At 42.9% G+C, this 60948-nt stretch overlaps 2 protein-coding genes across 6 annotated transcripts; one reads left to right on the top strand and one right to left on the bottom strand.

Moving 5' to 3' along the window:
* Positions 1-537: 537 nt before the first annotated feature.
* On the top strand, positions 538-9665 carry POMP (proteasome maturation protein). 2 transcript variants are annotated; one of them, XM_086772017.1, is made up of 6 exons: positions 538-662; positions 2409-2506; positions 3425-3485; positions 5683-5784; positions 7545-7638; positions 9150-9665. In XM_086772017.1, the coding sequence occupies exons 1-6, from the start codon at positions 660-662 to the stop codon at positions 9215-9217; spliced, it is 426 nt and encodes a 141-aa protein (XP_086628143.1). In that variant the 5' UTR covers positions 538-659; the 3' UTR covers positions 9218-9665. The 2 variants fall into 2 exon arrangements, with proteins under 2 accessions (XP_086628143.1, XP_086628142.1); XM_086772016.1 differs by lacking the exon at positions 538-662 and adding an exon at positions 1462-1521.
* A 2436-nt stretch (positions 9666-12101) lies between these two features.
* Positions 12102-26558, bottom strand: SLC46A3 (solute carrier family 46 member 3). 4 transcript variants are annotated; one of them, XM_086772012.1, is made up of 6 exons: positions 26482-26558; positions 26126-26339; positions 18760-19633; positions 18257-18340; positions 16660-16816; positions 12102-14738 (listed from the first exon to the last, which is right to left on the bottom strand). In XM_086772012.1, the coding sequence occupies exons 2-6, from the start codon at positions 26315-26317 to the stop codon at positions 14651-14653; spliced, it is 1395 nt and encodes a 464-aa protein (XP_086628138.1). In that variant the 5' UTR covers positions 26318-26339; positions 26482-26558; the 3' UTR covers positions 12102-14650. The 4 variants fall into 4 exon arrangements, with proteins under 4 accessions (XP_086628138.1, XP_086628141.1, XP_086628139.1 ...); XM_086772015.1 differs by lacking the exon at positions 26482-26558 and adding an exon at positions 20399-20519 and having other exon boundaries at positions 26126-26263; XM_086772013.1 differs by lacking the exon at positions 16660-16816.
* Positions 26559-60948: the final 34390 nt, after the last annotated feature.

The following is a 60948-nucleotide window of genomic DNA, read 5'->3' as shown; positions in this document are numbered from 1 at the left end:
TCGTGGTCCCTGGTAGAGGAATGGAGTGCACCCCAACTCGTTAGCAGAGCGCTGCCCAGGGAGGCCCCGTGGCTGGCCCAGCGCCCAAGACCTCGCCGACCTGGGGAAGCCTCACTGCCTGGTTTCGCTACCTGCCAGCGCTGTGACACTGTCGGGGTCACCCAAGCTCTCTGCTTGTGCTGCCTGCAGCCCATTGAGAGAGGACGAGTTTGATCAAGAAACGCACCCCACACCACGCGGCCTACTGCGGGAAACCACCGGCCTGGGTGGCTCCAGAACGGCCGGGTTTTGCCGGTCCGTGGGAACGGGCAACAGCCCCGGAAGCAGGCAAGCCGTGGCCAAGGAGGGCAGGGGGCCGGAGAGGCAGCCCTCGCTCCCCACACCGCCTCAGGCCACAGCCCAGCAGCCGCCACCAGCCCCCAGCAGCCGCCACCAGCCCCCAGCAGCCGCCACCAGCCGCCACCAGCCGCCACCAGCCGCCACCAGCCCCCAGCCACCACAGCCCCGCCCCTCCCACGGCCCCGCCCCTCCACGCCCCCGCCCCTCCCCGGTTGCAGGGAGGGGCGCTGTTCCCGCCCTGCGTCTGACGCAGCGCGCCGGGGGCGGGGCGGAAGTGAGGAGGCGGTGGCGGCGGAAGTGGCTGCGAGTGTGGGGCCAAGATGGTGAGTGAAGGGTGGCGGCGGCGCCGGGCGGGCGGAGAGCGGGAGCGTTAGACTGGCGGGCGTGTGTGTGGCTCCCCACCCTTCCCTTCCCCCCCTCCCATGTCCTCGGCAGCTGGGGTCTCCGAGGGAAGTAGCCGTTGGGCGAGGGGCGCTGGGGCCGTGCTGAGTCACGGGGGTCCGGCGCGGCCATGGCGGGCGCTCGTGCTGCCGGGCCGGGGGCCCTCAGCGGGGGAGAGGCCTCCCTCGTGCCGTGTGTGTCCCCCTCCCCGCGTCTCTGCTAGGCATCCTCACGGGCGCTCGGCGCCGGGAAGGCGCGAAGGGTACGCGGCTGCTTTCAAAGCACTTCCCCTGTGAGCGGGGAGGCCGAGAGCCCCCGTGGTCCCCGGCCTCCCAGAGCCGGGAGCTTGGTGCGCCGCAGCCAGCGCGGCAGCTGTCGCGGAGGGAGGTCACACCTCCATCTTAGAGTCATAGAATGGTTTGGGTTGGAAGGGACCTTTAAAGCTCATCTAGTCCAACCCCCCTGCAAGGAGCAGGGACATCTCCAACCAGATCAGGTTGCCCTGTCCAACCTGGCCTTGAATGTTTCCAGGGATGGGGCATCCACCACCTCTCTGGGCAACCTGTTCCAGTGTTCCACCACCCTCACTGTAAAAATTATTTTCCTTATAACAAGTCTGGACTACCTCCCTCTATTTGAAAACCATTACCCCTATCTTCTGTGGTGGGTAGCAGTGGTGTGACCACCCAAGATGGCCTGGGCACTGGCATGACTTGAGAGCATTACTTTTGGGGAGTATTTAATGGTTTTCTCCTTATGTTTGGCTTTCACTTTGATCTTCCCTCTTATTACATCTTCCAGGTAATGTATCTCTTTAATGCTTTCACTTACAGCAATCTCAGAAAGGTCTGGTCAGTGTTGAGTACGTTGGCAGATGCTTTATATGCGCGTAATAACAGGTATCCTGGGGTCTTCTGATTGTTATTAGGTTATTGATGATTAACGTGTTAGTACAAAAGACCTTAAGTATAAGCATGACTTTTCAGTTGGATCTGATAGTGCTGCTGGAGGAGACTTCTGAACTGAACAGCTAATCACTGTCACCTTCCAGAGTTTATTATACATTGATGGAGCAATTTGTATGAACAGTCCTAAAATCACTTCAGTAAAATCAAGCAGGTTAGCATGAAATTAGTGGTCTGGGTTAAGATGGCTTTACTCACTAAGAATGTGGAGGTGTGGTTTTTCTGGCCTTCTGCCACAGGTTACTGTTTTTCCTTCTCTCTTTCAGTTAGCTGGCATACTAGACTGCTTGAACACATCTTGTCCTCTTTATGGCAGCCTTAAATGATAGATAAAAACACTTTGATCTTACTTGATTGTGTCTGTATTGAAGTAAATGAAGGAATGCTCAGACATGTTCCCTTCTGTCCTGTCAGCTGAACGTGACCTGCCTCCTTCCTTTCTACCCCTGCAGCCCAGGGTGGGAAGGAACATGGGGTAATTGTGAGTTTAAGCCAGACGCAAAAGATGTGTGATCAGTACCTTTAACTGTTACCAGACTCTAAAATAATTCTGATTTAGTGTGGGGTTTGTGTTTTGTTTTGTTAAAGAGACCCTAAACTCTAGAGCTTCTGTATGAGTAGTTTAAGGAGTCTTTGAGCACTTTGTTTCATTTTGATTGGCCTAATGACCTATACGAAAGGGGTCTGGCTCTGTTAAGGTAATCCTTGCTTTTCTTGTTCCAGAATTCTAGAGGCGCTGCTTCTCTGCTGAAGGATAGTATACAGATTACCGAATTTTCAGCTTCAGGACCGTTTGAAGGTCATGATCTTCTGCGTAGAGGGTATACTTTACTTTTTCTTGTTAAACTGTGCCATAGCTGATGTTCAACTTCAGATATAGGAAGAAAGTATGTATTAAATGTTGACGTTTTAAAGAAGGTTCTTGGCAGATGTATCTCAAAAACTGGAGCCTAAAGCGTATGTGTTTAGTCAGGTTGTCTTTCAAGCTTGAATTTTCTGTGAAACTTTTCGCTTCAAGAAGTAGGTAGCATTAATATACTTTTACTTATTTGATACTCCTTTTTAGACAAGTGATGGCAATTATGAAAGATATGTTAGTTGTAATATACGTGTATATGAGCATGCCATAGCACTGTGGGAAATAGTTAATTTCAGCATTGGTACAAAAAGTAAAGTTAATATAGTAAAAATAGTCTTTGTTTGTTGACACTTTACATGAGTGCAAAACTGTGTACGTGTCTTGGATAATTAATCTAAAATAAGTTCATGGAGTTTAAAATGTGAGGGGGGTGGGAGAAGGTGCGCACAATATTCAATTCCAAAAGTTTGGAGACTTCTAAAATCAGATACCATGTAGTTTGGACATAATTAAAACTGTGATCTTTTAACTTATTAATATTTTTCTCTATTTCTGAGGGGGGTCAAGGAAGAAGAGCAGCTGTCATTTTGTTTTGTCAAACATGAAGAAAAGAGGATGCCTGAAATTATTATTTTTTTTTTTTCCTCTCCTCACTTCTGGTAGTGCTGCAGTTAGTCTTATTTGCTGTTTCACCATTAAGGTTTTGGGGTGGGGTTTTTTTTGGTTTTGCTTTTGGTTTTTTTTTTTGGTTAGTTCAATATATGTTAATCATGTGTCTCTTTAGGTTGATGTTTGTATCTGAGGTTAGTTTTGGAATGCAACTTAAAAAGCGATGTTCTGATTAATTTTTTGAAGTTCAATTTTTTACTTGTATTTCTAGCTTTACAAGTGTGAAAAATGAATTGTTGCCCAGCCACCCACTGGAGGTGTCAGAAAAAAATGTAAGTATAACATCAAATGTAGCCATCTTCACTCTTAACTAATTATGAAGTTTAAATTAATAGTGTGATTACCTGGACTGCTTTGTGCAGTGACAAGTGATGAGCAGGATCTTGCCTTTAACAGAATAAAGATGTTGAACCACGGTAACATTTTATCTATATAAATAACATTGTTGGCAAACTTGTTTAATGTTAACCTCCCACCTGTGACTCTCTCCACTTCAAGTATCTGAGTGGTTTTCCAAAAAGGGATTTACTGTGTAAGGTTTAGTCATCTTGAAGTTATGAAGCTGGTTGTGTGTGCAGCCTTTGTAGTTAGGTGGGAGGCACACCTGCCACCTCTGGAAGGCTGATCCTCCCATTTTGTCTATAGGTTTACCATATATCTTCATTCTCATTTCAATCTGTGAACCCATAAATTATATTCATTAAATTATTTGATCTCATCTAGAAATTTTACACCTACAGTTTGTCATAAGCACATTCAATCTTGTCTGTCACCACTTGAGAGTGGTCTGTGGACCAGAGGTTTAAAGTAAAGGGAGACTAAACCGACAGCCTTGGCTAAATAGTTGGTTGAACTGAATCTCATCTCTGGTGCCTGTTTTGTCAGCACAGATTTGATGTAAGAGAATGTCCTGAAGAAAAAGCAGTATTTGGATGTAATGTTCCAACTTGCTAAGCTAACCAGCATGAGAAGGTCTGAATGTAATGTCTAACGTATGATAATTCTGAACAGTGCTAATGCTGTCTTGAGTTAAAAGGATGATGTTAATGTGACACCAGCTTCATGAGCTTACTTATAAATACTATAAGTTTCAAAGTAATTTGTCAATTGATTTTTTTTAAACTGACTGCTATATCTTAGTGTTTAATTCTGTTCTTGCTGTATAAAACCTGTATAATGAAAAATTACATGCTAGAGAGAAAAAAAAAAAGCACAGAAATAATTAAAACAGTGGGACCCCCTAAGAAGTACGTGAACCTTTTAAATTGTTTTTTCCACATATTGTTTGGTTAGTTTTTCTGTAAGTTTATGGCTGATTTATCTAAGAATTATTTCTATTTACATTTTAATGGGAAGAGACTTACCTTAGCCTGAGATAGTTATGGTTGTTTTTACTGCTGCAACTGGTAGGTTATTCAGGTGGCAGTAGCAGAAACCAAATCTTTCTGCTACCCAGATAAGGACCTATACCCTTGTAAAATAAAAGGAACAGAACAATAATGTGACCAGAACTGTAAGTTTGGGATGAGGCATATAAATAGTATCTTCTAACTTTTGAAGAGCATTCAATATAGGTTGTTATGAAGAAAATGCATGTTATGCGTTTGAGTTCTCTTTTCCTGTTAGTTTTTGAGATGCCTTTGCGTAAATACGATTAGATTCTTGTAGCAGTTGGCTTTTGTCATGGTGATTGAGTACGGATTTTAATAGAAGAGATTTGGATTTTTTGCTTTCTTTACAGTATTGTGTCAACATGAGATGCATTGAGTCATACTATAAAAGCCAAAATTGAGACTGGATTACTCAAGCTTAAGTTTAAAAACATTAAGCATAACTTACTTTTGTGTACCTCAGTATTCATAAGCCAGCACTTTCTCATTAAATAGATAAGTGCATTTTCTTTGTCTTACTGATCAGTTTTAGAGCAGCTGGTAAGAGCATGAGCTTTCTTTTTCTTTTTGGAGTCATACGGAGTATATGTAGTGCTCTGTGTTACTACTTCATCAGAAAATAAGTATTGCAAGTGTTTTCAAGTAGAGTCTTTAATAGCCAACAATAACATTAATTCTGGCTTTCAGATTTGTGTTATTTAAACCATACTCAGTTTCCGATTTGTGCTGACAATATTGTAGCAAAGTAGTGCGAAACTGCACCACTTGGTGGTGTTAGATGTCCCAATAGTCAACAATAACACAATAAAATTACTACTATTGATTTGTAATAAAATCCAGAAGAAAAGCAATTTCAGTTTCATAAAAAAATATTACTGCATTACTAAACAAATATTAGTGCATGACTAAACAAATGTGACTGGATCACTTCATGTACATTTGAGACACATATGATGGAATCACATTTTTTTTCATACAAATTTAATAAGCATGTTCATTTAAGTAGGATGTCACAAATGTCTCCTATAGCTGTACTTGAAAGTAGCTTTTTCTGAAAAACTAATGTTGTTTGTGATAGTTCCAGTTAACTCAAGATAAAACAAACTTTGCTATGCTGAGAAATATTCAAGGACTTCACGCACCTTTAAAGCTGCAGATGGAGTTAAGAGCAGTGAAACAGGTACGCGTTTTTATCCAACTGGTATAACTTGAACTACTTGAAGAAATTTTTGTCTTGGAACGTGCTTTCAGAGAGACATCTTTCTTTGTTGGAAAACTTGTGTTTCCAAAAGTAATGCTTTTACTGGACTTATTAAAACCAACCAACCAATGCAATTAATAGTTTCCAGAATAGTCAATATGCTAAAGCCTTTCAGCTGCTGCTCTCTTATTGGTTACTTGATGAAGTGGTAACTGCTCTAGGTTTTTTTACAGGACAAGCTTCCTGTAAGTCTTCAGAGAAAAGCAGGAGGGTTTGAGTACTAATTCCTAAAATTAATACTGTCCTCTGTGGAACTATGACCTTCATGGGAAGGAATCTCTGCATCTGTAGGGCAAAGAGACTTAGGAGTCTGAAGCAGGTAGCAATTAGGGAGTGGATATAGAGGTAATGTGAAACCTGAAGCAGGGAATTTGCTGTGTGCTGCTTATTGTTCCACAGCCTTTCTTGTAAGATCAGGGGAGGTCTGTGGAAAGTTAAGTGCAAAGATTTTAACTTTTAACTGGGAAGCTGAGTCTGTCTCCTTTTCCTTCTTACCTCCTAGGATGGAGGGTAACTGGAGTGAGGCTGACTTTTGTCCCTTAGGAAACATGGAAAGCTCATTGCTCATAGTAAACTTTTTGTAGCTTATTGAAGTTTGTCAAGGTATTAAAACTTGTTTTTCCAAGTGAGCTGGAGCAATTTTGTACTCCCTTCTGGTGGATCAGGTGCTACTGAACCACAGTGAGCTGCATTAAACTTGGCAGAAATTACTGGTCCTGAAGATGGGAAAATCAGACAAGATGTATGAAAACATCCCTTGATCTCAGTCTTATGGGGACAAATCTTTTACCTATCTGATGTGAGCTCATGGCAGAAAATGAGGCAGGTGAGGATGTCCAGCTAGTGTGTCTCCACAGGTATTCTTGGGGGATCGGTGGGGGAAATATGGTGATAAGAAGGTTTTTCATTCCCAGTTTCACGTTAGATATACAAGTTCTCTTGTGGTTTAATTTCAGTTTTTTAAAATATTTACTCTGGGAGTGTATTTGAACTTTTGACAGTTGTACAAGTAGTGATTATGGACATCTTTGACATGTTTTGTGTGTAAAGAGGTGGCTACATGATAATTTTATGATTGTAAAATGTGTTCATAGTATAACTGAAGTATCACTACTAGTAGTGAATGCAATTGTAAGTACAGAAATACCGTTCTCAGGATATTTGCATCTGAACGCTCTGTGTACCACTTGACATTTTTTTGTAATATTTTGGGTGAAGGATACAGAAGAGTGTTGAAACTAACTGAGAGTGGATTTGAAGCTTAATGATTGGTGGAGATCAGAAAAATAATTAAGATTTAGATTAATTGCAAGGAGGATTATGTTTAATTGTGAAAATCAGTAGAGCTCTTTCATTTATGTGCTTAACTTTGTCAGAGATGTAGGAAACTTTCCTTTTTAAAACTACACTATTTGCCATAGCAGCTACACTGTGGTGAAAGCTACAAATCTAGTGAAAGGCTGTTCTTTTCAAAACAGAGAGATAAACAATAGAAAATGATGGTGTTGGGTAGGTTTTGCTATCTACGTGTGCCAGTAGTTCTCTTATTCGTTGTAAATTTTTGAAGGAAGAAGTGACTTTGCCTGTCACTTCTCAGTCACTTCAAACTGAGAAATAAAAAATTAAACTCCCTCAATTTCAGACTTGCAGAAACTTGAACTCTTGTTGTCTTTTTACAGGTCCAGCGTCTCCCATTTCTTTACAGCTCAAACATAGGACTGGATACTCTGAGGGGAAATGATGAATGCATCGGTTTTGAGGATATCCTTAATGGTAAATACATTCTATTTTGAATGTTATGAAAACACTTAAAGGTAAAACCTGGGAACTGTGAAGTTGTTTGCCTCTACAGAACAAGAAAATTAAATGCACAAAATAGAAATAAAAGTGTAATTCCTAAAGGCAAAGAAGCACTGTAGGAAGGAAAAGAAATGTGATTCAGCTGCTGGTTGTGTGGAAGTTACTCTGAAATATTGAGTAAACCAGTATTTGCTTGTAGGCTGGGTTTCTAATGGAGTAGAAGGTAATGCACTTACCTTGTATGTTTGTTTCCCCAGAAACTTTTGAAGTACTTGTGCAGGTTTTGACAAGTGGAGGTTACAAAGATATAAAGTTTTTAAAGTTCTATAATTAAAAAGAAAGGCAGGCTAAAAGAGAGATTCTGAACTAATGAACCAGAGATGTGCTGTGGGGAAGGCTCCCTCAAATTAACTTGATAGTTTGCAGTTGTTAGTGGGCTACTGACTGACAGTTACTATGTGTGGCATAGAATAAATCTGGAAAAAAGTTTTAAAAGGATTATTTCTTTCTAGCTGATAGTTAAGGACATGGAAGGAAGCAGAGGGTATTTAGAGGTGAAATTGGAGACTGGAAAGAGCCAGGGAGGCAGGGAACTGGAAATAATGGAGGGGTAAGTGGGAATCTAGGGGCACGTGGTGAATCTGGGATTATTTTCTCGGGTGGATTTACAGGGAGCAAGGGAAGGAATCTTAGATTTCTGTGGTTCAGGGGGTAGAGCACAGTCAAACAATTTATATGAATTTGATTATTCACTGTTGCTCACAACAAGCTGTTACATGTTTGTAGAGTGCTAAGGAGTGAGTGGGTTAGAAGTGCTTTTGGTAAGGTTCTATTTATCAACTGGGGCTGGATTAGATAATTTTGTTATCTCTGGAGGAATCAAAGGTGTTAAGATGCATTATTTATGGAAGGAAAACACTCCAATACACCCATAGGAGTCTATTTCTTCAAAAGTGCGGTCACAACTTTTTTTCTGGCCTTTTTTTTTTTAATTTTTTTTTTTTGTATGGAAAGGAAGTTCCTACTGTCAGTATTGGTATCTCATGTCCTCTGAACATTCCTTGATAACCTGTGAGTACAATGGCTAATGTCCACCATACTTCACGGAATAGATGAAATATCAGAGATACGTAAGGGCATAGAATTTCCATGAAACTAGGCGGTTAGGTGGAGAAGAGAAACCATGGGTATGTCCCAACTAACAGAAGGCCTGGAGCGTGATCTCATGTTATGCAGAGAAGCTGCATTGGAAGGAGATGTGGCACACCTGCAAGGAAAAGCCTCAGTCAGACTTGAGTTTCCTTAAACACAAAATTTGAGCAGCCTTGAGATTCAGGCTATAGGAAACTGTGCTTACGTAGAACTGGTTGGTTTTACTTGGTTCGTGTGTGTTTTTATGAAGAAAACATATGATCATCTTTATAGTTATTTGTGGCCTTTGTAGCTTTGTAAAAGCCTCACACTGTCAACTTTTTTTTTTCCAGATCCTTCACAGAGTGAGGTTATGGGAGAACCGCACATGATGATGGAATATAAGCTTGGTTTATTGTAACAAAATTTACTCCACAAAAATGTTTTGTGCGTGTCTTTATACTGCAGATCTAAATACATGATAGTAAATTGACACTCACAGTGTTAAGCAGTCCTACAGTTATCATTTGCCTTCCTTGATGAAAAGGCACATTAAATGTTTAAAGTCTATAAATTGTTCTGTGCTTGTTGTCAATGATATAAATGTCCTGTAATTAGATAAATGTCTCTTCGTACACTGCTCAGGACAATAGCTTCTTAACTATGGAAATACTATATATGTATACAAGAAATCAAAAAATACCCGTGCATTTTAAAACTGATTACTGTAGGTTAATGCATTTAATGAATGTTCTTGCAGAAGAACTTTTAAAGGGGGAAAATAAGGTATTTTCCATTGAGTAACTCTTTGTTCATGAAAATTTCCATACACTTTTTAAACTATTGAATAAAAGTTTGCTATAAATGCTGTTGCGTTCCAAAATATATTTAATCATAAATTAAGAACCTCTTATCCACAACACAAGTAGTGTTGTTCCTTTTTCTTGCTGTATCTTTTAAAGATCTTTAACTGCCAATGGAATCCTGCTACATACGTTTTCTCCCCCCTGTTGACTGTTGTTCATGAGTGAGCCATTAAGCTTTTGTGTAGAACTGAAAGGATCGCTGTAAGAAGGAAGTTAAAGGTCTGGATCTCTTCATCTGTGTCCCTGAGAGGCTATTCTGGTTTCTGAAAGTAGAAGCAAGTTCCACTTGGAGTTTAGAGAAGTGTTCTAAAATCCATTTAGGAACATAATCCAAAAGAGCACTGCTAGATCTAGGTATCTCAGTATTCAGGGATTAAGAAAGAATGCTGCTTCACGATGACAGTACCTGCTGCAGTGAGAACATGAAGGTACAGTGGTACTAGATGACAAATAAAGAAATAATTTTTTGTGAGTTTACCAAAATCAGAATTAAGGGAGAATGAGACCTGTGCTTAAATATACCTTTTAGAGGAGTGAACCACTAAAAGGTGTTTTGTGTGCTTAAGTATGGGGTTATTAAATTCAGGGTTATTGCTACTGTTTTCTCATGTCAAATGTGTGTGCACCATATATAAATCCTGCAAGGCAGCTAATATGATGTGGCATATTATTTGAAAAAAAAAGTCGTGCTTCAAAAGATGTCATCTCTTGTAATATGTAGGGAGCTTGAAACAATATTTATAAGACAAGAACTGTGTTTATTCACCAGGTTTTAATGACTTGGTTAAACTATGAAGTGCACTTAGTGTTCTGTTGTAAATAATTTTAGCAGAAACGTTGCTATAAACCTCTGCACAATCCCAAACGTCTTTTCTGCTTTTCACCATGCTGCAAATTCCCTGTCCATGTGGGTGAAAGCCTCTAGCTTCTGTAAGTTTTACAGTGCTTTCATGTGCATCTATTGCAAAACATTGCAGTAAATTAAAAACCTTGAGATGACACAGTATGTGACACTTTACTGGTGGTCTTATTTGGTTTTATATTTAAACTTGTCTCATTTCAGAAGTGAAGCTTCTAAAACCCTTTCACTTGAGTTGCAGAGATTAGAGGCTTGTACGATGACCAGCTAAGGCCTCTCTAGTACTTTTTGCTGTAGTGATAGGACCAATAAATGGAACATGCAAGCATAGACCTACTCACTGTTTTGTTTTCCATAGCTGGCCTGATTTTTCTGTGAGCTGATGCACTTTATTAAATATCAGGATTGCCTGCTATTTTATACCTGACAAGCTTATTGGCAGTTTTGTATACAGTAAAAGTAAACTGTTGGTATAAAGCAAGCTTGGGGTGCAGCAGGCTTTGTGTTGCTGTAGGCTCAGGCCAGAAAGGCTGAGGGATTACCTGGCCAAGCCCGGGACAATTTAAGATATGAGCATTGACTTTTAGGGGGATTGAGGTCAGCCTTCCTACCAGCACTGTTCCAGGAATAGAGTTGCAGAAAACAGGGAGCCATCCCATAGTTGTACACAGTTACTGGTACTTTGTAGCTCCCCGCCTCAGCTAGCCGGCATTTCTTGGTGTTGGCTGAAGGATGTCTATTGTGTCTGAGCAAAACTATATTAAAACAAGTAATTTAGTAGAGTTTCTCATTACTGCAGCAAAGAGTAGACACAGATTAGGAGGCTGGATGTAATTTTGAGGTGGTTTTGTTGAAGGATTAGTATTCTTTATAATAATCATTTTGGGTGAGATCAAGCCATATTCAGAGCAAGGAAGCTAATTTTAGGGGTTAGCCAGGCTGGAAAGCAAATGGTGCATGTAGGAGGCACCTGCAAGAATTTATGCTTTTAGTAGAGTAACAGGAGCCAAACAGGACTGAGGCAAAGAGCTTGTGAGATAAAAAGGAAAGATTGCACTTGCTCAGTGTTGCCATGAGTTGGGCTGGGGACTGATCTACCTGGCCCAGCCCCTTCTTCCCCATTTCATGCAAACCTCATTTTGTAAGGCAGGTGTTGCAAGTAGCAACCTGTGGAGGCACGTGAAGCACGGTGTGCTGACAAGTGGAGCTGGGACAGACCCAGCCTTGGTTTTGCACTGGACCCAACCTGGGCATGGGGAGGAAGGTGCGTGCAGATCCACTGGTCTGACAGCAGCAATGCAAGCCCCGACACTGACTTGTTGCTGACAGCAGTGCTGTCCCTGCTCTGCGATTCCCAGCCTCCTCTTGGTGCTGGTGTTCTGGGCAGCATCCTTTCCTTTCCCCAAGCGCAGGAGGGAGGCAAAAGCACATTTTCCTGCACTGTCATTTGTTTGTTATGACCGCAAGAAATAGATGATAGCATAGTGCTGCTGCTTCTGTTTACACAGACAATCCTCCATCAGCCATCCCATGGGCAATTTGTCAAAAAACAAAGCAAGAACGACAAATACAACATAGAGTTAAAAAAAACTCTAACTGTGTTATTTTATTTCAAAATAATTTGCAGTTGTATATGAATACAGCAACTATTATAAACTTGTAAGATTTTGATTTAATAATTTTAAAGTGCATTAGTACCTGCTTTCCTCAGCTTGCCCTGTGCTAGGCACTTTGAAAACCACAGTTCATAGCCTTCATCATCTGTTTTGATCTAAATAAAGGCAGTTCTAAATGCTGTGTCTTCCAGAAATACTTTGCAACCTGCAAGTACTTTGTACAGCAAAATGAAACCATAACAAAGCCATTCCACAAGTGTACGTGCTTGTTCTGATTTGGACTGACAGAGACACTGTGGAACAGGCCTGCTTTGTTGCTACCTTCCAAGTGCTTGCAGAGGTGCGCATTGAAGGAGAGAAGTGAAGGCACATACCCCTTAATTTGCTTTACTTTTTCCAGACAGTTTTGTGTGAAACAGTTAATTTCTTAAAGCCTTACATAACTACGTAATGAAGAGGCAGGGAACACAATGTAATCTTTGTGCCGAAATCCTTTACATCAGTGTTTTTTTAATTTCTCTACATGTATTCACTATGTTTTGGACCCACTGATTATTGTAAAACTTGGCTTGCTTCTCCAACAAGTTGACAGCAACTTGGGCACCTCAAGGGGGGAGAGTTAAGCTGTTTTATTTACTGGCTAGTGTCTAAACCAGCTAGGAAAAGCTAATGATTTTTAATTGCCAACAACAGCCTTGGTAGCCCAGGACAGAAGTGGAAGAGCTGGCTATAGCTGTTAGCTGTGTAAATATTAATTCCCTCTGTCCTGGATAAACCAAACTGTTTTCACCACTAATGGGCAGGTAATGGTCTGGATTGTGTAAACTCTCCTTCACCTTACTTGAACCCTCTTCCAAGCTTCTTGGCAATCACAATATGTAGTTTGGAAACAATGCTGTTGTTCAAACAAAAAGGATCTAAAATAGTATCATGATGTGGTACGAATGTTTTTGGAGTACCACGGAGCAGCTCTCTAGAAGTACTCTGTTCATACGATGGACATTAATTGCTGTAGTAGATCATTGGTTATACAGCACATGCGATGTCTGTCATCATTTTTGTCCTATGTGTGTGTGAAGTCAGTTCCCACATCACAGTTGCTTTCCTAGAGTTTTCCTGCTGTCAATGTCAACCACTTTACATTACTTTGATTTCTCTACTCAATCTGTTTTGCGGGAAGAGAGTCCTGTACAACCTACCTGTACTTTCAGGGATCAGAACAGTATTAGTTATTCAACTCTCTGAAAAAAAACATGGGAGTGGCCCTTAACACCTGTGCTGTGTCTTGCAGAAGCTAATACTCTGGGTAATTTCTACCTAAAGATCTCAAACAAAAAAAATCAAGAGTCAATGCAGAAATTGATTTCTAATTTTGGTAATCTCACCAATTTGCACTGTGGCCCTGGGCAAGTCACTTGTCTTCTCTGTTGCTTTCTCTCTGCAACAGGGAGGATAATATCTATTATGGAAAGAGGTTCTTAATACCGTTTGTAAAGTGCTTTGAAGATAAGAAATGCTGTTAAAGTGCTCATGAATTATGCTACATTCATTGCAAGATGATTAGATGCATAATTCAGATTTGGTCACCTCACTTCAGAGTTGTTAAAAAAATAATCAAAGATCCACTGAAAAGAAATGCTATTCCAGCCTTTCACTAGAAGAAACATTTAAGGTAAGTACAGCCAACTTAACTATCTATGGGACAAAAAATAGAGGTGTCTGTATGCAGTCCCTAATATATGTAAAATGATAAAAATAAATATGCAATATGGCTTCTGCAAAACGTAGGCATAGGCCTAACTTCACACTGCAAGCTGGAAATTTTCTAAGTATGATGGTTCTGTGTGAAAATCCATTTTAAGAACTAAGTCACAGGCAAGGTCCACACATCATACATTAAACTTGCACAAACACTTTGTGCTAACTGCAGAGCAGTAAGTCTGCTTACAGCAGGCGCAAGTACTGCCTCCAGTTTGGTTGCTTTCTGAAAAAAAGTACCTTTTAGTTTAGTAATTTTAGGCAAGTTTGGGGGCTTCATCATTAAGACAGGCCTTTTAAGATGTACACAGTGGACTGTGAACTGCATCCTCAGCTGGCACGAGCTCCACTGGCTTCAGCAGAATTGCCAGCACCCTCTGAGTTGATAAGCTTATCTCTGTCGCCCCACTTAGAATGACACAAGATGTATCACAATCCACAGCTGACGTTCTCAAACTTGAGACAGGGTGAGTGGAAAGAGTATCACTCTACCTTATTTTTTTTCTTGATGCTGAAAGTAGCATTAAAATCTCCATTGCCAGCCAGCCTATTTGCATAGTTAAGTCTAAGAGCTAGCTTTAATCAAGCGCGAAAAAGAGACTGGATAAAGAATGCTACCACTTTAGTGCTTATTTGTTGCAGGGCCACTTTGAGATTGCTTCTGCAACTGTTGTGTTATCTCTATGGTCTCTATGATGTAACGGTCTCTGCCACTGCATGTCAGATTAGAAAACCTAGGTAGGTGAATCCTTTGTTCAACTATCAGTGCTCTCTATGCTGGATACTTCTTCAGGTACAAGCAGAGCCAAGTCCTCCCCATTCCAGCTTGTGCACAGAAGCCAGCTGTAAGACACAGATAAGAGGTATCTTTAGCAGAGACAGCAAAGTATAGCATGCTGATTCAGCACCCGCAAACACATCCGATAACTCTGCTACAGCCATTTTCCGTGGCACAAAGCTCTTCATGGATCTTAGTAAACAAAAGCAGTGACAGTACTTGCACTTATTACACAAAATAGACAAAATCATTATGGCTGTCTTTGATAAGTACAGACTGGAAAAACAACCCTTTCTGCTCTCAAGTAGTAACATTGCATGACACTCAAAAGAAAGATTTTAGAGAAAGGTTATTCAAAGGGTGGGATATCTGAGACACTAATGACAGAAGGAAAAGAAAAATAACTTCCAAAAATTTATAATGATGATGAACTACAGTCCTGACAGCAGGATGGACTAATTGATGGCAAGTACCTGTTACCTTTTGCACAGAAGAGAGTGCTGTCTTAACAGAAACTTTCTCTACCATACAGGACTGAACTAAACTAAAAGTAATATTTAATAAAACAAGTATTTACTGGGCCTTTGTTAATATAACTGAATTCCTCATTTTTTTATTACTTTACTGAAAAGTATTCTCCACACATATGCAAGACCCCTTTGCTTCAATTCCCTCGGGTGTGAGACCCATCACTACCTCAGTCTTAAGTTACCATTAGTGCACCTTCTCTGAATAGGCTGTGTAAAAACTCTGTAGTCAGGCAGGCACAGACTTGAAATTATGTGAAATGTTCTAAATCTGTAGCATTATCGCTACCTATTTAAAACCTAAAATGCAGCTGATGTAGAGATAAAAGGTGACTGAGGTAAAGTCTACGCATTAGGAAAAAAGATACAAGTCTCCAGCAAGAGTACCACCCTCTTAAGAAATCCAGCTTTTTCCCCCCGAATATAAATCTATCTAATGAAAAGTGATCCTTCTGTCATTTAGATCTATGTTCCAGCACCCTAAAAAGACATCATTTATATTGGAAATAATGTAACGTGAACTTCGCTTTCATGAATACTCATGAATATGACATTTCGCTGTCAGTATTACTACGTGGTCACTAGATATGATTAGATGCCAATACTACAGGAGTGTCTAGAGGTTTATTCATATGGGTCTTAAAGTTGTGCAGATCTTCTACAGATTTTAATGGCACTGAGTCACAAGGTACCCATGACCAAGGACCAGGACAGAGAGCTTTCCATTAAATTCACTGGGTGATTGGTTATGTTTGTAACCCTCATTAGCATCTAGAAGAGCTCAGACTGCAAAATTAAGCTCATGCCTTTCAAGTGATCTCTTACTTTTGTTCTTCATAAAAGGCTTTCCTGTAAGAAAGACAATATAAAGGTCTCAAACCAAGGGAAGGCACACACATGCAGTCAAGGTGCAGTGTGTCCCACTAGTAGTACATTCAAGGTAGAGTTCAATTTGGGGGGAAATAGCTGACAAGTTCACAGCAGGGAGCTGAAGGGAGGTAGCTGGATCGGGGCTAGACAGGGCTGATCATGGGAAAACTCCAGTATGATGCATGGGAGTAGGTGTTGAATAGAGACAAACCAGGAAACTACAGCTACCAGCAGCTGTGAAGCCACTCGCCTCAGAGACTGATCACAAGCCTCACTGAGAGAAACCAGTGCCCCATAGCCTGGGCTCCCTCTGTCCTATCCGATCCCTCCGGGGAACACACTGCCATGTCCCCTTGTTTCAGCTTTGCCCCACTTCTAGCAGCTCCCTGTACTTTCCATAGGCTTGTTAGATATAAGCAGCTCCTGAACTGGGTGGAAGCCTGAAGGAAGGCTACACGCGAAAGAAGCCCAGCGCACTAGAAAATACTGACATTTGAGAACTACTGCACTAAAACATTCAGCTTCAGCTCGTATCAAAACAGAAATTACCAGTAAAAGCAGTCAGAAGCACCTCCTGATCTGTACTTACCACAGGGCAGCCAGTGGAATTAGACAAAGGCCTGCTGACAAGAGGAAGCTAAAGCCTGAAAACCATGCAACAGTAGCTGCATAGAGAATATTAAAAACTGAGAGTGAAATAGTGCCAGTCACAACTTCTAAACAGGCAATACAAGCAAACACTGCACCTGCCAAAAACAAACAGACAGATTACAAACAAACCAAAACAAAACCACCCCCCCTTCAAAGTACTAAAGTTTTAAAAACTTGTTTTGAAAGATCCATCTACCTACAGTATTTTAGCAAGAACGCAAGTAATAAGCACCGGAGTATCATATGTCTTTGCTATGAAAGTGTCTTCGGCAGGGACTCCTGCAAAATACTTGTTTTTTTAAATGAAGAAGTCCACAAGATTTTGCTCATGGAAACTATTTTTCTGTGCTACTACTCTATCACCATACCTACTTTCTTGAATCTACTTATCACATGAAGTTCAAACTGTTCATCCTCACTAAGTATGCTCTGCACATCTCCATCCTTTACTCCTTCCAGTTCTTCTCTTGATTCTCACTCTTCCCTTTTATTTTTCTTCCTCTCTAATCTTCTAATCTCTAAGCAACCCTTATATGCAGAAAAGGCTCTGATCCAACAAAGACTGCTTTTTCAGCACATAACCATCTCCTCCTTATTTTTCAAAAGAAATAAACAACCTTTTTTGCACCAAACTACCCATTGACATGGCAGTCTATCCCATGGGTGTCAGAGCACATTTTCCCAAGCTGCACTCATATTCACAGGACCATGAACAAAATCACAATAGGTAATCAGAAAAGCATGACAAGAGGCAATCTAATTCCTCCATCAAACTACTCAGGTAGCCAAAGCCCTAAAGAATGCCAAGAAACTACAAAAACATAGGTGTATGTTAGCATTGTTCAGTATAAAGAGACCTTTATTTTAGTGTATAAAGATATGTCTTTTAAAAAATAAAATCAAACAACCCAGGTGAATGCTTCTAGAACCAAAAATCTGGTTACAGCAAAATATGGGATACTAGAGACACATTTTGAGGTCTGACATGTTTTTTTCTGTGTTCCATATGGAAAGCACTTTGGGACAGTAATACATCTTTTGGGATGTGTTAAAGCAGCCACAGGCACCCATGAAGCGAAGCACATAGCTCAGGATCCAAGTCTAATTATTTTCAAGTGCTTTGAAGGTTGACCACCTACTGCTTACTTTTTAAACTACTCAGTGTGACACTGACAAAATAACAGATATATATCTTCCTCTGCATGTCAAAATCTTGTGAATGTAGAAGCACTTGTGAAATCAAATCTGTGTAAATCTTGAGTATTTCTCTGCTTCAAGTTCACCATGGTCTTTATTTTTAGAGCAATATCTCCTTTGAAGGTTGAAACTTGCAGTAGTTTTTAAACACAATGTTGTTTATATTAAATTCAGAATCAAAAGCCATTAATACTGTGACACAGAGTCATATTTTATGAACTTTAAAGAAAAGTAGTCTTAAAATACCAATATGTATCTGTTTGTTTAAAGGTAAACTTGGTGTATCTCTGCTCTAAAATACCATATTATTGTATTGTTTAAAAACAAATTCTACTCACCCTGTTCACCAGCGAGAACCACTTTTGACAGCATGGATCGGAGAACAGGAATAGGCATAAAGCAAAGCAAAGATGGCACTCTTACTGGAAAGCAATTAATCAGTCATGAGACACTGAGTTAATAAACCACCAGGATTGTACAAATACATTGCAAATGAATTAGTCACATACTTTTGAATGGTCAGTTCCCCAAACAGTAAAAGGCAATAAAAAAAATCAAATCAGAAGTGCACTGAGAAACAATTACCCAAGCAGAGAGAAATCATTAAATCCAATATATCTGTGTTGCACTAAACTGAAATCATAAGCAATTCCATTCACTTTCCACACACTTCATCTTTTAATTAAATCCTAAATCAGTCTCACCTAACCTTGTACATTTTACCTCTCTATGACCCTTTCAAGATGGTACATCCAATATCTACCAACTGCACTCACTACAGATAACACAGCACTATTTTTGTATATACTGTTGACCACGGAACGACTGATTCTTAACTCACCTAAAAACATGAGCAGGGTAGTTTTGGCAAAAGCAGCCATGATAATTCCTCCAATGTAAGAAAATATCCCAATGAAGACAATATAAATATCTTTGAGACATTTAGAAAATAAGTAAACTCCTAAAAAACTGGTCAGAGAGACAGAAGTGAATGCAGCTGCTCCGTATCCAATGTATACTTCGTTCCAGCAGAGTGGCTCATCCAGTTCATACAGTGTAAAAAGCGAACTCCCACCAAACATAGTAAACAAGTAAGTCATAAATGTAAAAAGTAACACAATGATCAAAATTCTCTTTTTATAAGGGGCAGTTTTAAAAAGCATATACACTCCAGAAAATGTCTCTCTCAGACGTTCTTTGCAAGATAGGGGTGTCTGGTGCTGGAATTCAGATTCACCTACTGTATCTTCCAGAAAAAATAGAATATAGATAATATTAACAACATGAAGCAGAGATGCTGTCAAAAATGTCCACATAAAGCCTATTCCTCTTAGAAAGTAGCCAGATGACAGTCCTGCCAATCCAGATACAACTCCAAAAATCAAATCCACCACAGCTATTCGCGTTGTCTTCTGCTTCTCATCATGACACACGTCTGCTATAAAAGCAAAGCCTCCTCCAAGGAAAGTTGCCATACTCCCAAACAGTCCAGTAATAAATGCAACCGCAAACAGGACAGAGAGTGTCAAGGAAAAGTATGATATTACAATGAAACAAATATCAGCAACCAAAGCTCCCATTGATGGTAAAACTAAAGACCTTTTGCGTCCCTGGCGATCTCCATTAGCTACAATGACAAAGGCAACTACAAGGCTGGGAACTGCCCCAGTTAAGTCCAACTGCATATTAAAAATAGAGGCTTTTTCTTGAACTTCCTGCAACGAGAAAACAAAAATAATTGTAAATACGATAATACATTGTAAAAGAAATCCCCAAACATATAGTCTATAATAATATTACACTTACATGACGATTAGCATGCAATATAATGCATAGCGCAGCACATGTTTATAGATTATAAATTAATTATTATAAAAGATAATATACAATATAACTTTATAAGATTACATGACATTATCATATATTATGCTATAATAAAATAAAGTACATTATGTAAGTTTATAAGAATGCATATTACAGTAATCGGTAACACAAAGGAACTGCATATTCAGAGACTCCCACTTTTGTAATTTTACCTTCAATATTCCTCAAACATCCCTTGTTACATTTTAAGCCAGAACTTCTATCTTAAAATACAACCTTACTAGTACTCTTGACAGAGAAATTTCAATGGAAACAAAAGAACAATTCTCTTGAGCATGCATTTAAAAGAGCTGGTGCTTATACTTTAAGTGTCTCCTTCAGTACAGGGTATGGCAAAAGGACACTGGGCCTATTTTATAGCTCAGTGTCTTTGATGGAGGAACACATCTCATGCTCCGTACTCACAGGAGATCATTTTTCCTTCCAAATAATCCTGCTGAGATAGTTACAAGAAACAATTCACTGACTAGCACATCCTGCAAGTAAACAGATCAGAATTTGCTCTGACATCCCAATGTACAATGCTAATAGTAATAATAAAAATGAGAATAATAATAAAAATGTGAAACACAGCATGAAAAGTTATACCAACTCACAGTTACATGAATGAACTAATTTTTAAAACACTGGAAAGCTCTGCCTTCAGAAACTGCCCAGTCAGTGATGTGTCCATAGATACACTACAGCAGGTACTCGCATAAGGAACAGCAGCTAACACTGTGACAATAAAATCTAAACAACCATTATGGGAAAAATTTCTGAGTTCTTTTTAACACAAGGATAAAAATCAGATATAGCTGAAAAACAACCAGTTAATAGAAAATGAATGGCTGTAGAAAAAAGAACTAAAGAAAAGTCAATTGAAAAAAAAAAGACTATCTTGTTACGAAGCCAGTTGTTAAATGACACTCAGCAAGCTAATTCAGATCTTGCTTTTAATATATCAATGCAGGCTATACAGACAGCAGCCATGGCAACCCGTTCAGAGACAACCACCTGTCGTAGTTCAGCCCAGACCGGGACCAGACTACGCAGTCTCTCTCTCACTCCCCCCACCCTCCGAGAGAACAGGGAGAGATAATATAAGAAAAACAGCTCAAGGTTTGAGATAAGGACAGGAAAAAAATCCTTAAAGTTACCGTTAAGGGCAAAACAGACTCGACTTGGGGAAAACTATTCATTTATTACTAAAAACAGCAGGATAATGAGACAGAAAACAAGATAACCTCCCTCCACCCCTCCCTCTTCCCGAGCTTAACATCATCTCTACCACCTTCCCCTCCCCAAGCAGCACAGGGGGGAAGAGGGAATGGGGGTTACGGTCAGTTCATAACGCATTGTTTTATGCTGCTGCTTCATCATCGGGGGAAGAACTCCTCACATTCCTCCCTGCTCCGTTGTGGGGTCCCACCCCTATGCCACAGTCCTTCGTGAAACTGCTCTGGCATGGGTCATCTCTTCCACAGGGTGCAGTCCCTCCAGAACAGCTGCCTCAGCGCAGGCCCTCCATGGGCCACAGCCTCCTTCAGGCATCCACCTGCTCTGGCGTGGGGTCCTCCATGGGCTGCAGGTGGATCTCTGCTCCTCCATGGACCTCCATGGGCTGCAGGGGGACAACCTGCTCCACCATGGTCGTCACCACAGGCTGCAGGGGAATCTTGGCCAGGAGCCGCATTACTACTCTCCCTCCTTCTTCACTGACCTTGTCATCTGCAGCCGTTCCTCTCACAAGAAAAGTTCTTCACAACAGGCTGGCAGATGCCTCTCAGAATCTCTTCACATCATCCATCTCATCTCCTCTCCACTTCTTGCAGCCGGGCCGGGCCGAGTTGGGCCCAGTCGGCCGCCTGGCGCGAGGCCAGAGGGTGAGGCCTACAAGGCCCATGAGGCCTGTGCCTCCCCTTCTCTGCTCCCGCTCAGCTGCTTCACATCTTCTCTTCTTTTTTTTTTTCCTGTTTTCCCCTTCTTAAATACATCATCATAGAGGCATTATGAGGGAACATTCTGCTACCAATTGGCTTGGCCTTGGCCAGCAGTGGGTCAGCCCTAAGCCCGGTCGAGTCCACTGAACAAAGGGGAGTGACTTCTGGCAGTTTCCTACAGAAGCTACCACCTTAGGCCCCCCCTCACTGAACAAAACCAGAACACCACCTGATCAGAGACAAGAGCAGCAGAGGAAAAGGAAGTAACTATACTTGCACAAACCCTTTGTAAGATAAACTTTCAGATGCAGAGACTAAAATCACTCTGAAAGTTTTCTTCAAGCTTTCTGAGGTATCCCACTGACTTGGCCTGGGGTAGCACTCTTTGATCAGTACCAGGTACAGCTGTGCACATCTTTCCAAGCCATTCTCAGACTGTATTTAAGCCGTCTATATTCCAAGTTCCAGGTGTTTCCTCTGGAGCTAACATAATCCCCACTGAATAGCACCCAAAAGAGGAAAAAACCCTAGAATTTTCAGGAATGTACTTTGGGCAATTTTAAAAACTGCTGAATGCTTTATAAATTCATATTTGTATTTATGGGAAAAGACCACGAGTTTCTAGTTCAATCTCTTTGTTTACAAGGTATCAGGTTTTATTGCAAGAGGAAAATTCAACTGATCCAGAGGCCCTCAAGGAAAGCCCTCAAGATCTCCAACACTCTGCAGACTTTAACTCACTTCCCTTGTGGTGTCTGACTACCTTAGGATTCATGATGTCCTGTCCACTGGCCAGCACTGGAAGGGTAGTCACCAGTGGACGGTAGTACTACTGGAAGGTAGTCACCCTGGAAGGGTCAAAACCATGAAGACTGAACAAACCAAGATGGAAAATTATATTCTGATCTTTAACTCCTCCCCTGCTGACAAAGAGAACCCTACGTAGTTGTAGGCATTGCTTCTTTACTAGGATCATCAAGTTCAAAGACCTCAAGACGTCAAAGAAATCCTTCAAGTTACTATGTATCATCTCAATCCACATTAACCATACAATACAAATATTACTGCCAAACCATAATGAAGTGTTAAACTAGAGGAATACAACAACAAAGACTTGGGTTTAATTGTTTTGGAAGCAAGTGTGCAACACAAAGAATGTGGCTACACAACCATATACTGCAAATTACCATAACCTTGCTGACATAAACGGCTTGCTGTCTACTGAATAAAAGACTAAAAGGAAAAGTACAGTAAAACTCTATTAAGAATATAATGCACTCAACTGCACACTTCATCTTTTTATAATGTCAATGCAAAGGAATACAGAAAATGATAGGTCAAACCCGCAGCTGCTTTAAAATCATGTAACTCTACTAAAATCAATGGAACTACATAAATTTGAAGAGAAAGGTCTAGTTTTTCAATCTGCAAATTCACTCTACTCTGAAAAATGCTCATGGTGGACAGAAATAATTCTTAAACTCAAAGACTTAAAAATTAAAAGAATGAAAATGAAGAAGCAATTCACTTATATATGGATTAAATTAATGGAGAAGTGTAGTGCCTGAGGCTGAAAAATGTACAGGAGATGTTAAACTGACAGGCTCATAAAATTAAAAAAATATTACTGAGTAGCAAAGGAATATGCATGAATTGGATAATAAAAAACTGGATGATAAATAATATTTACCAATTAATAATATAGCTCTGATAAAAAAAAAAATCCAAGCCAGTGACTGGAATGCTTCAGCTTGTATTCAAATTACCTTTGAAGTAATCTTATTATAAAATGACTAATTTCCTTCAAATTGTAAGAAATAATTAAATCTATATGCTGCAAAGACTATCCATTTTGAACTATATTTTACTTTTTTGCAGGCTCCAAGTGATTATTGTCTTCAATTTCCTTCTACATTTTGCTTCAAAATAGGTGAGATCAGTAAAAAGCTTCTCCATTTTCAGAATGGAATGACTTACACTAAATTAACTGTTACGGGAGATGTTCTTCTAAAAGCTAACACCAAACACGGCCTGTACAGAACGCTCCTGACAGTTCTGGAAAATCCAGAACACCTACTTCACATATCCAGCAAAGCGCTTGGGACTGCTTGGATCTACTCTTTTCCCCGTACATAGGACTATTCCGCAGCACAGAAACCTGGTTCCACTCACACGAATGGGTGTTTTGAGCATTTTACATTCTTATACTATGGTAACAAGTGTGGTATCAAAATGCAGGCGAGACATCCAGACAAGAGCATGATTGTTCAAAAGCTCATGCCCTGTTGGCAGTCACTGAAATGGAGGGAACGGAAATTTGGCAAGAAGTTCTATTGGCCACTACTCAACTACTGTCTTAAAGGATTCTCAAATATCAAGTTAATTACACTTTGTATCCTTTACACCAAAAAAACTTGTAATGTGTGAATTCACCACCACATCAATCAGAGACACTATCTAAACTTCAACTGAAATTAAGCACTCTGCTTCAGTGTTTTGCAAAAAGAAACATGAAGTCTTACATCCTGAGCATACGTGATTGCAATTTGAAAATCAGGTTGAATTTGGGGAGTTTCAGCAAATGTAAAGTGCAGAAATGTTTGTGAAATGTAGGTTTCTCAATGGGCTCTGTGATTAGAACTGTATGCACCACGTATGATTTTACTGGAGTTGCTCCTTCCATTGACACAGCACTGTATGACAAAATGCCCCCACACAGCACCAAATGGGGAGCTAATCCTAAAGAAAACACTTTGGGGGAGTAACATGCAAGCATTACCCAAACAGTAACTGGTTATTACCTCCAAATTAATTCCAATAGGTGCCATAACTTACCTGCCTTGGCTAATGGGTCAGCCCAGAAAGCATGCTGGACTACAATTCTATCAACCTTACACATTCTTTCTACTAAGACTGGCTTCTGTCACATGAGGAAGAACCTAATCCACGCTAAAAATCCTGAATTATTTCTTTGATCATCTTCAATGGAAGCATGTAACATTAAAAAAAATTCTTTTATATATGACAAAGGAAGTAGATAAGCTCAGGTGTTCAATCTTGTGCACATGCAGCTCATCAGTGATTCAAATCTGGGATGTGAGTGAAAATGTTCAGGTGCTACCCCTTCAGCAGTACAGAGGAATGCCAGCTGTTTCCATAACTCCATCTTCTGTGTAATTCACAGCCCGAGTCATCTACTTTTCTAACTCTACAGTGGTTTCATGTTCCACCTAATCCAAACTAACTGCCAGTTGTTGTTGCCAAGGATGGTACTGTTGTACCTCTTCTGGAAGTGTGTTCCCTCTGCCATCCCCAGGTTAGATAGAGCAGCTGTGGCCACAGAGCATGTCAGAGCAGTGCACCACTTTGGAAAAAAAACAACACTCAAAAAGAGAGATGAGCTTCCTGTTGAATCAGTGCACCAATCAAATCCAAACTGTAAGCTGTAACTGCAGAACTGTGAGATACGACATGTGGAGCGAAGCAACGGGGGGAGGGGGAAAAGGAAAATGGAGTACGATTATTTCTGCTGGCAACTGACAGTTAGCTCTGCTTAAGCGTAGCATTAAAATGACAGTGAAAGTGCAAAGGAAGACATTCTGATCAACAGCTCGCTATCCAGCATGCTGAACCATGAAAAACTGCTAAAAATGTAATTGACCATGGGTTGCTGTCATCTCACTGTCTTTGTATTTCAACAAGGCAGACTAGCACTCCGAACAGTAAATCATCAATTATATTGTGCTAAGATCAGTTAATTTTTTTTCACATATTAAAACTACAAAACACTGTATTTTAATCTTCCCCATTCTCCATTCTTGTAATTCCTCTGAAATTAATGTAGTCTAAAGTAGGTCTTACTCCTGAAAATTACAGGGCATTTGCTCAACTTTACAAAGTCACAAAGACAACTGATGGCTCATAAACACATGCACAATTGTCACTGGAAGGTGGAGCCTTCAGTGGTACCCCTTGTAATGTCAGCCCAATGCCAGTTTGGGCCTGATCCTATCAGATAACTTTCAAGTCCCATTAAAATTTACCTTAGCATCTTCCAGGAGAGAAATCAGAGAATCACAGAATGGTTTGGGTTGGAAGGGACCTTTAAAGCTCATCTAGTCCAACCCCCCTGCAAGGAGCAGGGACATCCCCCACTAGAGATCAGGTTGCTCAGAGCCTCATCCAGCCTGGCCTTGAATGTTTCCAGGGATGGGGCATCCACCACCTCTCTGGGCAAGTGCAACACAAGGACAATGAGACAGTAAAGCGACAGCAGTTTACAAAACTATCGCTTTTTCTATATATAAAAGGTTACATAAGGTTATATAAAAGCAGATTACATTGAGACAGCACTTAATGGCTGCAAGTTTATTTACAATTGTATTCCCCTCCTCCTCTTACCTTCTGCTTGATGTAAGCCGGGCTGCTTTTATTCTGCTCGCAGTAAGTGACATTGCTGCCGCTGACGAAGGTGGAGTTGTACTCCTCTTCCCACAGCCGCCGGTAGATGAACTGCTGCACCAGCGGGCTGGTCAAGGAAGACGCAAATATGTAGATGAAAATGACGGGCTCCACGCACAGCACCTTCCTCATTGTAGGGGTTTGGGGTTTAATCCTGCGTAGCAACACAACAAAACGCAATGGCGTGAAAGGAAAACACCCGACCTCCTTGGCACACCGCCCCGGCTGCTGGCAGCCCCTACCTGCCCCGGAGACCCCATCAACCACCCGCACCCCCCGCCCAAAGCCGGGCGCACCTGCCCTGCCGGCACTGACAGTGCCCCCCTCCCACCGCCTGCCTCGACCGGGCTGTGCCCCGCGGAGCCTCCGCCTCCTCCGCCCTCTCCGCCCCGCCCCAGCCCGCGGCCGAGGTCAGGCAGTGCCAGCGGTGCGCGACACCGAGACGTGGGACGGCGAGGTCACTCGCCTCTGCGGCGCGGAGGAGTGGTCTCCGCCCCTGCCGCCCCCGGTACCGCCTCCCAGCTGGCCGCGGCCGCCGGGAGGACGCAGCTGGGCGCCGGCATCTCGCCCCGCTGTCCCTCAGCCCCCGCGGAGGCCTGCGGGCGGGGCGCTGCGGCGGGCGGGCCTGCGGCTTGGCGCTGAGGGACGAGCCTGGGCGGGCCGCAGGGCCGAGCGGGGAAGGCCCGGCGGCGGGGGGCTCGGCGGGACCAGGGGACCTGGCCTCTTCCGCGGCCTGGGGGCAACCCTCACCCGGGGGCAGGAGAAGGGTCGCCCCCCGCCCCCTCCGGTGGCACCCATGCCGCATGGGGTTGCAGCTGGAAATGCTGACAAGTCAGCAGTTTCGTGATTTCACCCCGAGCAGCAGCAGTGTGCCAAACATTGCAGTCGCTCCGTGTTTACCGGGCCAGGGAGTTTGCTCTGGCCGGTTACACAACGAGGATGTTTCCTATCAGCGGTGCCCGCGGCCTGGTTGAACACCCTCGTAGGGCTGCACCTGCGGCTGCAGCTGCCTCTGCCCGGTGCTCAGCCTGCCGCAGCCACGCTCTCTCCGGGGGTTGTTTCTGCGCCGTGCTGCCACGCTTTCCGCTCTCAATTGACACGATTTAGAGGTTTTATTATAGCTGCTCCCCTCCCACACGCTCTCTTGGCTTGTCAGGGTGGGTCAAAGCCACGTTTGTTAGTCACCAGCCAGTCTCTGTCAGGGGAAAGGTGTGGTGGCTTCTGTCTCCTTGGCACAGCTGCTGTGGCACACGCTTCACTCTACAAGAAAGGTCATGCTGGTGCAGATCCACGGTTGTGCTGTTTCCATATAACTTCTCCCCGTGTTGACATAAACAACAGGGAGAACGCCTTGCAATCGGAGCTGTAAAAGTGCAAGATATGTTTTATTGTACAAACTGCAGAAGCGTTGTCTGGTCACTGATGGTGGCTGCTCGTTGAGTTACGGAGGCTGGTTTCTCTCTGCTTTGGGGTGGGGTGCTCTGGGACAGACTCTTCAGTACCCCTGCTCTCTTTGTTCTCCTCAGTGTGCTGTCATCCTAAGACGCTGAGATTATTCTGGCCTCTTCACAGGTGTGGTACAGCAAGGAGAGGTGCCATAGTTGGGGAGCAGAAGCCCAACGTACCTCCTTTCAGTCCAAAATACTGCTTTTCAATTACAAATATTGGAATAAATCATACTTGCTAAAAGCACATCAAAACTTCAAAGGTTGCCTGATTTACTTTTTCTCTTAAAACAAGAACTGTAGTTTAATGAATATTCATTAATATTCATGAATATTCAGTTCTGTCATGAACTGATTTGAAGCCAGATTCACTGTAACATGGATCACATGATCTCAAGTAAAGTTGTTTTTTTTTTTTCCACTGGCATGTGACATGTCATTCAGTCCCAAATTTAGGGACAACACTGGCCTGTCATGTGTCTCTTAGCATAGGATCAACCAATGTACAAGCTCAGTGGCCCTGATGATTTACTTCAGATGCTGAGCTGGTTTGGTCTGGGATATAGGCCTGCTCACAGAGACACCCAGACAGTGATTCAAAAAAAGTGCAGCTCTGGCCTGAGATCAACTCTAGAGGTTATTGTCCTCCTCAACCTATCCAGGTCCAAAGTCTGATTCATCCTGTGGCAGTGTTTTATTTGTCAGAAGGTAAAGCAAAAACGATCATGTGAGGGTTACATGCAAATAGGCTGCTAGACGAGGGAGGCTGTTCAGGTCACTCAGCCAGCTGTTAGCATTTATTTGGATGTGGTGAAGAAAGGATTTTAAGCCTGTAGGGACTTTCTGTTGTTCCGCAGGTGGATATTGTCCAGAGCTGTGTTAGGTTTCTTGCTAGGTCCAGCTGTGCTGAAGAGCACGTCACTCATGAACACGAGTGCCTGGGTACAGGCCAGGTTGCTGGGCAAAACTTGTTTTAGCTAGCAATCTCTTCAGGACAGCCTCCCCAGTGCTGAAGAGCAGAACTCCAGCTCTGCACTCTGGCGAGGTCCTCTGCTTCTGTCCTTCCTACCTCCAGTAGCTGTGTTTAAATTTGGGCTTGGGTTGGCAGAGCCAAGTGGCTCCAGCAAAGTTGTGGCCTCACCAATGCTGGAGGTGAGGCTGCAGCAAGAGCTGGGCACCTCTAAGCACCTGGTTATCTTTGTCCAACAGTTTGAAGTCTGCTCATGAGTATCTTCTAGTGCTGACAGGTAACATGTACGCCTCACGCAGGTGCGCTGGAACAGATTTGGCCCTCCCTTGTTCCCAGTCCCCCCTTGCAAAGGGAACTAAAAGCAATAGATGTGATTGAACTTTTAAGATCAGGTGATGCCTGTCCTGTGAAACCAAGCATTTCCAAATATTAGAGTATTGGGGTTTGCACAGTTTGTTTACTGACATCCTCAACGTGTGAAGAATTGAAGGAGTGCATGTATTCATCGCAGAGCTCAGGCTTTTGGGGAGCACTTGCTGAGCTTCCAAAGAAAAAAATCTTAAAATCTAAGCAGGTTACTGATCTTTGAAGGTGGTATGTTCTTGTGTGCCAGGACATGGAAAAAAGAAGACATGTAATGAAGTTCAAAGTTCAGAATGTTAGGAGACTTTTGAGAGATCACACCAGCACTGGTAAAATGACAAAGACATTATTACCTTCAGTGATAGAAATCTTCAAACAAAGTCTTCTGTACTTCAAGGAATTGTGGATGACTTAACTGGAAAGATCTTGGCATTCAGTGATTTCTACGGTTGCATTCTCAGATGACTTTGTTGCTGAAAAAAAAAAGGCAATTTTAAATTTTATATATATACACACAAATTGTTAATACTATAAACATTTTTTCTAGCAAATTCTTTGCTGAAAAAAATAATAGAGCTTTAATAAATAGTCTTGTCATGTAAAATTTGATTTTAATTGCCTTCTAAGAAGTTAAATCCTTTTTAAAATTGAGGTGACTTTAATTTTCCACATTAACCATTTACTGAGATCATGGAGAACCTTACCCCTCTACAAATGGTTTAGGGATTACAGAGTGACATTAAGAATTACTGTATCTACTTCTATTCAGTTCATGTTTTCAAAGTTATCTTGAGAAGAATGGTTAACATAAATTTTAAAAAGAAACCTAAAGAAGGAAGAGAGAAGCACAGAGTGCAGCTCTGCAGAAACCTTGCGTACCCTGTATCTTGCCCACAAGCATGGTAAATGGAGATACATGAAGAAAGTTCTCCAAATAGTACTGCTGGGGGAAGGGAGAAGAGAATAAGCTGCGTAATTCTGCAGAGGCACGCCTGGGTTTGGATGTAACTGTTTGTTTTGTTTTCATTACAGCTGAGTTGATTGCTGAAGCTTGAATGCAAGGCCTGACGGCAGAGAATTATAATGAAGATTTAAATATGAGACTGAAAGAAAATGTGATAAGGAAAATGTGTGCAACAAATACAACCACACAGTTTTGAAATACCTCTCTTTTGTAAAAAGAGACAAGGAAAGATTGTTACTATCATCTTACCCAGAGAAAACCAGTGCAGGGTTCATATCACTGATTTTCACTCAGTGCTGGTCATCACTGATTTTCAGGGCCTAAAATGGATTCCCTGGCCTTTGACTATTTACATGGCTAAGGGCATCCGCCCTAGCGAGTGGGGTGCAGAGAGGCTCACATCTTCACCACTCTCTCCTCCGATTGGCGCCATCCACACTGCCAAGCGTTTTGGTCTGAGCCTCCTCCTGCCCCATGGAGTAACTGAAAGCCACAGATAGTGATCAGTAATAAAATTTTTGTCTTTTTGCAGTCCGGGATATCTGAAACAATGTGACTTGAGTTGATCTGGTGTGGAAGAAGGTGCATGAAAGGTAATACATACAAGCAAAGACATCCCACTGACCTGGTACGGCTGAAAAAGGTGTGTCGCTCCAAACCCCTCTGATACAGCATGAGCACTACCACTGGCTGTAGTCTCCATGCCAGATGGTGCTTGTTACTGGTCTTTAGTGCTATGCTGAAAATTTGTGCTTGTTTGAGTCATCAGACACGTGTAAGGCCTCAGGATATGTTTATTTTCTCTGAATTAGAGAAACTAACTAGACCGACCTTCCTCCTGGCCTCTCATTGTGCACCCCACATAACAGCAGTCATTTCCAAACGATGTGATTTATTCAGTATTTTTGCTTTTCAGTTACATCCTTCTCAATCTCATGTATTTGCAAGTCCTCAGTCTTCATCTCTCATTATTTCATATCTCAGATTTAGATATTTCTCTTGGAAGCCCTTCACCCTGTGGCTTTTCTGTTTAGTTGACTCAGTGGAGGAGAATTCTGCAGCTCCCTTCAGGTTGGGTTCAGGTGTGGCATGGGCAGGCAGCCCATTGCGATTTCGTCCAGTCCAGAACAAAGCTACAAGGAGCTATTAGACCTGGCTGTCAGGCTTCCTGAGGATATGAAATTTATTTTATGCAGCTGCTTGCTTCTGTTTGTGGGGTTTATTTTGCTTTGTTCTTCCTGTTTTGCTTTCAGTTGCATTTATGTGTTACACATATGAGAGTTCTTCACTGTAGATAGGTGATGTAAGTTGTGTGTCACCACATTGCTCAACACAGAATTTCTACTGAGCTGTTCTACAACTCCAGTTTAGCACCTTAGTCTTACTTTGCAGAACTGCTTTGAAAAATAACTAATGGTAATGCTGTCCTGCCTGCCACTCTCTGTCCCCTCCCTGCAAAGCTGTTTATTATGTGGGGACAATTAACAGCGGGCTGTATATTTTCCTCGTTACCGTGACTCCACAAAGTGCTTCTCTCTTTGGTTTGTATTCCACTTCACCCATTTGCAGAAGTGGACAAAGGCATCCTTCTGAAGAATCTCTTAATCTGAAATAGTGGGTTTCTTTGCTTTTTTTTAAAAAAAATTAATTTAATGTAAACAGTTCTTTAAAATGAGGAAATGAAAGTAAGCAGCTGAGGCAGGGCTGGAGTGACTGTCTGAGTCACATGCTGTTTGTTCAGTTGCAGGAGGCTGTTAAATTTTATCTACTCTTAAAATTTTGCTAAAGCAAAGTGCTTTTCCAGTTTGTTAAAGAAAAGTGTCTTTCAGTCCTAGTAACCTTGGTAGGACTGGCCAGCCGCATTCCCTTTTCAGAGATACGGACTTATCATCTGCCGTCACCCTCAAGAGAGGCAGCAGTGTTTTCAGGAGCTTCACCAAGACCAGTAAGCAGAATACAGCAAATTTATGAGACAAGTATTTAAGCAGAGTACCATCAGGAGGAGTTCTTGGTGGTGACAGATGACGAGTTGTTCTGGTCTTCAAAGCCAATGGGAGATTTGCTGCTCTTCTTCCAGGGGATCATGCGTCAGGTCAGAGGCTGAGCAGCCCTGCACGAACTCTGAGACAAGTGGTGAAGGCTCCATCACTTGGAGGAGTTTGAATTACAGTGAGTGAAACTATGGCCATATCTCAGGAAGGGCATAGCTCATCTCCTGTGTTTTTTTCAGTTTTAGATTCTCAGGGGAAAAAAAAACAACTGGTCTCACTTCTGGGAAACCTGTGAAAGTTTTCAATGGAAGCAGGACTGCACCCTGCCTTGCTTTGGTTTAGGTGCTAATGGCATTTTTCCACACCAACTGACCACCAAAACTGTTCTTGACATTTAAAGCAGCAGGGGACACTATTATCAGTCCTTATTCCTATCGATCAGAAAATATCAAAATACAACATTTCCCTCATTTCCCAAACATCTCTCCAGATCCATTCAGAAAGATCTGCAAAGTGGTGTTGAGCGCACTCTGTTTCTTCTTTAACTGAAGCATGATTCTGCTGTGGTTTTGTGCACATAAACATCACTGGATATTTATCCCAATTACACTCTTTTTGTTTGTAAAGAGTTATGGGGACAGGAGGTTCCCTGATGGCCTCCTAGGTATCATTGAACAGCAGCAGGAAATTCCCTGGATTCTTCAAATTATCATAATGCCTGAAGCACATTTGTCATGTACTGTTTTCAGACAAGTTCCTTGCAAGATTTCTCATACAGGAAGATGGGGTAATATTATTAAAAATAATATAGCACTTGGATCCAGCTTTAGGCATCATAGTAAGTTAATTTCTTTTAGAATGGTACTGAATGCTATTTATTGCTCCCAGGGGGAAAGTAAATAACAGAGCAGCTCCAGTCCTTTGGAAGTTGGGCCACTTTTAAAGGGGAGATATTCAGTTTATCCATTTTAATAATAAGTAAGTGTGAAGCCTCAGTTTAAGCACCTTAAACAGGTCCTTCGGGGACCTATTAAACCCGACAACCTAACCATAAAAGATGCAGTCCCTGGTTCAAAAAGTTCCTGAACTGCTGATTCCTGGAATCAGGGAAGGTATACTGAGAACAGTCAGCACATTTCCCTGTTCTTTATCCTGTTTCCTGAGCATTTGTTACTTGTCACAGTCAGAGAGAGGAATTTGAACTCGGTGGGCTTTTGTCTACTCTATATGGCCATACTTATTTTAGTAGGACTTCAGTACAGATAGGAGAATAGAGGTAACATTTTGAGAAATTTCATGAAAACTGAAAGCATAACACGAAATATATGAGGCAAAGGCTGTAGGAATTAATGAAGAGAAGGCATTCAGATAAAGTTGCATGAAGATGAATACTTTGGGTTATGACATGCAGAGTTACTTACAGGCAGTCTTGCTCTGAATTGTTCAGCTGTATAGATGTGTATCAGGCTGCTGTTGCGTCTAACCAGTCTCAGTTTGGCTGTGCAACCTGCTCTTTCCCTCCCAGCCCAAGCTTTGTGTCAGAATTTCTTTCTCGATGACAGGAGTGTGCCTGGCATGGCTCTGCCATGAGAGAAGGTGACCAAGTAGTTCGCTGTGTTGTAGCACGCAGGTGAGGTGGGCAATAGCTCAGATGGGAAATTTCTCCTTTAAGGTGCATCACCTCCTGCTCAGTAAACCACCTTGTTGTTTCATACCCTTTCTTTTTATTTCATTCAGGGGTTATTTTTATTTTCACAAACAAGATACATGCTGTCATCCATCTCCAGGGGGTGAAGAGCGATGATCTCAGAGGTGTCAGCTGCCTCGGAAAAGGCCAAAAGGCCTGTGCCAGCACGAACTGCCATAAAGGGCCACCAAGCCTCCTGTCCTTGATTGAGGCAGCAGCAGATGCAGGGAAGAATGAAGACATAGGACAAGTGTAACTGATAAATTCTCTCAACCTCCAGCACTTTGCATCTGAGGGGTTTTACAAAACAGATGTGATTTTAGGCACAGTTGAAAGGGTTGTCCTCTCACAGGGTGGAGCTTTCAGGCTGGGGTAGGGTATGAATGGGTAATCTTCCGTTATATGCATACAAATTTGGCACTGTTAAAATTGTTTGGGGACCTTGTTACAATAGGAGTCTGTGCATTTTCTGAATGTCGTCTAGAGCTATATTCTTTTTCTTTCTTTTATTTTTTTCAGATGGCTGGCAAGAGGTTGCACGACATTGTGGAAAATCCTGAATAAACTTTTAGTTTCCCACATTGGCCTGGGTGTGTTGATTTTTTTCTATGAGATGGTGCAAGTATTTTCCAGATGGCTTTGCGAGTAACTTTCTGAACTTGATCAGAACTTGCTGAGTGTTAAGCTTGTCTCACTGTGGGGAGCAGGTTGTACCTTCTGTCTATTTTTAAAATGAGGTTTGTGGTGGGGAAACTGAAAACCAGTTATCAGGTGATTTTGCGAAACAGTAAATGGTGACAAGCATGCCTTATAGCCATCAAACCTCCTGTTCATAACTATGCTGTCTGCTCCGCCTGACTGTTTTTGCACCGCGTGCCCGTGACCACTAAAACTGCTTAATGTGAAAAAGAACTGCTGGTAAAGCACGTAGGGGCTTGATTGCAAAATTAATTTGGCAAACAGAAAAAAGTCTCTTGAAGATCTTTGTTCCTTTTATTTCTTTCCAGTCGGCTGTTCTCTGCTGCTGACTTTCTCATTCTTCGTGACTATGTTGTGATGGTTCTCTTCCCTGCCACTGCAAGCTCCCTGCTAACCCATGCCTTCCTTTGGTGCATCTTCTGCCCACCTTCCTACGTCCCTTCTACCCTGACCACTTTGGCCGAGGCCTTGTGGTGGCCTTAGCTTCACTTTTGTTTTTCACTGGTTTCACTTTCTAGCTGTCCTCCTCCATCCGCACATATTTGAACACTGGCAATCCAGTCTCTGTGTTGAAGTGGTTATACCACTTCATACCTTTTCTTTTTAAACTTGAATAGACTCTCTTAATTATATATTGAGAAAAAATCCTTTACAAGAATGACACTTTGAGCCTGAACTTGTATTTTTTTCCAGGACAACACAGGAAAAGTTCCTCTTTCAAAACTGAACATTTCTGTTATTTTTAAAACAGAAATACGTTAGTGAAGACATTGCTAAATGTCTTCAATAATTCCAAGAGAATCATGAAATTTATTTACAATCTCACATACTGTATTCAAGTGTAAATAATATTTGCCGCAGAAAAAGCCAGCCGATACAGTGAGTACTTGAAATGTCCTCTTTTTTTGCCTCTTCTTTTAAAACTCTCTGAGGATTGAAGTGTCACGTCACTAGATACAGTACTGTTGTTTTATAAAATAACCTGAAAATACTTTAAGTGATAAATGGAAACACACTCATTGAGAAATATCACAGCTTGAAGTTTATCTTTTCTATGGCATATTTCCTGACTGTGGCTTTTGCTTAGTCTTTAAAGGGCTATATAAGAATTGCCAGAGAGCCCCCTGGTTTGTGCCTGGCTCTGTGTTTCTTGAGGCTCTGATGCTCCTCTTGGGCTCCAGGAGGGCTCTGCCCATGCAGGAGGGTACCAGCCTTGCTCACGTCTACAGCCCATGTGTAAGCTTGGGTTAGTGAGATTGACAGGGTGCTGTGTTTCTTTGGCCTGATTTTTTGGCATGTTCATAAGGTATCAACAATGAATATAATAATTGAAAAGATCTTTACTGATTTACTGTGTGAATCAATTACTTTATAATATCTCCCCACTCAGCTATTTCTTTTTAATCTCTGATCAAGAGTAACACTTGCGACTGCCACTGTTTTTGTCCTCAGGCCTCGGGTTAATAAAACAGGAAATCCAATTTTAGCATGCTCATCCTGGATGCAAACTGCTAATGCTACTTTACACTGATAAGATTTATCAGATAGTGTCTGACCAAACCACTCCAGTGCTTTGCCTACATGACAGCCACAGGCTGTCTTCCTTTGCTGTGTAAAGCTGGTATGAAAATGTGAACCTAAGAGAACCCTATTTTGAGTGAACTTAAGTGTGACTGTAAGGCCTACAGCTAAACGGAATCAAGTTTGACCTGCGACGTGATTTGGCAGTCTGTAACTCAGGGACTGGCAGACGCAGAGCCATGAAGCTGAGCTGAAGGAGACCAAGCACAGATGCGCTGCCTGCCCTGTCCAGGCCACCTGGAGCAGGGATCCAGCCCACAGGAACCAGCTGCTGCCATCACGATTCCCTGTCCGCAGCTTGTGAGAAGCCAAAAGCACAGTTGGCTGCACAGGGAGAGGCACCCCTACTGCTTTCCTGTGTGAATAAGACCCACAGCTTTTTGGTGGGTATGCTCAGCTGAGCCACGTCTCAGTTTTTGCTACTTTTTGGCTGTTTGCTTCTGCCATCAGTTGTCCACACAGTAAACTGAAGTAAGAATTCTACTTTTCTTTCATGCTGTGACAGCAGGCAACAGGCTTGTGGTTAAAGATACTGAAACTGTTCATTAAACTGTACCTGTGGTGGCTGTTACACCAGCGTCCTCTGGAAATTTTTCCTTACTGCTGTGAGCAAATTCAGCTCGTGTTTGCAGGAGTCCTGACATGATTGCTCTTGCAATGTCGTTTGCACTTGTCATTTCTTTGGGTCCTGAGCAAAGCACAGGTAATACGCGTGGTTACAATCAAGGTCCAACCTGAAATCTTTGAAATCTTTTTTATTTACTGTGAGAAACAGAATATTGTGTTGCCATGTCACAGCCTTGCAAGGCTCCTGAGGATACAAAGACTGGCCAGAAGAGGCAGCTGACAAATACTAGCTATTCTATAGCAGGCAGATGAATGCACCGTAAGGAAAATGGGGCATTTGGACCTGGTACGTATAAATCACATTTGTTAATGCATCCTCATTAGACTGGCACTATTAATTGCAGCTGTAATCAGCACATCAGTATTCTGTATTTTCTGAAGAAAATTTGGTACCAGTATTTTAACTAATTTGCAGTACATTTGATTCTTTATTCTTAGTAAGATTTGTATTATTTACCTGTCTTTGAAAAGCTGCTAAAATGAATGTAGCCTCAAGCCTACTTTAATTGAGAGGAGCAAAATACATTTTTTTTTAATAAGCAAGCATCCTGAAATTACTTATTAGAGACTGATTTAATTTTCCATCCTAGTGCAATTCTTCAGCCTAAGTCCAATGCAATTTCACAGTTCATTCGTGCTGAGCTCGGCATAAAATATTTTATACTTTTTTGTGAAATCACCTCAGACTCTTACAAACCCATTATAATAATTACCTTTTTAATGAGCACAACTGAAGGAAATGGGTATATTTGCAGGGTCCAGGGAACACTGTATGACGGAGAGAATAATACTGTTCTCAGCATTTCAAGAGTGGATTTTGTTTCTAAACTAGTAGAAAATTCAGCCCAATTTCAGAATCACGTAGTGTGAAATCCCGTAGTAAATGGTGGAAATTCATAACAAAAACTGAAAATTAAAGAATCACACTCTCTACCATATAGCAAAGCAAAGTTCCAAGAGGTCTTGTTTGATTACATCCATTTCAGTGTCCAGATCTGTTGAAAGCAGAGGGTTTTAAGAGGATGCAAGGAGGGGCAGAACACTGAAGACAACTCTGGCAAAGTGAAGGGGAAGCCTTGGAGACAGAGGTTCCTCTGCTGCTGTTTCTTTCAAGCTCTACACTTTAAGTTACTGGTGAGGTATTCCAGGATTCACAAAGCAAAGGCCACATGCGTTCTGTTGATTCTTGTTTGGCTGCAAGGCTACAATGGGCTCTAACCACAGTGAAAAGCCATTCTTGAGGAAAACCAGAAGGAAGGTACAGCCCCAGTGCCACTGCTTGCAAGGGGGGATAGACTAGTGGAACTCCATGCAGGTGGGCAAAACCCCACAGTCCCACAGAGATCTGCCCTCCTGGCATCTCTGCTCAGCAACATGGTAAGCACTGGTTCTGCTTGCTTGTGTAGCTGAGTCCTGCCTGGCAGGGATCTAGTGAAGGAAATCTGATTTTGGTAAGCAGCAAATCACCAATAAAGCATGACCCAGAGGCAGGGAATAAGTTGGGTCAGAAGAAGAGAGGGGACAGTAGTGCAGCACCTCACCTGCTACTCTGAGATGGTTCTGTACAATGAAGCAAGCTGAATTCAGATAGAAGATACTGCATGAAAATAAATGAATGAATGAACGAATGAATGAATAAAACCCTAGAGCGGATGCACATGGATGAAGACAAGCAATGGGGCATCTTGAAAATGGAGCTTGTGAAGTGTCACTTACACATTTTGTCTCTTAAGGATGAACAAGTCTTCCTCCAGTCCCTAGCAAAGAAGGTAGCAGCTGGGAGGAGAGGCAGCCAGATCATGCTTGAAGGGACGCAAGGAAGAATTTTTCCTCCTCCTCCTCCTCTCCTCTCCTCTCCTCTCCAGAATGATGTCCTTTTGTTAAACCTTATAGCAATGCTATAAAATAATTCTTAAATTTTAACTTCTCCCCTTTCTTATGGGACATTAAAGATTCACTGTGTTGAAAAATACTGTCTGTAAACTACTTCATTTACCTAAATATTATGTGAAGATTTCTTTTAGAAAAAAAACCAACAAACACTGTAAGACATACTTTGCCTACTACTTGAGTACCACTTCATATTTGTAATTAGGGGTTTAAAGCACATATATGCCACCTGTTAACAGTTATGGGGGGGCAAGAGGGAGATAGAGAGTCACTTGCTGTGGAAGTCAAATTTTTCTCTCACAGATTAAAGCAGGTATAAGAACAGTAAAGCAAAGAAAGTCATGTGAGCATTTCACACCACAGCCCCACTCACCTTGTTAGGGCAGGCATAGGACATCACGCACTGAGCTGGGGTTACCACTCCTGTCCCTGCGGCAGCTACATCCAGCTATCCCCTGCCATCTCCAGGCAGCAATAGAAAAAAAAAAATCCACACCAATCCTCTACTGAATGATGAAAAATCACCAGGCTGTTGACTAGTAATATTACTTTTGAGCAACGTATGGGAAAAATTCTTAGAATACAATGAAAATTCTTTTTAAAGAAAAATTTGCAATGAAAAAAATATGAGCAAGGTGGAATTTGTAGTTCTAGTTGTTTTATGCCACAAAAAGACCGGTATTTCATGGCTGTTAGCAATATTAGTCATGCAACAACTGTATCATCACTGCACATAAGGGAAGGAATGCAATGGATGCAGATTAGGACATGAGCATAGCTATTACAATAAATAAATATGTTCTGTAGTGATAAAGGAATTTAGGAAGACAAAGCGAGCAGCTCTTTGCTTGTTGATGATATATTATGCCTTCCCCTTCAATAATGGACATGCTGTAGAAACATAAGCTCTCAGCAGGATGATGAGGTTGCAAGTAGGAAACAATTACGGTTACTTCAGAAAGGTGAAAAGTAACGGACTCTTTAACATCCCTTGGGAACACATCTGATGGATGCAGCTGCAGTGTTGTCCTATTAATGGCTTCAGTTTCCTCATTGCTGACTCTGGTGAGACGGTATCAGTTAGACAGTCCTCTGTATTTTAAGAAGTCATGAGAAAATAAGCTGTCATCCTCAGAGTGTTGTGACACTGCTGGCATTATCAGAGAAAGCCTGTCTCAGTTCCTGAGTCCCAGCAGCTAGACAACTAATCTGAAATCAAGGTAATAATTACTCCCCAAAGCTACTTTTTTTTTTTTGAACACCGACAATTCCTTCAGCTAGTGAAAACTGACAGAAGATTTTTATTTTCTGATTGTACTTTGAATTTCTCATTTTCCAAAATACTGATAGAGATTTTTTTTCCCTGCTGATGAAAGTGTGTACGATGTGGAATGTGATCAAATTTGCTCCAATTTGCATAAAAGCAATAACAATGCATAGCATTCAACCATGACTGTTGTACATTTCTGTGCAATAAATCTTCCTCTCTCTCACCCTGTTTTTCATGCTGGTGGACTTTCCTGAATGCCGTGCAACATCACACAACCTGTAAAATGGCTATCAGGGAGCACTGGTTATCATTTCAGCCGTGCCCTGTGTGGGACTGGAATGGTAGTAGCTGGCAATATTTGATTTTGCAGCTATACTATCTTGCCTGTCCCCTTGAGGCTATTATTATTGTCTGGAGTCATCTGCAGGCAGCTTGATACTGCTTGCAAGTAGACAGCTCTGACAATTTTTTGCCTTTTCATGCTTTGAAGCTTTGGTTGAGAAAGCTCCGCTTTTATCAATTTTTTCACTTAAAACTGTTGTCAGCTATCATTTACGGTTCTTTGGTTTGATGGGAGAATGCAAAGGAATGCTCCAGCCTTATCTTCCCATAGCTTGGGCTGCAATCCTAATAAGCTGGAAGCAATATATTCCCATTAGCATCTCATTGTATCCTCTTCCTTCTGGCTTTCCTGGTGCTTGGCACCAAGGCAGTGGCACTGTGCAGGATTCCTTGCTGGGCTCTGCCTGTCTCTCTGCCCTGCCCTTCAGCACTTCTCCTGTGGCAAATGCTACAAAGTGATGCCCAGCTGCTGAGCAACTTAAACAGGGTGAGGTAGATTGTGCCAAAATGTCTGTGTGCAGGAAGGAGAGTTTCTTCACCTTCTGATCCACCTGTCTTTTGTGCCCTCCATGCAGCTTCTGGGTCCAGCTGCAGCCTCTGCACTGGGGATGGATGGTGCAAAGGTAAGGAAACCCCAAACTAGGCAATGCAGGGCACACAAAACAGGGCATAAAGCCAGCATCACAGGTACAGTGAAAATCATGGTAATACCAGCACCCAGTCATTGGATATTAGTTGGCCATCCCTGCCCTACATCTTCCTGTGTTTTACAGGAGCCACTGGCCTGTGTTCTTCTGTCATAGGTCTACCAGAGAACATATTCAGCAGCTGTCTGGGTGCAGCAATATGTACAACTCACTAATGCTTCTAACGATTTGCTTTCCAAAAAACATCCCTATCATCTGCTTTCAGAAGGAAAAATCTAGGTATAAATCAGAGCTGACATTACCAGATCGTCTGAGATCTGCTGTCATCGCCAAACTTGTGCTGTTTAGTAGTGGGGGAAACAGGTAGGCTAATACTTTATATTTGAATTGTAATATTAAATTATATCTACTATTTTCTGTTGTGGATGCCTGAAGTCAGATTCATCTGAAAGTGACTGGCATGTATAGATCCCTTTGATTTGACAGCTGGTGTCCATCAATGCTGGGAATCTAGAGGGTCTTATAATTTTTAACGTAGATGTCAGAAGTTGCTTTAGATCACATCCTTTCTTTTTCAGGATTTCCCCATGAATAATATGAACATGGTGATGTCATTCTGGTGCAAGGAATATAATGCAATTTCAATGAGGCCAAATGCTGTTCTAGGTTAGGAACATAAAACTGCCACCAAAACTGATGGAGCATCACACAAGAGGGTAATTACCTTCATTTCTTGTAAATTGATGAGAGACTTTTAGCTATCAAGTCATAAAGAGAAAAATACAGTGTCATCTTTCTATGATTTCCTCTATAATTGATAAAGAATAATTTTCCCTGCTTTACAATATCTGCTTTATGAGTAATTGTTTTATTTCTGCCTACCAAGTCACTTACTGTGGATTTTATCTTCTTGTGTGGTGTGGATTACAGCCACAGATAAAAAGTTTCCTTTTAAAGGAAACTATAATGCCCCAATCTGCTTTTTTGGCTTTATATCATTTATAGACAAAATGAACAGGATCAAACTACAGCTTGAAGAGTCATGTCATTTTTAGCTAAGGAAATGTTCTTGAAGAAAACTCAGATTTTATTAGTGATACTACAATTAAATAAGCCATTATCAACTTCCTACAGATCTTCTAAGAGCAGCTCTCTTTCATTCTGGAACCCAAATTACGGAAGCAATCTTCATAAAGGCCACTTCCCCAGCTATAGTGCCTGCTGTGATATGATTCATGCCTTTTGTCTTCTGCTTGGAATTTGGGGATGTTTATGAAGAACTGTTATAAATACTACATCTAATTCCTCTTTTCACAAGATGCTTTATTCACAAGAAAAAAAAAAAAAGAAAATTGCATCACATATGTACGTCATATCATTTCCATTCCCTTTGCCATCTGGCACTATTCTTGTTGCCTCCTTCGTATACGTACTGAAAGGATGTAAGACCAGTGTGAGGCAGAAACTCTGGAGCACACGTTTCAGTACTACAGCTGGTAATTTAATGGTACACAGGCACATTGGTGATAACGTATCTGTGAAAATGTGTGTATGAAGGCTGGAGGTGGAGAAATACATGCTCAGGAGCAGAAGGAGAAGTAATGCGTAAGAATCACTTTGCATGTTGTACATCACTGGTGATCTTGCACAAAAGTTGTGAAGGTGAGCAGTATAAATCATAGAATCATAGAATCTTTAAGGTTGGAAAAGATCTCCAAGATCATCAAGTCCAACCATCAACCTAACACCACCATGTCCAATAAACCATGTCCTGAAGGGCCACATCTACACCTTCTTCGAACACCTCCAGGGATGGTGACTCCACCACTTCCCGGGGCAGCCTGTTCCAGTGCCTGGCCACTCTTTCAGTAAAGAAATGTCTCAGCTCTCTTTATACTCTTTAGATTTTCATTTTCAATGGAGAAACAGCAGTATCATCTGTACTTAGAAAGTACCTGGCTGTTGATTTACCTGAAGCTGTTGTCTAAAAACATGAGTCAGATCTTTCTGGCATAGTGACTTCTTCAGAATGATAAACACTGTGGTATGTCAGTACAGTGCTAATTACAGTAGGATCCTTTCTCAAAGAAAAGAGAGTTTGCAAAGGCTGAGAAAAAATGATGGATAATCACTGCAGACCCACTGCTTTCATCATGCTTAAGGAGAAGGGTGACGCCAACGGTTGCATTCATATTCAAAGAGTCTATTTATGTGAACCATTATGCTAATACGTGACAAAATTATTGGTTATGAAATTCAGATGGGCTTCTAGGTCACAAAAAAACGTGGTCCTGTGACTGAGGAAAGGGATGAATTTAGGAGTCAAGGATTTCACATCTGTGCAAAATGCTTTGAAAAACTAGAGAAATAAACTGGCCATGGATTCAAGCACAGAGCTGATCCTTTTATAAGGTATGCCTGGTGAGAGGTTACACTGGTATCATCTCTTTTCTCTGCCCATCCTAGAGTCAGCACTACCCTGACTTCTAGCAGCTATAACAGAGCTGGACATACAGAAATGGTTCTCAGTGAACGCATCCAGTGGTTCATGGTTTGTCTTTCCTGCCCCAGCTTCTGCTTCCCCTGAGTGGCTTGAGGCTCCGCAGCATTGACTTAGAGAAATAATTCAGCCGTACCAGCCAGCTATAGCCTCACAGCACCGAGGAGTGCACATGGGTGGATGGAGATGGGGAGGAGGTGTTTTGGGGACCTGCTAAGCATCTCAGCATCACTGAGCAGAGCACAGCTCAGAATCACTGTGGAGCATCCAGAGCAGTGTTTGCCTGCTCTCAAGGAGCAAAGCTTGTTGAAGCAAGAAAGTTGAAACTGTAGAGCCTGCGGGTAAACAAGCCCCAGCAACAGCACTATGGATGGAGCAGAAAACCAAAGAATTTTGTAGTGGTTTTTTTGTTTTGTTGTAATTTTTTTATCCTCCAGCTGAATAAAGGATTAGATGGATTATTACACATCCTGTTTTGTAGTCTGGCATTAAGTCATTAAAGTGATTTATTTTTGCAAAGAGTGATTTTTAATCAACTGAGTACAAATTAACCAAACTGCAAGAAAACAAACAATAACCTGTGAATCATTCATCTTTAATGAGTCAAAGGCTGGATTCTCATCCCGGTAGCTCCATTCTCTGCCCTGAAACCCTGAGGAAGAACACGAAGCGCGAGCACGCCCAACTGTAGCTCTGGGGTTCCTCTCTGACGTGTCAGCCCTGATACACAGGACAAATCCCGCAGGAGAAACAAAGGCTGAATAATTCCAGGAAAACAAAATTTAGCAAGCGTGTCACAGTGAGCTGTGTGACCCTGATGTCCTTAAAGCAACATTTGGTGTTAGCAGCGATAAATGAAAAAATAGTGGAATTAGTCAAACTCCAGGAAGTGCTTCCAGAGAGTTTGCGGAGTTCAGCTCCTTTGGCTGCAGGCTCCCGAGATGAGTAACGCCAGATTTTGAGTGCTGCTCTGACAGTGGCTGTGTGGGCATCTCAGGACAGGATCTGCCACTGCGGTGAATGGAACCCTGTCTGACAGCGCCTGGTGTTCACCACTGATCGTCAAGGGAGTGCCGACAACTGATTTACAGTGGAGTCCCATTTCTGGGGGGCTGGAGTTAGATTAATTGATTTCCTGGCTGTAAAACGAACTTTCCATTCATCAATGCTGATGTGATTAAGAGCAGGAGAGATAAGGTCCATCTCATCCAGAGCAAAGACATTTCCATTCCTGAAGCTGCCTGTCAGTATCAGTTCCTCATGAACTGGATAACATAATCTATATGCAAAAGCCAATTCCCACCTCTCTTTATTCTGCAGGAGTTATGAAGCTTGATACACATATTCTCCTTTTCAAAATGACTTTAAAGCATTAACAGGCACATCGTTTCAAATACGGCAGGAAAATGGAAAGCTCCTACTGGTAAAATAAAGACAGTTGAATATAGTCTTTTGGTCTGAATTGCTTTGAAGAGCTATGCTTTCCCTTGATTTATGAAGGGAAAACTGAGAGCAGCTTTCAACGTGGGTGATGCAACACCTCCTCCCACCACTGCATCCCGCTCCTCTGAAGTTTCAGCCAGTGGTGCTTCAGTGGGAAGGGAGCAGGACAAACTGGTGGATCCTGGGACCTGCCTCATTTTTTCCGCACGCTGTTGATTTGACCTGTTCACACATCTATAACTAGGCCTTTGTGCTGGGCATAAGTCTAAACACTGCTGGCGATCAGAGCACACTTAAACTGCCATCTCCCCTCGTGGAGAGGGGATTTCAGGGAGAGAAGTCCAAATCAGAAATCTCCCAGGGACTGTACAGGATCGTGTTCTCAGCACCTTCCCAGGACGGCCTTTCCCTCCCCCACAGATCTTCCCAGAGATGAGAAGTCACTGAGCGGACCTTTGACTCCGGCATTGGCCAGAGTCCATCTGAACAGGGATTTCTGTTCTCCAGTGCTGGTTTGATGGAACAGGTTGGGAGATACCTCACACCGACATTTTACAGCTTTCCCCTGATCTACCTGGGCTGCAACAAGCAAATCTCAAAATGTTCTGCTAAGTTTCTTAAACTCTCACTGTTTTTGATCTTCGGTTTAAGATTGCTGATTCCACCATATTAATGTAAGATCACCTTTCAGCAACCGCGTTACACCATGTATGTGTGTCGTGGTTTTGTTAGTAGGGGGGAGGCCTAAGGTGGTAGCTTCTGTAGGAAACTGCTAGAAGTCGCTCCCCTTTGTTCAGGGGACTCGGCTGGGCCTAGGGCAGACGCTCTGCTGGCCAAGGCCGAGCCAATTGGTAGCAGAACGTCCCGTGATAACACCTCTGCGATAACGTATTTAAGAAGGGGAAAACAGAAAAAAAAAGAGAGGAGAGAAGATGTGAAGAAGTTGAGCAGGGGCAGAGGCGCAGAGGGGGAGGCGCAGGCGTCATGGGCCTTGCAGGCCTCACCCTCTGGCCTCTCGCCAGGCAGCCAACTGGGCCCAACTCAGTCCGGCCTGACTGCAAGAAGTGGAGAGGAGATGAGAAGTGAATAAGATGTAAAAAAGATCCTGAGAGACATCTACCAGCCTGTTGTGAGGAACGGCTGCAGACATCAAGGTCAGTTCAGAAGTGAGGGGGAGGAGTAATGCGGCTCCTGGCCAAGATTCCCCTGCAGCCTGTGGTGACGACCATGGTGGAGCAGGTTGTCCCCCTGCAGCCCATGGAGGTCCACGGAGGAGGAGAGATCCACTTGGAGCCCATGAAGGACCCCACACCAGGGGAGGTGGATGCCTGAAGGAGGCTGTGGCCCGTGGAGGGCCCGCTGGGACAGCTGTTCTGAAGGGACTGAATTCCGTGGAAGAGATGACCCACGCCGGAGCAGTTCCACGAAGGACTGTGGCATAGGGGTGGGATCCCACAACGGAGCGGGGGAGGAATGTGAGGAGTTCTTCCCCCAACCATGAAGCAGCAGCGTGAAACAACATGTGATGAACTGACCGCAACCCCTATTCCCTCTCCCCCCCTGTGCTGCTCAGGGAGGGGAAGGTAGTAGAGATAATGTTAAGCTTGGGAAGAGGGAGGGGTGGGGGGAGGTTATCTTGTTCTCTGTCTCATTATCCTGCTGTTTGTAGTTATAAATGAATAGTTTTCCCCAAGTCGAGTCTGTTTTGCCCGTGATGGTAACTTTAAGGATTTCTCCCTGTCCTTATCTCAAACCTCGAGCCGTTTTTCCTTGTATTTTCTCTCCCTGTTCTCTCGGAAGGTGGGGGCAGTGAGAGAGAGACTGCATAGTCTGGTCCCGATCAGGGCTGAACTACGACAATGTGTTACACCACGTACCAGGCTCCTGCACCATGGTTTTCTCAGCTGGGCAGCTGGCAGGAGGAGAACAGGCATTACAAAACCGGACCCTGGATTCTCTACTTGTTAATCACTCAAACAGGTTTAACTTGTTTTAGCAGATAAAGATTATTTAATTTTTTTTTTTTTAAAAGAAGCTCATAGAGTTACTTTAACTATTCCCTGCCTCTCCTATGAAAAATATCAGTGTTCTCTAGTGTATCAGCTGGCAGCCTTTTCTAGCTGAAAATTGCAGTGCTTTTACACTGTTTGGGTTGGAGTCTGATATTTCAGTCCTGGAAGACCATAAAATTTGAGCATATGCTCCCTGACAACCTCCAGTTTTCTTTTGATTTCATAGGTGGGTTTCCAGTGACATGCAAGATTTAATCCCTTGTGTCTGGTCTGTCTTTGATGAGACTGCCTGTTCCTTTGATCCAGTGGGATGCTGTGTTTTTCCTGGCAGTCAACAACATAACACTCATGAATCAGTTTTGAAACCATCCAGTGCCATCTCAGAGAGAGGGTTCAATAACCAAACAGTTGGAAAAAAGAAATTTATGACTTGCATTATTTTTTCTAGCCACTTCATAACCTGTCTATAGAATTTCTACCTTTTTCTGCCTTCACTTCTCGCACCATAAGGGATAGCAAGATGCAACATGCAACTGATTTATATTTTTTACAGAGCTTGGAAGTGCACAGCTCTTAAGTTGGTGCTTTCCTTTGGGGCTGAGGTAGGTTGCATCCAGGAAGCTGAAAAAAATCCTTGGTGTCTTGCAGTTGTAGGCTCGTGATTTGTCCTTGGGCTGCGTGCAAGTGCTGTGGGGAAGCAAGCAGAGGAAATCCTTCCCCCGGTCTCCTGGTACGTGTGGAGCAGCGCACAGCTGGGGTCCACGCCTGCGTGCCGGGAGCGCCGTGGCCGGCATGCCTGACCAGACACGGCTGCTGCTCTGCAGGGAAGGGTGCAGGCATCCCTGCTGCGCTCCATGTCCTGCGCAGGCTGCTCATTATCTGCAAGAAGAATTAGGCGCCTTCCCTATGTGGAGGAGAGGCTTTCATTTCCTCTAGGCATGGGGACGGACTCATGTGTCCGTGTCTCACAGCACGGCACTTGCTCTGGCAAACTGTGTGAGCCTCAGCATGGCTCCGCGTGCTATGTGTATTGGCGATAAATTCACACACAGGGAGACATTATTCCTGAGTGTCAAATAATAGTGGCTGGCAATATTGATCTAAGAAAGCAACCTGTGGAATGTCTATCCACCAGCAACACCATGCTACTCTAGTGCAAAAAGTTAGCATGGTTTTGCAGCAGACTGCCCTGCCCTGCGCTGCAGAGGGATGTAGCAAACCCAAAGGCTGACACAGAGTTTGAATAAATGCTTGCAGTCAGAGTACGCAGACGGGTAACAACTACAGCTACAGATTTTACATTTGTGCTTTTACCCATTCCAAAAATTGAAAAATCTGTTCAAGGATCCTTAGTGGCTGATTATGTTTCATAAAGAGATGCAAAAAAAAAAAAAAAAAGCAGTGAGTGGTTGTTTGGTCAGAACCAATACAGAAAATGCAAACTGAGTCATAAAGACCTGAAAGGGGAACAGCAGGTACCTCTGGTGTGCCAGATGCTGCAGGCACTGACCATAGAGCAGCATGCTGTTAAATTAGAAAGCCTGTCATCTTTTAACAGCAAAAAGCAAACTCAGTTCCACAGCAACCGTGTTAGGACTGATATGCTGGAATGGCAGTATTCATCATAAGAAGAGAAAAGCTGAGAATGGCTTGGAAACCTGAAACTGCCACTCCAACTGTGGGAATGAGATCAGAACAGATGCCGTTAGAATAAAATGCAGGATGCTGTGTCACAGGACTGGGAAGGAGTCAAATGATTGTGAGGCTTTTCCTCTCTAGCATGGAGAATAAAAAAGAAGGAATGATTTTTGTCACACGCTGATTTTCCTTAGTTTCATTTGACTTCTGATTGTCATTAGTTTAAGTTATAGGTGTATAATAACTATTGTACATCTGTGCTGCTTTGTGATGAGGCAGATAGGCAGCTACAATAGTGTTGTAACTTAGTAATCTTCAATTATAGCTGTTGTTTTAGTACAGTTCACAGTCATTCCCTGCAATACAGAAGTGAAAAACCCAACTCCCTCTCAAAAGAGCTAGATTAGGACTGGAAAAGGTTCAGAGCGGGATACCAGTATTGGTCAAAGGAATAAAGTTGCTTCTCCATAAAAAATAAAAAGTACTGTTCTTCTAGCTGAAGAAGAGGTAATGGAGGAGAGAGGAAGGCAGCCTCTGAGTGATGGGGCAATGGAGAACAGGGAATGGTTTTCACTGTCTCTTCCAGTGCAAGCACATGAAGAAAACCAGTGGTTAAACGGTTTCAGGGAAAAAAAACAAGGTGGCTTTTCAAAAGTATATGGGCTCTGCGGAACTCCTTGCCACAGGAGGTGAAGGGTGATAAAGGTCTCAGAGTTTAAAGAGTCATTAGAGAAATTGGTAGAGGGCTGGTGAACACAAGCACAGCCCATGTGGTCCAGGCAGTCCCTACCCTGGCTGGCAGGACGTTCTGGGCAGTATCTCTACAGGCGTTTCCTTGCCTTCAACATTTCTGGAGGCATCTACTTCTGGTCATTGTCAGAAGAGCATAAATGGCATTTGATCCAAGTTGATGTGGTTTTCATGTTCTTGGAGACTTGGCATACAAGCAGTGACTATTTTTTAAAAACGGCCAGAAATCTCCAGTGGGTGCCTCTGTCCTGTCAGGTTTCCTGTCTGTTTTTTCCTCCTGGGTTGCAGCTCTGCTGAGCATCCTCACTGCACATGTGTCGGCTCTCACCCAGTTGGACATGAAGTTGACCCGCCGTGGGGGAAACCCCCTCTGCAGAGTGGAAGTGAGCCCCTCCGTACCCCCTGCTCCTCAGATACCAGGACCACGACAGTACTACAGAGGTGTAAGGCATGTTGAACTGAATTATGAACCGTCAGGTTCTGGTCTGGTATTTGTACCATTGGCATCAAGGGTGAAAATGGCTTTCTTACAACTTTCTTTTAAAGGTCACACCAGAATTTCTGTTCATTTAGTTCTCCAGCTTAGAGTCTGCCCCATTTTCCTACAGTGAACTCAACATTTACAGTGTATGTAGCCAGCTCACAGATTTTGCCACAGTCAGTTGCTGCATGTTTATTACACATAGAAATTCTGTATTATTTTACTGGGACCTTGACAACTGTGTTTGGTTTGCTTATTTTGTTTCTTTCATTTGCTTATCAGCTGTGTTTGGAGAAAAGAGGTTTTTCCACAATATTTCATCCTTAGCTGCAGGAGGTAGAAGCCTGATCCCGCTCACGTTAGCAGGGGGAGGTGTGGGTTTGGGTTACACATTTACAAGAGCCTGTGAAGCTTTACGGTGTTTTTTGTGCCTATATTGCCCTCTGCTGCCTGGTGACAGTTTGAAAGATCTGGAAAGTCCCTGCAGAGCAGCTCAGGGTGGGTGCAGGCATCCCACAGCTCGTACAGGCTGTGGGTTTCACCGGGGATGTCCACCCTGCTCTTCTGTCTACAGTGTAGCCATGGTTATGAATTCCCCAATAACTGAACAAATAGAAGAATATCCCCCCATATTAACGTTTTCAGTTCAGCTGACATTTTATTAAAATTTTGATGCTTATTAGCAAGTAAAATTAAATTGCCAAAGCTTTAAAACAGGTTCTTGGTCACCTGTAAACAGTGTCTAATGCCTCTCATCAGCTGGTTTCAGAAAAGCACAATGTGACACACCACACAGAGGGAGGACAGAAGTGGGCATCAGTTCACACAAGGACAGAAAGAGGAAGTGGCAATTATTTGAAAATAGATGCAAGTCTGTGTAAAGAGAGAAATCCAGCAGGGAAGGTGAAGCCAGGGATGGTTATGTACTCAGGGCATGAACCACTCCAGACTCTGTTTCAAAACTGAAAGAAAACTCCATTACTTGGCGTTGTAGTTCAGCCCTGATCAGGACCAGACTACGCAGTCTCTCTCTCACTCCCCTCCCACCCTCCAGTGGGACAGACGGGAGAATTGGTAAACAACAACAACAACAAAACATCAAAAACACGTGGGTTGAGATGGAACTAAAAGATAAATTTAACAGCAATAACAGAATAAAACAAAACAGTGATGGAACACAAATACAGTATAATGGCTTACAGCAAATTTCCACACCTAGTTTCTTCCAAGTAGTAGGAGGCTCTCCTTAGCACCCTCCTCACTTATATACTGAGCATGATGTCAGATGGGATGGAACAGCCCTTTGGCTAATTTGGGTAAATTAACCCTAGCTGTTAGCTAATTGGTTAACTATCCCAGCTGGGTGCCCCAGCCATAGGGGGCACCAGCTCCAGTTCTCCTCCCAGCTCAGGTGAATATTAACTCTATCCTAGCCAGAATCAGGACACTTGGTAAAAATGTGCTCTCTGCCTAAAAAAGCAGTGGTCCTGGACCCTGATCCTTTCCGAGGAGGTGACTGAGAAGTTACATTTATTGAAATGTTAATGGAGAGATTTGTGTCAGGTGCAGAAACACGAGCTTTCTCTTTTACATGGCAGGTTCCTATCTCAAACAGAGTCTTTCCCATCAAAATGGCTTTGAATAGCTCTGCCAAGATTTCAGCAAACTCCTTGTCAATAATGCTTGCCTCCTGTTTGTTGTCAGCTTTGAGACCTGCGATTGAAAAAGCAGAGCCTAATCTGGAGGCAGTATTTACTCCACCTTCAAAGACTGAGTGCAGAAAGCAAAGGGAGATTGAATGATGCTGGTAGACAATGCAACAACCAGTTACAACACCACAGTCACAGATGCCCTAGATCTGACTTCCAATTTCATCCTGGATTATACTCCTTTCTAAATCATCCAGGCTCAAGACAAGCTGAGCTAAGGATATAAGATCAGTTTAGCTGGAGAGCTAACATCTCAGACACATTAAAATACCCCACATTCCTGCAGAAACAATGATTAGCTCAGATAGTGCTATCCACTCTTTGAATTTAATAAAGCTATGCAGGGAAGTATTGCATGTACAGATTTAGGCAGTTGGGTTTGCACTCTCGTTTGATCATGAGATAGTTTCTTGCTAATAAGCACTGTATTTTGAAATCTAAAGGCAAGTGCAGCTGCAGAGCCATTTGATACCAGAGTTCCCCTTTTTATATGTGCTATAAAATTCCATCTTAACAGCAATGTTATCTTTTCACACATGACTTCACCTTTTCATATATAATTTCATATCTGATTTTGAAATGGAGAAAAAAGGCTAAATGTAGATCTCTATTGTTGCATGCAATGCTGACTGTGTTATCATCCTCTGACAGGCAACAGCTGATTGATGCAAGGCATCTGATGCAGGCATCTGATCTGTCCCTACCTACATCAGGCTCAGCAGTGCTACGGCTTTTTAAAGGGTGAGTTCTTTCTCTGTGAGCATCTGAAAAATGTGGGCGAACCCACGTATCATGATACCTGCAAGCCTGCAAAAAAAAAAAAAAAAAAAATCAAACTCAGTTCAGTTCTACAAAGTTTTAATAAAGAAAGAAGAGAGAGCTTCAAAGAACTGCTTTAACCTGTGATGACAGAGGAAGAGATGTACTTTCAGAAATATGAACCAACTTCAGTGTCTGTTTAATTAAGGAAACTAATTTAAATATGACGCAAAGATTCTTCCTCTACAGATTAATATTAACTCTTGTGGTAGATTTACTTCTTATTTGAAATGCAATTGTCACTAATTGCCACACATATTGTAATGACTTTGGATTGATTCTGTTGATAATGTCAATAGTGTTTTAGGGAAGAGACATTACCAATTGGCACTCATTAAGGACAAAGCAGATGTCACTGTAATTAGGAGCTATACATGCTGCTCATTTTTAAGAACAGTGAGATGAGCGTGCTCAGGTTGGTTTGTTTACTTCAAATCTGGTTTCTAGCTTGGAGACCACTTACAGGATAAGAACCGCTGCCAGATGTCCTCTCATCTCCTGCCTTGAGATGTTTTTGTACATTTGAAAGCTCTTCTTATTGGATATGAAATGAACAGCATTCCTCACAGCAAGCAGTTAATCCTTGGGAAGAAATTCCTAAACAATACAAACACCTTTTTGTACTGGCGTATGCACTGTCTTCTCTCACTGCAACAAGGAGGTTGCAGGTAAATTTGCATTAGATTAATAACTGAATTTATTTTAGTTTCTCCTCTGCTTTCCTCATAGTTTCTGGATTTTTCCATGACCTGGTTCTTCCCAGATTCTCTCATTTTTTTTTTTTTTTCAATTTTCTTTTCTTTCTTTCCCATACATACTATATTCTCCCATGCTGCTCCTATAGCAACACACCCTCCTAGTATGGTTCTCCTCCACCTTCTTTCTCCCCAGGAAGAGCTGCCACAAACTCTACCAGGTGCCATCACCCTTTCCGGGCCCCTGGACATGGTGAGAGAGGGCTGGGCAGCAGCCTGAAACGGAGACATGGTTAATGGGGAGAATATGTGTGAAGAGCTGAGATAACATTCTACCTGCACTTTTGGGTGTAAATAATGAGGCAGGACTCAGTCTCACAAAGAATCAGGCCCACTGGGTGAGATGGAGTAAAGGAAACATCGGGAACTTGAGCTGAGGCTTGCATACATCTTCAGATGGAAGATAATAAAACATTATTTGTCTTTCGAATTGCTTGGATTCTGAATTCCTTTTGGCCCGTTTCAGCCAAGTTTGATGAGGAAAGTGAAATCTCAAATATCTCAATTAGCTGCCTGTGTCATGAAGGCAGCAGCCAAATACACGGTAGCCGCCAAACACCCCATGTGCCCACCAGAAGCACAGGTGGGCAAGCTGACTTGTGTTATAGAATCATAGAATCATGGAATAGTTTGAGTTAGAAGGGACCTTTAAAGGTCATCTAGTCCAACCCCCCTGCAAGGATCAGGGACATCTCCAAACAGATCAGGTTGCTCAGAGCCCCGTCCAACCCAGCCTTGAATGTTCCAGGGATGGGGCATCAACCACCTCTCTGGGCAACCTGTTCCACTGTTTACCACTCTCATTGTAAAAATTTTTTTCCTAACATATGAATCTATGTCCCTCTATTTTGAAACCATTACCCCTTGTCCTGTGACGACAGACCCTACTGAATAGTTTCTCCCTGTCTTTCCTGCAGGCCCCCTTTACATACGGGAAGGTTATCAGACACTGGGGCTCAGGGTGCTCTCAGCAGCCCAGCTCGACCCTGTGCAGCCCACACCGGAGTCACTATTACAGCTGCCCTAGTTGCAGGAGAAGCTTCTATCAGCCACATCACCTTACCATCGATAATCCAAGCAGGCTGTGCCAAGCCTGGGGAAAACAGGCCCCAGCAGCTCTGCAGCTGATGGATGCTTGTGCTGTTCATTTAAAAAAAGTCTTACCAGAGTGCACCAGAGGAAAAACAAGGGGGTTTCTCCATACACAGGCTATGAGGTATTCTGGCTGGATGGCAGTCATTTCATTGCCTCCCTTTGAGCAAGGAGACCCCCAGAGCTGGGAGCACCCGCCGGTGCCCCCCAGCTGCAACCGAGGCTCAGCCCCACGGATGAGCGCTGAGCAAGGGTGAGCTCATGGACACAGCTTCCTCAGGGGCAGTGGGGCAGAGGACATCGGAGCAAACAGGGCAGTGGTTGAACTGCAACAGTACAGATTTATTCCCAGTTTTTGTCAGATGTTTGATAAAGATCCGCATCTGTCTCAGCATTTGCAGGGGTCACGAGCTGGTAATTCCCTGCCTGCCACAGTAATCCTTTTTGCTTAAACACAAACCTCAGAAACTGTGAAGCTGCCATTTCCTACACCATTTTTATGAAATTCATAGAGAGATAGTAATCCCCTTATTCTGAGGGGCTTAGAGCTGAGTGGTGAAGTACAATACCCAGGACTACAGGTCAAGTGCCTGAAATGAAAACATATCCATCTCTGAGGTCAGTGTGGGAAAGTTTTGTGAAACAAGTTTGTGCTGAGGAGAAAAGAAGGCAAAGAAATATGAAGGGGGAGAAAATCTCATTTCAGACTTCCAACCCTGTCTGTAGGACTTAGTTATAAACATGTTCTTCACAGAAGAGGAAATGCATCATAGTTTTTCAAATAGGGAATTTTTTTCAATTGCTTCAGAGTCCACGTAACCTTGTTACAAAGCAAGGTCAAGTGTAAAAAGTAGTATCCAGAGGTAGATGTTTGTGGAGAAGGAGGCTGCCTGCCCTGGGGGAGGTTGTGTAGGAGATGCTTGCAGGGAGCCTCAGAGGAGCCTTTCCGTGGCTCTTGGGGAAGCCAGAAGAGGGTCCTCGTTTCTCGGCTATCTCTCTTCTCTGTTGCATACAGACCCTATGGAGGCCCTGCGGATGCCTAGGACTGTGACAATCCCTGAGAAACTGTAATCCCTGCACAGGATGGTGGGCTGGGGGACTCAGCTAGCCTTGGCCTCCTCTAGCCACCCTGTCTTTAAACTAACGTCCCTGTTGGCAAGGAGTTACTTTCAGCATCTGCAGGGAAATCTTGAACCCCATGATGTCTCTGCAGCTGAGCTCAGGCTTAAGGATGCCCAGTGAAACCTTGCCCTGGTAGAAATCAAAGTGGGGAAGGATCTCAAACACTCCCCAAACCCACGGGGCGGTCGGCCACAGGCTCTGGTCCTGGTTGCTGCACCTCAGTGTGTAGGAAAGTGTGAGAGTCAGAAGTCTGACAGTAAAACACTGGGATGTTACTGAATGGTACCACAAAGCCAGAGAAGCTTGACAGATAAGAAGACAAGAGGATAGCACATAAGATGGCACAGGTTTTAATAAAAGTACTGTGTAAATAATGGTCCTTCTTGTAAGATTTTCGGTTGTCTGAACCCTGTCCTCACTGCTCCTCTCCGGGGCTGCTGGACTGAGCTGCCCTGAGGAGAGAAGCTGCAGCCAGTGTGTCACGGCTGCTCGCCAGCCTGCCGAAGCACTTGCTGAAGCGTTCTGCCTCGCAGCCTATCAGAGTCACTGTCATAATTTTTCCTTCTTCTGCTTCATTTGCAATACCATTTTCTGGAAGAGAGTCCCTGCCATTCAGGGCTGCTGCTGAGCTCTACTGTCAATCATATCTCCACAAACCTCATTATTCTGCATCCACACGAGTGTCAGTTCCCTTTGCTTTCCTGGCTGTGACTGTATGACTGTAGTTTTCCTCCTGGTCCTCATTTGTGGCTATGTTTTCCCCCCTCACATACTTATACAAAATGAGTTTTCCCTGTAAATTACCCACTGCAGCTCTGACAGCAGTTGAATGCTGCAGGTAACGGCAGCTCTACTGTAAACCAGCTGCCAGTTTCCTTAGTGCTGTTATCTAAATGTACTCCGAGGAAATCTAGCTGATACCATGACAAAGCTGAGATAGTCCTGTTTTCAATTTTTTCTTGATTTTGACAGCTCCCAGCTCTCCCAGGAGGAGATGCAGAGAAAGGTATTTGCATACCTGTAGATCTACCACTGCTCCAGCAATGCCAGCTTGACTCAGTCAGGACTTGACTGTGTTCTGTATTCCCTGGTCACTGTTTACGGTGCATCCTAAGCTGTGAGACTTCAAAAGAAGCAATCTTAACAGAAGCTAGTGTGCTGTTAAGAAACTACTCTGTTCTCCTCCTCTGTGAATACTACATGTCTGATTTATCGCGGGTCCAAACAGTGACAGCTGGAAGGAGTTGGGTGTAGTTTCCTACTGCTGATTTGCAAAGCCCTGGTGAACATCAGACAAGCAGGCAGCTGAGGAGGCGGTCTTAGAATCACAGAATAGTTTGGTTTGGAAGGGACCTTTAAAGGTCATCCAGTCCAACCTCCCTGCAAGAAGCAGGGACATCTTAAACCAGATCAGGTTGCTCAGAGCACCGTCCAACCTGGCCTTGAATGTTTCCAGGGATGGGGCATCCACCCATCCACTCTGGGCAACCTGTTCCAGTGTTCTACCATCCTCACTGTAAATTTTTTTTTTCTAGTGTCCAGTCTGAATCTACCTCCCTCTATTTTGAAACCGTTTCCCCTGGTCCTGTCACAACAGGCCCTGCTGAAGAATTTCTCCCCATCTTTCCTGTGGGCCTCCTTTAGGTACTGGAAGGCCGCTATAAGGTCTCCCTGGAGCCTTTGCTTCTCCAGGCTGAACAGTCCCAACTTTCTCAGCCTGGTCTTTGGGTATGATTTTACAACAAGCTATGCTGACTGTTGCATTGCTAGCAACCTGTATGATGGGAATGTCCAGCAGGTCTGGCAAGGTCCATAACCCTCTGTACAAGCATCTGACTGCAGTGTTGTCTGGTAGCTGACCTGTTTAAGTCCCCAGAACCAGCCTGGCTCCCCAATTGTGTAAACACCTTCAAATGCAAAGCTCCAGTTTTGGGTGCATTTCAGCTTTCCTGTTTACCCTGCAGCAACATTCAGTGCCTCAGGAATGGAAATCATGGGCCTGGAAGAGCTATAAAGTGCCTTCAGCCTTTACTTTGGCAAATGTGAAGAAAACACACCCAGCCATACTCCGCTTCCAATCAAAAATATGTTCCTGAAAAGCGTGAGTGTTAGCCATGCAATGGATAGTGAAGCAGTTTTTGCCGTCAGAACTAATGAGCATATCACTGTTTGAAATGATCTTGGCCGCTTTGTCTGAGAGACTGAGCACCCAAGCATTATCCTCTTTTTCTGTCCTTCACACTTCATTGATTTAATTGACCTTGATTTGTCTGAGGAAGATGATGCTGAACATGACTATTCAGAAAGAGGCATCGAAAACGCTCGCAGTAAAAGATCTGTGCTGGGTGTTCATTCTCATGGACAAGGAAGCCAAGAGAGTGGACTGCTCTGGAAAACCTACATCACCTCCAGGTGATGATCTGGACAATTCTGCCCCTACGTCTTCATCCTCTACATCATTTTACACTGTTCTTGTGTATATAAACTGTATTCCTTAAGTCCATGACACGTCCTCCTCTGTTTCATTAATTCTAAAGGAAAAACTGCTTCATTATCCAGTGAACTCAGTCAGTTCAGTGAGGCTGAATGCTTGACGTAAAATTTCTGAGAGCGTTCTTGCTGCTGCTTTTTAATAGTCATATCTTCCTCCTCCTCTCCCTCCTCCTCAGATGAATCAAGAGTCAATCAAGGTGAAGGACGGAGAATGCAGTGGTGAGGATGGTTGTTGGAGCAGGGGCTTGAACAATGGTGGATAGTGATAGATAGGGGACAAAGGGGTGCTCCTGGAGGAGATGCATATCCTCTAGCACACTCTTAAGTTTAAGTTCAGGTCCTTCTTCCTACCCATGGTTTCTGAAGAGGAATGTGTATCACTGCTTTCTGCATGGGTAGTTCCCTTCTTCCTCCACTGATCCTACAGGACAATTTGGCTACACATGTCCTTTCTTTCTGCCACTTATTCCTCTGGGTGGCTGGAGAGGCAGCGTGGCTGGCGTGCAATGTTACCTTAAGCAAGGGCCGTTGCACCCCACAGCCTGCAGCCCCTTCTGCTGCTTCTGCTCCCTCATTTGTGGAAGTGCAACTGTTTCTTACGTTGCACAGGGACTGTTTTTCTAAAACCCTTTTCTTGAAATTTCAGACATTGCATCTCAGTTCCCTAAGTCAGCCTGCAGTGTGGTCTGTGAGTTTTAACACTCGGGCTGTGGTTTCACAGGCGATGTCAGATGGAGCAGGGGATGTCACTGCCTGTCCTTCCCCCTGCCCACTGCTTCCCGCCCGGTTCCAGCTGTATGGACAGGCAGTCAGCCTGGCCGTTGGGTAGGGAAGGTTTTCTGGGCAACCAACTACCCAGAAGATGAACCCCTACAAAAAGCACTGTCTGGGATGCCAAGGCAGGCCCCAGCCCACACAGCTGCTGACTCCAAGGGTCTTGCCTCCTGCCCTCCATCCCCAGCCGTACACCACAGCCCCAAGGAGTCACACTGCTCAGGCTGTCACAACAGTTGGGTTTTCCTCAACTGTAATATTTCCTCAATACAACTTGAAAAAAAAAAAACCAACAAAAAGGAGATGTATATATATTACTTAAAGAGATGTGTATATATGTGGTGGTTTTGCCCAGATCACCACACAGTTTCTCACTCACCCTCCCCCTACCCAGTGGGAACAGGGGAGAGAAATTGGGAAGAAAAGGAAAACTTGTGGGTTGAGATAAAAACAGTTTACTAAAATACTAAAAACTACAAAGATAACAGAATATAAGGATATTAATATATACAAAATATACAAAATGAACAATGTACGATTTCTCACCACCCAGTGTCCGAATGACCGATGCAGCCCATCCCGAACAGTGATCACAGGAACGACACTGAGCAGCAAGCAAAGAGGGGAGAGCAAGCTAGCAAGGTAGAGGGAATGATGCCAGCAAGCAAGAGAGAAGAAAAGGATGCCAAGGGTGCCCGAATGGATGCCAGAATGGAATGGATGCCAGAATGGAAAGGATGCCCCCTCCCATGGGCAACCCCCACTTATATACTGAGCGTGACGTTTATGGCATGGAATACTCTCTTTGGCCAGTTCAGATCAATTATTCTGTCTGTCTTTTGCCCAGCTTCCCACATCTGCACGTTAACAAGACTTTAACGAGACCTGGAAAGCCACACAGTGTCCTTGGTCTCATTAACAACAACTCCTATCATCAGAGTGTTTTTATCAACATTCTTCACATATGAAATCCAAAACACACCAGCTACTGAGAGGAAAACTAACCCCATCCCTGCCAAAACCAGGACAATATGATACTTAAACTGTGCAATCCTTACTTAGGATTCAGAAATTATTCACATGGAAATTCCCCTTCATCCAAGCAAATGTGCTCAATTATATTTATTCAGGTAGGCAGTTGATGTGTTGAGCAAGCTGCCAGTTTTATCTGACCGCAATTACTCTTCTTCATGGTTGGGATTCCTCAGGTCTCATGGGACAGATTTCTTCCATGGTGTCACTCACAAGAGCTCACATCAAACTGTTTTATCATCTGTCTGCAGTGTTTCAGTGCTGTTATCAAGCAGTAACACAGCTCAGAGAGGCAACTATTGTGATCCCAGAAGACTTTGAATTTATGGCTTGAAATAATCCAAGCCATATGAAAGGAGTATTTGAAGGCATCCTCATCACTTGGTTGTACTCTTCTCAAAAATGAGCAGGTTATTGCTTTTAGTGTGCCTAATGCAATATGTTTTTGCAGGATTTTCTGTCATGAGTAATTTGAGTGTACAAGATAGCCCTCCTAATTTGAATGAAAGAGCAATCGACTTGCTAGATGAAGTTAGTATTTTTCTGGCAAGACTGTTTGCTTTACATGATAGTTTTGCTCTGGCTACAGCCTTTTATTTCCCATTAAATTAGCCAGCCAACATTCATAGATGAGAGAATCAACTCGTTTAGCTGTAATTTACGTAGAGCTCCAGTACATCTTTACAGCACAGGTTTATTTGGGGATTGTGACAAACCAGTCTCTCCCCTGATGAGAAGAGCAGCAGTCACAGTCAAAGCCAGTTCCTCAGTGTTTATTGAGACACAAGAGTTGCCCCACTTTAATTGCACCGATAGCAGTTTAAGTGACACCGTCACCCCTTGTGTTGATGCAATAAAAAGGAGCTTATGTTGTTACAGCTGTTCAAGACCAGAAGATACCCAGGCCAGTATCAGATAGCTTCATTCTGGGACAAGTAGGTCAACACTTGAACTGGTGTAACTGAAGTTTAAGATGGCGCTTGAATAAAAATAGCTGATAAGGCTATAGTAATTATCTAAATTTAAAAAAAAAAGTGAAAAATCATACTTTCAACTGCAATCGTTTTGCTGGTAAAATGTGTGTGGGCCAGACCTAGAAGGCTAAAGAAAAATTCCCTTTGGAGACAGTAGCTTCAGCATCTTACCCAGGCAGAGCCAGGCTCTGGGCTGCAGGCAGGCTGTTGGCTCTGGGCATCTGCCCGTCTGTGTCCCCAGGCAGCAGCCTGGCAGCAGCCCTTCTCCCTGCCTGTCCCCTGCCCCCTGACTCATCAGGGCCAGCCAGGCAGGGGCCTCTGCTTTTCTCTGTGCCCTCAGCAGATCTTACCCTCCTGGAGATGCAGCCCGGGAGCTGCTGTGTGGACCCTCCCTCATGCAGATCTGAGCTACATTCTTCTTTGTACAGAAACCTTTCAAAAATCTTCCGCAGCTAATAGCCTTAATGTGATGTTGAAGCTTGATCTGAGCATATGGGGGAAGGCTAATTTTTTTTTTTTCCCCTGACTTTCATTGTTCCCAGGTAATCTGCAAAGCTGAACACTGACTGTGCCTCTTGCTTGTTTCTACAGAGAAATAAGCCCTGTGCAGCCTTCTGGCATCACCAGCTCCTTGTTTGCCGCTAAGTAATTAGGGCCAGGAACCGCTCTCTGATCCTGAGGCCAAGTGACACA

Source organism: Chlamydotis macqueenii, chromosome 1, assembly GCF_036417535.1.
Source record: "Chlamydotis macqueenii isolate bChlMac1 chromosome 1, bChlMac1.mat, whole genome shotgun sequence".
Taxonomy (NCBI): domain Eukaryota; kingdom Metazoa; phylum Chordata; class Aves; order Otidiformes; family Otididae; genus Chlamydotis; species Chlamydotis macqueenii.
This window is presented reverse-complemented; position numbering and strand designations above follow the sequence as displayed.

Excerpts from the sequence above, each read along its gene's own strand:
- POMP (XM_086772016.1), top strand. The coding sequence starts at position 1,477 with ATGTTTGGCTTTCACTTTGATCTTCCCTCTTATTACATCTTCCAG. Across the intron at positions 1,522-2,408 it reads CCTCTTATTACATCTTCCAG|AATTCTAGAGGCGCTGCTTC; the intron begins GTAATGTATCTC and ends TTCTTGTTCCAG. Across the intron at positions 2,507-3,424 it reads CATGATCTTCTGCGTAGAGG|CTTTACAAGTGTGAAAAATG; the intron begins GTATACTTTACT and ends TTGTATTTCTAG.
- SLC46A3 (XM_086772012.1), bottom strand. The coding sequence starts at position 26,317 with ATGAGGAAGGTGCTGTGCGTGGAGCCCGTCATTTTCATCTACATATTT. Across the intron at positions 19,634-26,125 it reads CGGCTTACATCAAGCAGAAG|GAAGTTCAAGAAAAAGCCTC; the intron begins GTAAGAGGAGGA and ends TTCTCGTTGCAG. Across the intron at positions 18,341-18,759 it reads TACCCTGCTCATGTTTTTAG|TAAGAGTGCCATCTTTGCTT; the intron begins GTGAGTTAAGAA and ends ATTGCTTTCCAG.